Source organism: Chiloscyllium punctatum, chromosome 11, assembly GCF_047496795.1.
Source record: "Chiloscyllium punctatum isolate Juve2018m chromosome 11, sChiPun1.3, whole genome shotgun sequence".
NCBI lineage: Eukaryota > Metazoa > Chordata > Chondrichthyes > Orectolobiformes > Hemiscylliidae > Chiloscyllium > Chiloscyllium punctatum.
In genome coordinates this window covers 6,028,376-6,096,597 of record NC_092749.1, presented here as the reverse complement: position 1 = coordinate 6,096,597, position 68,222 = coordinate 6,028,376, and the positions used below count along the sequence as shown (strand labels likewise).

General features: G+C 45.8%; 1 protein-coding gene across 5 annotated transcripts; it reads right to left on the bottom strand.

The window, feature by feature from the left end:
- Positions 1 to 16,026: 16,026 nt before the first annotated feature.
- LOC140482696 (immunoglobulin superfamily member 3-like) lies at positions 16,027 to 59,926 on the bottom strand. Of its 5 annotated transcripts, none has more exons than XM_072580219.1 (9): positions 59,792 to 59,926; positions 54,681 to 55,034; positions 37,272 to 37,616; positions 30,921 to 31,298; positions 23,067 to 23,186; positions 22,104 to 22,168; positions 20,322 to 20,363; positions 20,178 to 20,220; positions 16,027 to 19,579 (listed from the first exon to the last, which is right to left on the bottom strand). In XM_072580219.1, exons 1-9 carry the CDS (start codon positions 59,841 to 59,843, stop codon positions 19,569 to 19,571), a joined length of 1,410 nt encoding a protein of 469 aa, XP_072436320.1. In that variant the 5' UTR covers positions 59,844 to 59,926; the 3' UTR covers positions 16,027 to 19,568. The 5 variants fall into 5 exon arrangements, 4 of the variants coding, with proteins under 4 accessions (XP_072436320.1, XP_072436321.1, XP_072436322.1 ...); XM_072580220.1 differs by having other exon boundaries at positions 30,951 to 31,298; XM_072580221.1 differs by lacking the exon at positions 23,067 to 23,186.
- Positions 59,927 to 68,222: the final 8,296 nt, after the last annotated feature.

The following is a 68,222-nucleotide window of genomic DNA, read 5'->3' as shown; positions in this document are numbered from 1 at the left end:
ATTTAGAAAAAAGGAGCTTGAGGGGGGACCTGATTGAGTTCTTCAAAATTATGAAGGGTATAGACAGGGTAGATAGAGATAAGCTTTTCCCAGGGTGAGGAATTCAATAATGAGAGATCATGCGTTCAAGGTGAGAGATGAAAAGTTTCAGGGGGATATACGTGGCAAGTAGTTTACACAGAGGGTGATGCGTGCCTGGAACACATTGCCAGCAGATGTAGTAGTGCCAGGCACAGTAGATTCATTTAAGGTGCGTCTGGACAGATGCATGACTAGGTGGGGAGCAGAGAGATACAGATGCTTGGGAATTGGGCGATAGGTTTAGACAGTGGATTTGGATCGGTTCAGGATTTGAGGGCTGAAGGGCCTGTTCCTGAACTATAAATTTTTTTGTTCTTTGTTCTTTGAAGCAGGTGGCAGATAAAATCTCTCACAATTGGACATTTTCCCGTGGGGATGATGCATTAGTATTGTTAACAGTGGTAGGAGATCCCTTCAAAGTCAGGTATAGTGATCCCTAGCAAACTGAGAGAAAAATAACTCAGCTAATCTATCTGGTAAAGATGCCCGATAGAATAAAAATCTGTTACAGATATGTCATGTGTATTTGTTGAAAACTCATTATAATAGAGACAGGAAACTGGAGAAACAGGTGTTAGTTACTGCCCCGCAGAGTGAGGAATCAAATCCAGATGTAATGGAGTTTGATGTGCCTCAGGAGTTAGATGGGGAACACTCATACTGTTGTGCATGATGTGGAAGTAGGAAATGCTGATCTAATGGAACAACACCCCTACAGACTTAATCCTTTCAAAGGCACACAGGTCCAGAAGGAAGTGAATGCAATGCTCAAATAAGTTATCATTGAATCCTAGTCAGAGGGAGTGAAGTTCACCAATCGTGTAAGTTCCCAAACCTGATAGGACGCAACTATTTTGTGTGGACTACTGGAAGATCAATGCCATAACAAAATTGGATTCATACCCAATACCAAGATTAGATGACTGTATAGAGAAAGTTGGATAAGCCAGTTACATCATAAAGTTAGACTTACTATGTGGTTATTAGCAGGTACCTTTATCAGACAAAGCAAAATAAATTACTGCATTTGTAATCCCAAATGGGCTATATCAATTTAAAGTGATGCCTTTTGGAATGAAGAATGCACCAGACACATTCCAAAGACTCATGAACAGAGTTGTGGCTGGATTAACGCAAACTGTGCAGTTTATCTAAATGATGTGGTGATCTTTCGTGAGTCATGGTACAGTTGGCAGAGCTCTTTGAACGGTTACGAGAAGCAAATCCGGTAATAAACTTAAAGAAAACAGGATTCGCGAAGGTAGAGGTGATGCTCTTGGGGCATAATATGGGTCATGGAAGGCTGACCCCAAGGAATGTGAAGATGAAAGCCATCGAGGAATTTCCACGACCATCCTCAAAGAAAGAGGTGCTTCGATTTTTGGGGCAAGGTGGATTCTACGAAATGTTTGTTCGAATCTTCAGCAGCGTGGTTGCACTGCTAACAGATTTATGAATGAACACAAAATTTCAGTGGACAAAACAATGCCAGGAGGCATTTGACAATTTAAAAGCAGTATTAACCACTGCACCAGTTTTAGCTGCACCAAAGTTTTTGAAACCCTTCAAAGTTGCAATTGATGCTAACGATATAACAGTTGGAGCTGTACTGCAACAGGAAGATGATGATGGAATTGAATGGCCAGTTGGATCCTTTTCAAAGAAACTGAACACTTACCAGAGAAAATATTCTGCCTTGGAAAGAGAATTATTAAGTCTATGTGATGAACAATGTGTCGTAGCCAGTTGTGTGCACAGATCACAATCCTCTTACATTCTTGAAATGATTTAAAGACAAAAAATTGAGACTATTTCTTGGGAGTCTTAGGCTACAGACCTTTGATTTACAAATTATACATGTTGCAGGTTGTAAAAATGTGATAGCAGATGTGTTGTCACGGATTTAAAGAACAAAGTATCAATAAAATTGGACAGATTCCAATGTTGCATGTATTTGTGCAGAAATTAATGTGAACTTTGATTAATGATCCATGTATTTCAGTGTAATGGGATTAAAAATTTTAAAAAGGCAATCATTTTCATTATGATTCATTTTGTTTTCTTAATTGGTGAGGTGATGTGAATTTGAAAGTGTGTACCTTTAAGAGAGAGTGAATGCTGTTCTGCACTGAGAGCTAACAAGCACCTGTCACATGGCTAGATGGCAGTCTCAGAGTGTACTGGAAAATTGAAACTATGGAACATTTGGCTGTGAAATAGAGTTGGTTGTTCTTTTGACAACAATTCGAATTTAACAATCTGTTTAAATGATGCCCCAGGATATTAAAAAGCAATTGCGTATGAATTTCTTGTTTTGCCAACATCAAACCAATGATTGAATCCAAAGTTGGGGATATAAAAAGGCAGGAGAAAGTGAGGAGTGCAGATGCTGGAGATCAGAGCTGAAAATGTGTTGCTGGAAAAGCGCAGCAGGTCAGGCAGCATCCAAGGAGCAGGAGAATCGATGTTTTGGGCATGAGCCCTTCTTCAGGAATGAGGAAAGTGTGTCCAGCAGGCTGAGATAAAAGGTAGGGAGGAGGGACTTGGGGGAGGGGTGTTGGAAATGCGATAGGTGGAAGGAGGTTAAGGTGAGGGTGATAGGCTGGAGTGGGGGTGGGGGCAGAGAGGTCAGGAAGAAGATTGCTGGTTAGGAAGGTGGTGTTGACTTCGAGGATTGGGACTGAGACAAGGTGGGGGGGAGGGGAAATGAGGAAACTGGAGAAATCTGAGTTCATCCCTTGTGGTTGGAGGGTTCTTAGGCAGAAGATGAGGCACTCATCCTCCAGCCGTTGTGTTGCTATGGTCTGGTGATGGAGGAGTCCAAGGACCTGCATGTCCTTGGTGGAGTGGGAGGGGGAGCTGAAATGTTGAACCACGGGGTGGTTGGGTTGGTTAGTCCGGATGTCCCAGAGGTGTTCTCTGAAACACTCCGCAAGTAGGCGGCCTGTCTCCCCAAGAAAGAGGAGGCCACATCGGCTGCAGCGGATGCAGTAAATGATGTGTGTGGAGGTGCAGGTGAATTTGTGGCGGATATGGAAGGATCCTTTGGGGCCTTGAAGGGAAGTAAGGGAGGAGATATGGGCGCAAGTTTTGCATTTCTTGCAGTTGCAGGGGAAGGCGCCAGGAGTGAGGTTGGGTTGGTGGGGGTATGTGGACATGGCGAGGGAGTCACGGAGGGAGTGGTCTCTTTGGATCGCTGATAGGGGAGGGGAGGGAAATATATTCCTGGTAGTGGGTTCTGTTTGGAGGTGGCGGAAATGATGACGGATGATACGATGTATATGGAGGTTGGTGGGGTGGTAGGTGAGGACCAGTGGGGTTCTGTTCTGGTGGCGATTGGAGGGGCGGGGCTCAAGGGTGGAGGAGCGGGAAGTGGAGGAGATGCGGTGGAGATCATCGTCGATCACGTCTGGGATGAAATTGCAGTCTTTGAAGATGGAGGCCATCTGGGTTGTACGGTATTGGAACTGGTCCTCCTGGGAGCAGATGCGGTAGAGACGAAGGAATTGGGAATATGGGATGGCGTTTTTACAGGGGGTAGGGTGGGAGGAGGTGTAGTCTAGGTAGCTGTGGGAGTCGGTCAGTTTATAGTAAATGTCCATGTTGATTCGGTCGCCCGAGATAGAAATGGAGAGGTCTAGGAAGGGGAGGGAGGAGTCTGAGACAGTCCGGGTAAATTTGAGGTCGGGGTGTAAGGTGTTAGTAAAGTGGATGAACTGTTCAACCTCCTCGTGGGAGCACGAGGCAGCGCCAATACAATCATCGATGTAGTGGAGGAAAAGGTGGGGGGTGTGGTGCCAGTGCAGCTGTGGAAGATGGACTGTTCCACATATCCTACGGCAGGAAAGGAAACCAGTTCAGTCAGTCGAAGGAGGGTGTCAGTGGAAGGGTACTGGTTGGTACGGCGAGAAAGGAAGTTCAGTCAGTCAAATGTGGGTGTCAGTGGAAGGGTACTGGTTGGTACGATGGTACCACCCACGCCCTTCACCTCCTCCATGATTTTCGCTTCCCCGGTCCCAACGCCTTATCTTCACCATGGACATCCAGTCCCTGTACACCTCCATCCCCCATCTCAAAGCCCTCCGCTTTCCCACCGTATCAACAGTACCCTTCCACTGACACCCTCCTTCGACTGACTGAACATGTCCTCACCCTGAACAACTTCTCTTTCCAATCCTCCCACTTCCTCCAAACCAAAGGAATAGCCATGGGCACCCGCATGGGCCCCAGCTATGCCTGCCTCTTCGTAGGATATGTGGAACAGTCCATCTTCCACAGCTACACTGGCACCACACCCACCTTTTCCTCCACTACATTGATGACTGTATCGGCGCTGCCTCGTGCTCCCACGAGGAGGTTTAACAGTTCATCCACTTTACCAACATCTTGCACCCCGACCTCAAATTTACCTGGACTGTCTCAGACTCCTCCCTCCCCTTCCTAGACCTTTCCATTTCTATCTCGGGCGACCGAATCAATACGGACATTTACTATAAACCGACCGGGTCCCACAGCTACCTAGACTACACCTCCTTCCACCCTGCCCCCTGTAAAAACGCCATTCCATATTCCCAATTCCTTCATCTCTGCCGAATCTGCTCCCAGGAGGACCAGTTCCAAAACCGTACAACCCAGATGGCCTCCTTCTTCAAAGACCGCAATTTCCCCCCAGACGTAGTCGACAATGCCCTCCACTGCATTTCCTCCGCTTCCCGCTTCTCCGCCCTTGAGCCCCGCCCCTCCAATCGCCACCAGGACAGGACCCCACTGGTCCTCACCAACCACCTCACCAATCACCATATACATCGTATCATCCGTCGTCATTTCCGCCACCTCCAAACAGACCCCACTACCAGGGATATATTTCCCTCCCCTCCCCTATCAGCATTCCAAAAAGACCACTTCCTCCGTGACTCCCTCGTCAGGACCACACCCCCCACCAACCCAACATCCACTCCCGGCACCTTCCCCTGCAACCGCAAGAAATGCAAAACTTGCGCCCATATCTCCTCCCTTACTTCTTTCCAAGGCCCCAAGGGATCCTTCCATATCCGTCACAAATTCACCTGCACCTTCACACACATCATTTACTGCATCTGCTGCAGCCGATGTGGCCTCCTCTATATTGGGGAGACAGGCCGCCTACTTGCGGAACGTTTCAGAGAACACTTCTTGGACACCCGGACCAACCAACCCAACGACCGCGTAGCCCAACACTTCAACTCCCCCTCCCACTCCACCAAGGACATGCAGATCCTCGGACTCCTCCATCGCCAGACCATGGCAACATGATGGCTGGAGGAAGAGCACCTCATCTTCCGCCTAGGAACCCTCCAACCACAAGCGATGAACTCAGATTTCTCCAGTTTCCTCATTCCCCCCCCCCCCCCCCCCCACCACCTTGTCTCAGTCCCAACCTTCGGACTCAGCACCACCTTCCTAACCTGCAATCTTCTTCCTGACCTCTTCGTCTCCACCCCCACTCCGGCCTGTCACCCTCACCTTAACCTCCTTTCACCTATCATATTTCCAAAACCCCTCCCCCAAGTCCCTCCTCCCTACCTTTTATCTTGTCCTGCTGGGCACACTTTTCTCATTCCTGAAGAAGGGCTCATGCCCAAAACGTTGATTCTCCTGCTACTTGGATGCTGCCTGACGTGCTGCGCTTTTCCAGCAACACATTTTCAGAAATAAAAAGGCAGGCATTTTGGAAATTGGACAGAGCAACTGTCATCAACACAGATCCAAGCAATTAGGAAAACCTCTCTATTGAAGATACCTTTTTATATGACACATTTTCGGAGTAAAAAGAAAGAAGACAGCCCAGGGAGATCTTCAGTCGGAAGAAGACAGGCACTGAAGACGACAAAACGTGTGGTTTTGAAATAAAGTTGATGTAATTTTAATGCGTGCCTTATTGGAACAGTATATTGTTTTAGATGTAGGGACACATAATAAGCATTTAAGAGAAAGTGGGGGTGGCTTAATGTTGTGAATAATTGTTGTTTAATATTGACCTTTCGAGTTAAATAATAAACTCGTGATATTATTTTCTTTAAATCATGGAATTTGGGAGATCTCTGTCGTAACAGTGGAGCTATTTCAATGTAGGTTGTTGTTGCCTCCAACTGTGGTATGTTTCAGGCAATTGAATTGAAGAGAAATCATTGAGTCTTCACGATGTCTCTCAAGCGGAGATCCATCACACTGATCCCACAGTGAGTGGATCCAGTATGTGAGCCAGACTCCCTGAATCTGTTTCAAACCAGTGAAAGTCATTAGAGGGGGAGCATCAGGGAACAGCAAGTCCCCAACCAGCCACAGGAACTGTCTCAGTGAACCCTGGGAAGTGGGGCAAGTCAACTGCTTTCCCAGTCTTACCCTCCACCCATCACACCTATGGTTATTTTGTCTTTGTCTGTAGATGTATGCAAGAAGAGTTTATAACAGAGTTAGAATATTAGAGGGGTATGGTGAAGGTTTGTAGGTGTTAATGAGTTGGTGCAGTCCATTCATGTGCAATGAGTAGTGATTCTTGTGATGTTCTGGCACTTGGTCAGTGCTCTCTGTGAACCTGGTTCCAAAAAAGAGGTGCTTCTTAAAATTGTGACCATTTGTGATGTCTCCTGATTTAGTGGGTCTTGATTCCCATAGCTATCCCAGGGAAGAAGAATAAGGTTATGGGGCTTGGCCAGGGTTGATTTGAAAGAGAAGCAATGAGGATTTGGGTGTGTTATTAATGAACAAAACAAGTGAAGGAAAGCATAAGGTTTGCTTCTGCATTGAAGCCTTGGCTCTGGAACTGGCAAAAGCTTTCCTACAGCTGACAGTGACATTCTGTGCTCCACAAGAACTGTCAGAATAGAAATATGGTTCTGCATTTCTGAAGGAGTCCTGATTGAAATCTCCTCACAGTTGCGCAGAAGTCCCTCCTTTTGTAGAAAAAGGAAGTGTTGGAATGGTAATGGGAGAGAGATTGCCCCTCACTGGAAAATCCAACCAGGTGAGATTAGACTTTCTCAGTCTTTTAATAACCTCAGCTTCTGAAGCAGACCCTCCTGTGGAAGTGTCACTAACTAAGCTTTTACATGGGGATAACAAAGCTTTCTCTGAACTGCCACATTCTTCCATCAAGGAGGGAAATCATATTGACTTCGGACCCCAGCCAGTTCTCCTCCAAACCAAGTTGAAAATCCTATAATTAATGGCTTTTTTTCATTGAAAATCAATCTGCAATTATTCTAACCTCTGACCCTCACTCACCGTCACATCCACCCGACACATTCACACTCACTCATTCCTCTGACACTCCTCACTGAATCCTCAGTCACCCTGACTCATAAATCACCCGTGCCTCACTCACAGCTGAGTCACTCATTTTCCAGAATCACTTACTCTCCCTCATTCACTCTCATTGATCCTTACTGACCCTCATTCGCCATCACTTGCTCATCGCCCTCCCTGACTCACTCATACTTACTCACTCTCACTCCACACTCACATCACTCCTCAGTCATGATTACTCACTCTCATACACTCACTCACCTTCATTGACCTTCACTAAACATTACATGTTCACTCTCACTGTTCACCCATCCTTACTCTTTCACTGTCACTCAGCCTCACTCGCTCCTTCTCTGTCGCTCCCTCTCTGTCTCTCGTTCCCTGTCTGTAACTCTCTCACTCTCTGTCACTCGCTTCCTCCCTGTCACTCCCTCATTGTCACTCATTCCCTCTCTGTCAATCCCTCTCTGTCACTTGCTCCATCCCTGTCACTCCCTCTCTGTAACTCTCTCCCTCTCTGTCACTCGCTCTCTATCACACCCTCACTGTCATTCAGTCCCTCTCGGTCACTTGCTCCCTCTCTGTCTCTCGTTCCCTGTCTGTCACTCGCTCCCTCCCTGTCTCTCTCTCTTCCTCTTTGTCACTCAATCCCTCTCTGTCAATCCCTCTGTGTCAATCCCTCTCTGTCACTTGCTCTATCCCTGTCACTCCCTCTCTGTAAATCTTTCCCTCACTGTCACTCACTCCCTCTTGGTCAATCGCTCCTTCTCTGTCACTCCCTCTGTGTCACTCACTCCATCTCTCTCACTCCCTCCCTGTCACTCCCTCCCTCTCTGTCACTCCCTCTCTGTCACTTACACCATCTCTATCACTCCGTCTCTGTCACTCACTCCCTCTCTGTCACTCCCTCTCTGTCACTGACTCCCTCCCTCTCACTCCCTCCCCGTCAATCCTTCTCTGTCACTCGCTCCCTCTCTGTCAGTCGCTCTCTCCCTGTCACTCTCTCCCCATCAATCCCTCTCTGTCACTCCCTCTCTATCACTCGCTCCCTCTCTGTCACTCCCTGTTACTCCCTGACTGACTGGCAGGAGCCAGGGAATGGTCTGTGATCCAGGGCAGTGAGCTGACTGTGCTGCTTCTGCTGGGATCAGGGTTTGGGAGGGAATGGGCTGAGAACCCGTGGGAGGGGCCAAGAGGCTGTGGAGGGGGTTTGAGAGTTTGGGACTGGGTCTGTTTTAAGGTTTATAAAATGTTAATTTAAACAAGATGCTTCCATGGTGAAATCACTGGCAATCAAATCAATATTGTATTAGAGAATACTTACTGGTCACATTCAGCCTGGTCCCTTTCCCAAAGACTTTCCCCCAAATTTGACAGATTGGTGTCACTGAGCTGCAGCTCTCTGATTTTGTTTTATTTCAAAAATATACTTTATTCATAAAATATTTTGACGATCTGTACATTTGGTGATGCCATACATATGTACACATTCCATTTCTTTGCATACAGAAATTGGAATTAATCATTTGTATTTACAGGTCTGTGTGTTTACCAATCATATATCCATATATTTAGCTGAGGCGTCAGCAGAGCCCACTTACTGCGTGGGCCCCCTGTTCTTTGGCAGGCAGACGTTACATGGTGGTCTTTCCCCACCGCGCCTTGGCGGCAGCTGCCCCAAGCTTCAGCAGGTCCCTCAACGCGTAGTCCTGGACCTTGGAATGTGCCAATCCGCAACTCTCATTCGGGGTCAGCTCCTTCAGCGAGAGGATCATCAGGTTTCGGACAGACTGAAGAGCGTCTTTCACCGAGTTGATGATCCTCCAGGCACAGTTGATGTTCGTCTCGGTGTGCATTCCGGGGAACAGACCGTAGAGCGTGGAGTCCCGCGTCATGGTGCTGCTCAGGACGAACTTCATCTCCAGACTTGTTTTGTGTAGGCACATTCCAGAAGGAGGTGTGTGACAGTCTCGTCCCCACCGTAGCCACTTCAAGGGCAGCGTGCGGTGCGGCTGAGAGTCCGGGTGTTATTAAAGGATCTCACAGGCAGAGCCCTTCTCACTACCAGCCAAGCCATGTCTTGGTGCTTGTTGGAAAGTTCTGGCGATGAGGCATTCTGCCAAATGGCTTTGACAGTCTGCTCAGGGAACCGCTCGACTGGATCCGCCCTCTCCTTTACCCAAAGGGTCTCAAGGACACTACGTGCTGACCACTTCCTGTGGACAAAGGTGTTTTTCTTCATAAACTTCTCCATGAAGGACAGGTGATATGGAATGGTCCAACTACTTGGAGCGTTCCGCGGCAGCGAGGCCAGGCCCATCCTTCGCAACACCGGGGACAGGTAGAACCTCAGTATGTAGTGACACTTGGTGTTTGCGTACCGGGGATCCACTCACAGCTTGATGCAGCCACACACTAAGGTGGCCATCAGGGTGAGGGTGGCATTGGGTGTGTTTTTTCCCCCGTTGCCCAGATCTTTGTACATCGAGTCCCTTCAGACTGTGGCCATCTTTGATCTCCATACAAAATGGAAGATGGCCCGAGTGACTGCAACGGCACAGGTTCTGGGAATAGGCCAGACCTGTGCCACGTATAACAACACTGACAGTGCCTCACACCTGATGACCAGGTTTTTACCCATGATGCAGAGCAACCGTAGCTTCCATCTGCCCAGTTTCTGCCTCACTTTCTTGATACGCTCCTCCCAAGACTTGGCACATGCCCCAGCCCCTCTGAACCAAAAACCCTGCACCTTCAGGTGGTCATTCCTGACGGTGAATGGGATGAAGGATTGATCGGCCCAGTTCCCGAAGAGCATGGCCTCTCTCTTGCCTCGGTTGACCTTGGTCCCCGAGGCCCGTGAGCTGCAGCTCTCTGATGGTCAGAATGTAGCTGTTACTGGTCACATTTCTGGAAAGCTGAAACCGCTCAGAGAATTCTCTCGATCGGGAAACACCGCTGTTTCGATAATGTGCCAATATGATCGGCCCGTCTCGGGAATGGTGCCAGTGTACATTATATTTGTCTACAGTATAATCGACATTACTGCTCCACAGATCACTGTCACTTTAAAATGTCACTGTCCCACCCTCAGTCCCTGTCACTGCTTCAGGGGATTGGATAAGAACTGCCCATGTATCCCGACCTGTGAATAGAAAATAACTGAGACCAGAACAGATGAGAAACCTGAAAAACCTGGAAATTAAGTCATGATAAAATCTCCTGGATATAATCAACAGTAGTTGTGGATTCTAGTCACTAATTAGAAACCAAACTGTTTTCGACAACTTCTGAGCTTTGCTCTTTCATGTCACATTGTACTGACCAACAGCTTCAGAGAGTATTTTGTGCTCAAGGCTGTGGAGTGGGACTTGTACAATGAGACCATAAAGTAGAGGAACAGAATGAGGCCATTCTGTCCATCATATCTGTTCCACAGTTTGATCACGACTGATATGGTTCTCAATCCCATGCTCCTGTGTTTTCCCTGTAACCCTTGATCCCCTTACTAATAAGGACCCTATCCATCTTTATCACAGGGGTGTTCCATTAACCATTTTCTCTGGGACTCTCCCTGACGCGGATGATTCCTGAATGATCACCACCATCTCCCTCTAATCTCCTCAGCTGAGCTTTAGGGATAAACAGCCCAGAAACACACCTTTCACTCCAACCAGGTAAAAACAATGACTGCAGATGCTGGAAACCAGATTCTGGATTAGTGGTGCTGGAAGAGCACAGCAGTTCAGGCAGCATCCAAAGAGCTTCGAAATCGACGTTTCGGGTAAAAGCCCTTCATCAGGAACCAGTCCATCCAGATCAAAACCCCAGAATGAACCAGTCCCACCTGCTTGTGCCTGGCTCATATGCTTCCAAACCTTTCTCATTCATGCACTTATTTATATCTTCAGACTTTTCAGCTTCCCCAGCCTCTTCTGCTACACTCACCTCTGCCCCTGGATTGTCTTGAAGTTCTGGCTGGAGTCAGAAAAGCAAAATAAAAAAATCGAATACATATTGAAGATGAGTGGAAGCCAGAGGACTAGGAAAACTTTAAGGACCAGCAGAGCATAACTGAAAAAGCAAGGAGGTGGAGAAGATGAAATATGTGAGCACACGATCTCATAGTGAAAAGAGGATTGCAACAGATTTTTTTTAGCGATTTGAAATGTAAGAGAGAGATAACTGAGGTCATTAGACCAGGGCATAATTAGGCTACTGTCAGTCATGTTTGCCTCATCCTCTGCTGAGTATGTTCCTTCTTCCTTGGGATGAATTCCTGCTGTGCCTCCCAAATTCCCCCAGAAACCCCTGCCATTACTGCTGCACCACCTTCCCTTCTGAACTCCCTTCCAATCAACTCTGGCCAGCTCCTCCCTCATGTCTTTGTAATGATCTTTGCTCAGTTGTAATCCTGTTACATGTGATTCAATCATCTCCTTCTCAAACTGCCATGTGAATACTATCATCTCAGGGTCACTGGTTCCTCGGGATTCCTTGACCTTGAACTCCTGAATCAAGTCTGTCTCATTACATTTGTCCTGCACCGTCTGAGGGAGACAGGGATGAGGGCTTGAGGGCTGCAACAATTGGGAGGATCCACTTTGGGGCCAGGGTGGAGTTGAGGATGGGGAATAGTAAATGTTTTCCTGTTGTGGATGGACTGAATCTCCAAATGAAGAGCAGGATAAACTCAGCCAGGAGCACTGCAGCTCCCTCTAGTCCTAAGGTGCAACCATCAATGATCTTTCCTCCATCAATAGGTCAGAAATGAGGATGTTTATCAATGATTGTACAATGTTCAGCACGATTTGTGACTCCTCAGACACTGAAGCAGTCCATGTTGAAATATAGCATGGTCTGAACAATATCCAAGTTTGGGTTGACGTGTGATAAGTAAAACCTGCATCACACATGTGTCAAGCAGTGACCCCCATCTCGATTAAGAGGCAATCTAACTGCTGTTCCTTAACATTTAATGGTATTGCCATGACATAATCGACCACTACCAATATCTAGGGTTTATTGATGACCAGAAACCCATCTGCACTCATCAGGTAAACAAAGGTGCTACAAGAGCCAGTCAGAGCCTAGGTATCCTGCAGTAAGTAACTGACCTCCTGACTCCTCAAAGATTGCCCACCACCTGCAAGCCCCCTGTCAGGAGTGTGGTGGACGACTTGCCTGGATGGTTGCAGTTCCAACAACACCCAAGAAGCTTGACACCACCCAGGATGAAGCAGTCCCTTGATTGGTATCACATCCACAACTGTCCACTCCACCACCGACGCACAAAGACAACAGTGTGTACACTCTGACACAGAGCTCCCTGCCCTGAGAGAGACACTGGGCAGGAGAAGGTCAGCTCCAGGAACACAGCGACAGACACACTTTCTTCTGGAAGGGGGCATTTAGGAAGAACATAACTCCATGGAGATGGGGGAGGGGGGAGAGGACATGCTGACTGAGAATGTGACAAGCAAAGGAAAGGGAAGGACTGGGTTCACAATCTGTTGGAGTTGAACTCAGTATTGAGCTCAAAGTTGTAAATGAGAATTTCTGGGGAAAGGTCACTGGAGCTGAAACATTAACTTTGATTCACCTCTACTGTTGCTGCCAGACCTGTGGAGCTTTTCCAGTAAATTCTGTTTCTGATTTCCAGCATCCACAGTAACTTTGGTTTTTATCAGATTTCCTCTCATCCACTCTCTCTCCAGAGAGAACAGCCCCAACGTCTTCAATCTGTCCTCATCGCTGAATTTCCTCATCCTTCGAACCATTTTCAGAAATCACTTTTACACTCACTCTCCAAAGCAGTCACAACCTTCCTGTGGTGTGGGACCTATAATTGCACACAATACCTCAGCTGGAAATGAACAAGGGTCTTGTATAAGTTCCACAGCAGCTCCCTGCTCTTGTACAGACGGACAGAGAGTGAGGTTAATAAAGCAGGCGGAGTGTGCAGGAAGTGATTTACAAGAATGATTCGAGGAATGAGGAATTTCAGGGATGCGGAGAGATTGAAGATGTTGGGAACTTTTTCTCTGGAGAAAAGGCAGGATGGGAGGAAATCTGATTGAGACTTTCAAAATCATGAGCAGGCTGGAGAAGGGGTTTCTGCCTGTAAAAGGAACAAGAACAAGAGGGGCATAGATTTAAAGTGATCTGCAAACAAAGGAAATGTGATCTGGCCTGGAACTGTGGTGGAGGCAGGTTCACCTGAGCCTTTCAAGAGGAGATTTGTTGCTGATTTGGACTGAAACGGTCTGCAGGGATACAGGGAAAACAGAGGAGATTGGCACGAGGTAACGATGATTGTTTAAAGAGCTGGTACAGACACAATGGGCAGGATGTCCTCCTTCTGTGCTGTAACAATTCTCTGATTCTGCTCTTTCCCCTTGAGCCTACACTCGTTCCTATCCCCATATCATCCTGGCCCTGATCCACATAGCCCCCTCCACCCATTGTTCAAGCTCCTGTTTCTGGAACATTCAGTAACTCCCCACCCCCTGAAACCATTTGCTACCACAGCCCTAAAATTAAATTCATCCACATTTCACTACCTCCTATCACAAATATCCAGTATCCAGTACCCTCAGTCTAACCCAATGACCACACAGTGGAATGCACAGACCTACCAATGAAACCTATCCCTCTCCCACCATACTCGACCAGAAACCCACATACCTCCGCATGATCTGCTTTAATTTCGACAAGGTCTTTGAGAAGGTGCAACACCAGAGGCTGCAAAATAATGTCATAGCCCATAGTGTTAGGAGCAAGGTACTGGCATGGAGAGGGATTGGCTGGCTGGCAGAAGGCAGAGAGTAAGGTGAAAGGATGTTAACCAGTGACTAATGGAGTCCCATTAGTGTCAGTGTGGGGTCTAGAGTTGTTCATGTTATACATTATTGATATGGTCATTGCAACTGAGGGCATTGCTGCTAAGGTTGCAGATGACACAAAGCTATATGGTGGGACAGGTAGTGTTGAAGAAGTGAGGAGGCTGCAGATTGATGTGGACAGGCTAAAGGGATGAGCAAAGAAGTGGTGCTTCGAATACAGTGTTGGAAAGTGTGAGGTTCTGCACTTTGGTAGGAAGAATAGATGCATAGACTATGTTTTAAGAAGGGAAAGGCTTCAGAAATCTGTATCTTAAAGTGATTTTATAATCCTAGTTCCGGATTCCCTTAAGATTAACATGCAAGTTCAGTTTATGGTTAGGAAGGCAAATGCAGTGTTGGCGTTCATTTCAAGAGCAGGGGTGTAGTGTTGAGGCTGTATAAGGCTCTGGTCAGACTGCATTTGGAACATTATGAACAGTTTCAGCCTTCTGTCTCAGGAAAGCTATGTTGTCATTTGAGGGACTTGCAGTAAACTCACTGGATCATGAGCCAGCCAGGATGATGTCAGACTTTTGAGGCATTCTTGGTCAGAGCAATTCAAGTTAGCCTCTTGTTAGTTTGTCGACTCAGAGTCTCGCAGAGGGGCACACTGACTGGGTAACTGTCCTAACTCCTTCTCAATCATCTCTGTTGGATTATTAAAACAATTCCCCAGTTCCTATCCATTCCCCCAAGGCATTACCACATTGTATCAGTGAAAGTCGGAAACACACAAAAGTATCACAGAGACACATCGCATATTGAGGGGTCTATTTGATGGACAGATACTGAAGGTTCATTTACTTTGCCTAATGTGGTCATTTTTAAAGGTTTAGTGCTTCAGTCAGAAACTTTGTGCAGAGCTGGCATGGGATTCTCAAATGTCAGACACTGGACTCCAAGAGTGGGACAACTGGACAGCATTGTTCAGTGTCACATCTCACACTGTATGTTCCCATTGCACTGTGAGAAAGCCCAATTTCACCTTAAATAGGAAATCGTGAATTACAAAATACTGGCTCAAACACCAGCACACAATCCAAAATTGAAACTCAACATAGAACTCTATGGAAACAATTCCAAGCACTTACTTACCCACTGCGACAGAGAGCATTAGAAATAAGACAAAGAATTTCTGTAAAATCATTTCAAATAAATGTATTTTTTCAATTGCTGTCCTATCCCAGACTGTGTTGTAACGTTGCTGTTTCAGGGTCTCTGTAACGTGGAATGTCTTGAGGTTTTTGCTGAAAGTACAGCACAGAAAGAGGAAGGAGGAAGTGGGCTGGACAACAATGAAAGAATTTGCTGCAAATGTATTAATATATTCCATATCAGCAGTGAGGCCATGCTTCCTGTTTCTCTGCATCTCTCCGAATGCAAGTGAGCTGCTGAGGTGTGAGGTTGAGCTCCATAGTGAGTAGTTTAAGCATTATAGGCACAGTACTAGCAGCAAAGTGGTGTCCACACTGTGTCCATTCATATCCCTAACATGAAATGTGTCTCTGATAGGAACCATCTGGCAAGTTAACCTTGCCTCCAACAGGAACCATGAAGACTGAGTTTTGTCACAGATTCTCCCATCAGGACCCTTCACAGAAATAGCAGCCCAAGGGGAAAACAACATTAATGCTGTATGAGAGGAGACTGCTAATTGGGTTGAACATGGATTCTGATTGGTGGAAGTGTTGCCACACACATTCTGATTTCATTGTTGGGTGTCTGAGGAGTGAAATGTGAGACTACAACTTCCTAATAATTGCTTAAACATCTTTATTCAAACAATGAATTCAGCATTACAATCATTTAAAGCAATAGGGAGCAGGGTAATTGGAGACAGCTACTTCCCTTTGGTAACATTAAATCTACATTGCAGTCATTCATCAATAAAATCTCCACTGAACAAGAAATGTTGGCCACAGCTATACTTGAAGATAGTTGTAAATAATTCTCCTTTAAACTTAACAGAATCTTCAAATCCAACAACAGGTGAAATGAATATTCAAATAAATCTCCTGAAACCTGTTCATTCTTTTCTGGGACGTGGGTGTCACTGGCTGAGCCAACATTTATTGTTTGTCCCTTGCCCCATTGAGAAATTGGGGGTGAGCTGCCTTCTTGAACCACCGCAGTCCATGTGGTGAAGGAGGACCCACAATACCCTTAGGGAGGGAATTTCCAGGATTTTGACTCAGTCACACTGAGCGTACACAATGCAATTCCAAGTCAGGATGGTGATTGGCGCATGGGTTGGTGCTCCCATGTATCTGCTGTCCTTGACCTTCTCAGTGGAAGTGGCTGTGAGGTTGGAAGATGATGTCTGAGGACCTTTGTTGAGGTTCTGCAGTGCATCTTGTAGATAATACACACTGCAGCTACTGAGTGTCGGTGGCTGAGGGAGTGGATGCTTCTGGATGTGGTGATAATTGAGAGAGATCGATGGGTGACCTTGTAGAGGTTTATAAACAATGAGAGTTATAGGTAAGGTGAATGAGAGGTCTCTTTTCTGTAGAGTGTGGGATTTCAAGACTATCAGGCTTATCATTAAGGTGAGGAGTGAAATCCTTAAAAACAACATGAGAGACAACTTATTTTTTACAGAGAGAGTGCTTTGTGTGTGGAATGAACTTCCAGTGACAGTGGTAGTTGTAGGTACAGTTGCAATGTTTAAAAGACATTTGGATAAGTACATGAATAAGAAATGTTTTGAGGGATATGGGTGAAGTGCAGAGGGATGGGAATAATTTAGATTGGAATTATTGTTGGGATGGACTGGTTGGACTGAGGTGTCTGTTTCCATGCTGTATAACTCTATAACTGTTAATGGGCTGCTTTCGTCTGGGTGGTATTAAACATCTGGAGTATTGTTGTACCCATCCAGGCAAGTGGGAAGTATTCTATCACTTTCCTGTTGTGTGGCTTGCAGACAGTAGACAAACTTCGGGAGAAAGTGAGGACTGCAGATGCTGGAGATCAGGGTCAAAAAGTGTGGTGCTGGAAAAGCACAGCCGGTCAGGCAGCATCTGAGGAGCAGGAGAATCAACATTTTGAGTATAAGCTCATCATCAGGAATGTGGGGGTTCCAAGGGGGAGTGAGAGATAAATGGGAGGGGTATGGGGCTGGGGGAAGGTAGCTGGGAAGGCAAAAGTTAGATGTAGTTGGGAGGGTGATGGTGATAGGTTGGAATAGAGGGTGGAGCGGAAAGGTGGGAAGGAAGATGAACAGGTAGGACGGTTCAAGAGGGCGGTGCCGAGTTGGGGGGTTGGATCTGGGATAAGGTTGGGGGAGGGGATTTGAGGAAACTGGTGAAATTGAGATGATTTCAATGTCAATGCCAGGCTTGTAACTGTACTGGAACAGCTTGGCTATGGGTGCGGCAAGTTCTGGTGCACAAAGGTTCAGTACGATAGCTGGACACTATGGTGTCAGGGCTCATAGCTATTACAGCATCCAGCGCCTCCAACTGTATCTTGATATCAAACCATTTGTTGTCAAACCATTTACAATAAGTCACAGTGAAAATAGTTCATCAGCAAATAACTCAATCCCAGTGAGTGTGATGCAGTCACAGTGTTTTCCCCGCTATACATCCAACCTTGTGCTGACTCATCAAAAAACATAACCAGAAATTGTTTTCAATATTACAGTTAGTGTCCTTCAGCCCAATACAGCGCAATCCAAAACTGCAATTTGTGAGTTTACACTGGGGAAAGTTGTGCTTTATACAGTCAGGGTAAAAGGTAACATCATCAAAGTCCCAGAGGGCAGCGCTTTCATCACAGAGAGAGAGAGACAGAGAGAGAGAGAGAAAGATAACTAGTGAGGGTCATCGTGCCTCAGGTGACAGTGAGGTTGAGTAGGAGAGTCCTTTATGATACATCAGCTGGTGCGGGAATTGAACCCATGCTGTTGGAGTCACTCTGCATCAGAAACCAAGCTTCCAGTCAAAGAGACATGTGGCCCTGGTCTGAGAGAAAATAACAGAGGGCATTGAAGCAACTTCATTGCCTGAGAGTGAGGTATCCCTCAGATCATCGAGGGAAGGATAGATGAGTTAATGAGGGAGGAGGAGGGGCAGTGAGGGGGCATCAAGGAGTAGGTGAGGGAGTGAGGGAGGGGTCAGGGAATGGGTGAATGTGCATTGAGTGGGGAGGGATATGAGTGAGTAAGGAAGGAGGGGTAAGACAGTGAATGAGGGGCAGGGATCGAGTGAGGGAGAGAGCAGTGAATGATGGAACTGTGGGGGTGAGTGACGGAGGGGGCATTGAGTGGAGAGGTGTGGGCAAGTGAAAGGCACGTGAATGAGGGAGGAGGCATTGAGCGGGAAGGGGCTGTGAGTGAGGGAGGGTAGGTGAGTGAGGGAGGAGGCAGTGAGTGGAGAGGTACGGGTAAGTGAGGGAGGGGATGTGAATGAGAGAGGATGCAGTGAGCAGGAAGGGGCTGTGAGTGAGGGAGGGTAGATGAGTGAGGGAGGGGCAGTAAGTGGGCTCGGGCCAGTGAGTTAGGGAGCAGCTGGGGATTGAGAGGAGGGGCAGTGTGGAAGCAAGGCAGAAGAATTCAGTTTGATCAAATTAAACTTCTTTTGATTAGGGTTAGGGTTAGGGTTAGGCGGGTTTCAAAGGAAATTGATGAAAAACTGCGAGGAACAGAAGATAGTGAAGGTGGCAATGATTAAAGTAAGCCTGAACCCCACTGGTTAATGTTCATTCGGAGATTGTGGTCAGGCAGAAGTGTCACTGCTTGAATAATTGAGAAACACCGGCTAATGATCTGGGAGCATGGTTAAAATCTGCTCCAGTAGCTGATGGAAATCAAATTGAATTCGTAAAGTTTAGTAGAAAGCTGGTCTCAGTGATAGTGACCATGAAACTATCACTGAGGATTGTAAAATCCCATCTAGGTCCCTAACACCCTTTTGGGATGGAAATGTGCCATCCTTAATCTGGCCTACATGTGACTCCAGACCCACAGTAATATATCTGACTCTCAGCTGACCCCTGAAATGGCCCCAAGTAGCAATCAGCTCAAGGGCATTTAGGTATTGGGAACAAATATTGGCCTACATTCCAGGAAAGAATTAATGAAACCTACTCAAAGATGGATCCAGTTGTGGAATGTGTAACTAATAAGTGTTGCTGATTTGAACAGAGAAACTGGGGGCAGCAGCGAATCAGATCAGTTTCTGGAACAGGAGAGGCGATTGGGAAAGAAGATAGAGAACAGACTTGTTTGGTCCAATGATCTTTCTTGATCAAAATATCCATTGGGTGTCTTCATCCCTCAGGAAGGATTTGTTCAGCAGTTCATCTGTCAGCTGTTTACTTCTTGCCTGTTTCAGTAAAATCAAACATCGATGTTGTGAAATGTGACAATAAAAGACATTTTCAGTGAATATCTGAGGTCTCAGGATTGAGTAAACTGCTCCAAGAGTTCAGCATCATTAGCAGCAGTGAGCTTTATTGCAGGTCCCTATGGTCACAGGGACTGATCAGTGTGGCCACTCCTGGTCACAGGGACTGGTCAGTGCAGTCACTCCCAATCACAGGGACTGGTCAGTGCAGTCACTCCCAATCACAGGGACTGGTCAGTGTGTTCACTCACGGTCTCAGGGACTGGTCAGTATGGTCATTCCCAGTCACTGGGACCAGTTAGCATGGTCACTCTCGATTGCAGGGACTGGTCACTGTGAGTGTGTGCATGTGTCTGTGTCTGTGTGTGTGTCAATGACATCTGAAAGGTGCATTTCCATACAGTGACACACGACTCGGATGATGTCCTGCCACCACATGGGACTGACTGCTCTCTGCTGCTTTAACCAATATTGCTGTTCATTTCAGTGAAACTTTCCCACACCTTCCCTCATTTATACAGAATGTAACAGATCTACGAGCTTCTCCTGAGCTTTTGTTAGTGTTTCAGCAACATACCTTTAAGGTCGCTGTAAACAGACTGATCCACTGGCTGTAGTGTCTAACAGAAAATAGAGAAATATTACAAACTGGGCCGAGTAACAGATGCACAATGTAAGGATATTTGTAATTTTCCCATATTTTGAAATTTTAAATTCTCACCGTGTACGTAGCATTGGAATCTTCTGGAAAATCTTGTGAGTTCTGGAATGAAATGTAAAGTAATGTTTAACACATTGTTACTGTTGGTTCCTGAGTTCCCTGGGATGATGCACCATCTTTAGTTGTTTCTTCAGTCAGCTACACACCGTACTTAAACCAGGAACAGCAATAAAGTCAGAGCCAAGCAGATTTATAACTGTACATGCAGAAAAACTGAAAGTGAAGGATATTCCCCAAATTGATAATAATCTGACCCAATCACATGGAATCTGGTAGAAGGAATCATACAGCTATAAAAATAAAATTCTGGGATGTGCATCTAATCTCAATCAGCTGAGGGGACGAGGAATTGTCTCAGAGCAGATTCCATGGTCTCAGCCACAGGCTCAAACCGTGAAGGTATAAGGTCACCTTTCATGAGCTGAGGATGTGAAAGATTAGATTGGAAAGGTGTACACAGTGCCCACTGTGGCCCTTGGCTTATCGAGTCCTGGATATCCATTCCCAGCCATCCATGTGGATAAAAAGGATGATGTGGAGGGGCAGGAGGCCTCCGGTGAAATGGAAGTCTCCATTGCTCCTTTTCCCTCCCAGAGGGGGCACCATTCCTCGGAAATGAGAGTGTCCTCAAATAACACCTGCCCCTTCACCAAAGACGCAGTGATCAGCCATAATGCTATTGAATGGTAGAGCAGGCTCGAGGGGCCAAATGGTCTTCTCCTGTTCTTGTTCCATATGGTTTCTGTAAAACCTCCATCCTCCCCTCTTGGGAGCATAGACTATTTTCTAAATGGTGAAAGTGTTCAGAAATCTGAAGCACAAAAGGATTTTGGAGTCATCTTCAGGTTAACATGCAGGTTCTGTTGACAGTTAGGAAGCTAAATGCAATGTTAATATTTATTTCAATTGGGCTGGAACAGAACAGCAGATAGAGGTGTAATGCTGAGACTGTAAAATGCTCTAGGTCAGATCGCATTTGGGATATTGTGAGCAATTTTGGGCTCCATCTCTGAGAAATGAGCTGGTATTGGATGGTGTCCAGAAGAGGTTTACAAGAATGACCCAGGGAATGACGGGCTTGTCATCTTAGGAGGGGATGAGGACTCTGGGTCTGTACTCGCTGGACATGAGAGGAATGGGGGGGATCTGATTGAAATTACAGAATATTGAGTGGCCTGGATAGAGTGGATGTGGAGAAAATGTTTCCCCTAATAGGGGAGACCAGGAGCCAAGGACATAGCCTCAGGGTGAAGGGACGACACTTTTGAACTGAGATGATGAGGAATGTTTTCATCCAGAGCGTGGTGAATCTAGGGAACTCATTACCACAGAGCGATGAAGAGGCTGAGTCATTGAGTGTATTTAAGATAAGCTGAAAGATATCTAAGAGATTACTAATTACTAATGGGTTCAAGAGTTATGGGGAAAAGGCATGAGGAGAATGGAGAATGGTATCAGCTATGACCGAATTGTGGAGCAGACTGGTTGGGCTGAATGGCATAATTCTACTCTTTTATCTTCTGGTCTACCGTTACTCACAATCGTGTCAGGCCCTTTGGAGGTTTCAGTTGGTGTGGATTGCCTTACCACATCCTGTGGGTTTGGGCACAGGTGAGAGGCTCGGGTTTTTAAATTGGGAAGTGATTTATGTCATACCTCCCACTCTAACACTGAAATCCGACGCTCAGTGACAAAAGGCTCAAACACACGGTCAGACAAGTCCCATCAGATCGAGCCTTCCCATGACAGAATCCAACATCCTCAAAAACCACCTGAACTCACCTGCAGTGTTCTCACATTTTCATAATCTGCAGTTGTGTCCAGATCATCAGCTGCTCCGGATTGTGCTGTGAAAGCAATGATCAAATATCAGTTCCAGTCATTTTCACCACATTGATCTGCTGCCAAGAATCTCTCCATTCCCAGTTTGCTGAACATTTAGTTCTGGTCGTTCCTGTTCTAGTCGGGCAGATGGGGACAGAGCGGTAATGTTACTGTTCTACAGGGATCCAGAGGCCCAGGCTAATGTTCTGGGAATTAGTTTCAGATTTAGTTCCAATTCTGGATCTGAGTTGGATGTCTCTTCAGGTAATTTGTGGCCTGGTTTCCTTACTCTCAGAGTGACTGTCATTGGACTCTGGGAGGTTTCTATAAAGTTTTCTATATTTACACAGTAGCACTGAATGGACTGGGAGATAGGACATTTCTGTCTGGGATAGAGTACTTCTTCATTCTCCAGAATCTGTCACCTGACTGCTCCTGTTAACATTATCTAATCGTCCCCATCTCATGCTCATTTCTGGCGGTTGGTTAGCTCAGCTGGCTGGACAGCTGGCTTTTGATGCACATTGACACCAGCAGCTGAGGACATGATGTCAGACTGTCCTTCTTAACCTGTCGTCTGACGCAACGTGACCCTCAGGTTAGACCACCCTGAGTTGTTTCTGTTTAATGAGGGAACAGTACAATAGTTCAGTGGGATTATGGCGACTTTACCTGGACCTTATAAATCTACTGTGCAATTACTTCCAAACCCAACAGAGCACTTGGTGAAATTTCAGTTCAACTTATCATTAAAACAAATTCTGGAATTGAATCCTGGTCTCAGTGACGGTGACCGTGAAACTGTCTTTGATTGTTGTAAATGCCCATCTGGTACATTCGGGAAGCAAACAGCCAACATTCCATGAATGAATTAAACATGACCATCCACAATAATCAAGACAAAGTGAACGATTGACTCACATGTGGAAGACTGCTTTTTTCTCAGACATATGTATCCAATGAATAAAACTACTCCTGTAATTCCAAACAGAGCTCCCAGAATAAACCAAACAAGTTTTGTCTTCCCGAGATGAGTTATCTCTGTGAAAGGAATTGACATATTTAAGCTGTTAAACGGAGCATCTACTTGGCCAGGGGTGGGAAATGGTGGCCACCTGTGATTGGTGGTTGTGTGATCACTCTTTACACACGTATACACAAGACATCACCATTTATACTTCCCCATGGAAGGCCCATGATAGTGTTGGACCTCACTGGGGAAGGGAGCTCAAACTTGAGCCCCACTATTCCCAGAATCTTTGTAATTTGATGAAAAAAGAAAAACTCTGAGCAGCCAAATTCTAGCTCCCATCAGAATCACAAACATTGCTTGCTTTATGACATGCTGATGAGATGATCATTTTCTGTCCGCTGCTTCAGGCAATGTTTCATGTGTTGCAGTAACGTTTATTAAAACTACAAACAACTTCTCACACTGTTTCTTTGGCTTAAAGCAATATCTCCTCCCATATTTGGTCCACAGTCCACAAAATACATGCCTGAACCCTGAGGGAAGATGAAGCAGCTCTTAGAAAGAGGTGTTTGACCTCAACAATGTCCTGTTGGAACAGATAATTTGCTCTGATGCACAGACAGACATCAGGCTCCACAATCAGTCAGTTCTGTGAGGAATTGTTGAGAATTTTCTGATATGATCAGAGGGCCAGGCTCCAAGCTGGTGTTGACACTCACCCAAAAGCCCACACTTCAGAAGGGCAGTCACCAGCATCATTGGTGAATTCAATTAGACATTGTATCGAGCCAAACACAATGACAGTGCAATGACAGTCCAGCAGAGTGCGATGGAGTGCTCTCAGTGTGTGGTCAGTTTGGCTGCTTGAGAAAATACTGTGTGGAAACAGCACCTTCACTCGAAAACCAAGACTAGTTTCTGCAAGAGGAGAATGTCCGTAGAAATGGAAGTCATTCAACAAGGAGAGAGTTCAAAGAAACTAAAGAGAAAGAACAAAAGGTGAAGCCTGCATCCGTGGAGTAAGTCAAAGAGAGTCTGAACCATTAACCTGAAGGTGCAAGGCTTTGGATCAGGATGGAAACATGACACAGGAGCAGCTGTTTCAATTCCGGGCTGACAGCTTGCCTCAGTTGAAGTCAGTGAGAGTCAGAAACATCTCCAAGGACCAGGAGGCAGAGATCCTCGGGAGTGAGGACTGATCACAGTGAAGATCGCTCACAGTGAGTGACATTGCACTGAAGCATTATGTCTCCTGGACAATCAGCCTGTCTCATTGCTGAGCAGAAATGTAACTTTGTGCCCAGGTCTCTGAGAGAGAGTGGGCACGATATATCAGAATGAAGATAGGAGAATGTCAGCAAGCATTTCAAAAGGTAGTTAAAGATTTAGGTAAACTAAGGCAGGGGTATCACATTATTCAGTCAGAAGACACGAAACCAATCGGCTTATGCACGACCTGGAAAACTCCTCACCCTCTGAAGGGAAAAGTAATCCCTCCGTTGGACACCATGATTGATGGTGGGGTCATACACCGGTCAAAATGCAGACACAATGGTTCTCAGCATTAATAACTGTTGTAAAGACAAATGGAGGACTGAGATTTTGTGTGGATCTCATTCAGGAGAACAACAGTGTTATGAGGACATCCTCATGTGTGGCAACATGAAGGGGGAACATAACCAAAGGCTGAGGAACGTGTCAACACACAACGGAATGCAGGCCCTACTCACTGGGTCATAGCCTGATGGAAATATATAGCACAGAAACAGACCCTTTAGTCCAACTCATTGAGGCCGACCAGGTAGTCTAGATAAATCTAGTCCCATTTACCAGCATTTGGCCCATATCCTTCGAAACACTTCCTCTTCATACACCCATCCAGCTGCCTTTTAAATATTGTAATTGTACCAGCCTCCACCACTTCCTCTGGCAGATCAATTCCATACACGCACCATGCTCTGCATGAAAATGTTGTCTCTGCATGCAGTATTCCAAAAGTGGCCCAACCAATGTCCTGTACAGCTGCAATGTGACCTCCCAACTACAAAACGCAATGCACTGACCAATGAAGGCAAGCATAACAAACACCTTCTTGACTATCCTATCTATAAGTGATTCCACTTTTAAGAGACTATGAAACTGTATTCCAAGGTCTCTTTGTTCAGCTACACTCCCAGGACATTCCCATGACGTGGAGAAGTCCTGCCCTGATTTGCCTTTCCAAAATGCAGCACCTCACATTTCCGTAAATTAAACTGCATCTGCCACTCCTGGGCCCATTGGCCCATCTGATCGAGATCCTGTTGTACTCTGAGGTAACCTTCCTTGTTATCCACGACATTCCAATTTTGGTGTCATCTTCAAACTTACGAACCATACCTCCTCTCTTCACATCCAAATCATTTACACAAATGACGAAAAGCAGTGGGCCCAGCACTGATCCTTGTGGTACACCACTGGTCACTGTGCTTGAAATGAGGAAATGGCAGGTGATGACATTCTAAGCTAGCATTTTCCAGGAACTAGGATTCATGGTGTATCAAAGGAAGACAAGGTCTATCAGTGAATTTCCAGCACAGATGTCTGTAAGATAGAATGCTTTTGAGGCATGGTGAATCAGTGAGAAAATTAATCTATAACTCAGCTTGTCTTACTGAAACTGTAAAAGAGCTTGCAATGACATGTTGCGGCTCTAAAGACTTTTGTGAGGTTTTTAGATTAGATTACATTACAGTATGGAAACAGGCCCTTCTGCCCAACAAGTCCACACCCACCCGCAACCCACCTATACTCCTAAATTTGCCCCTTACCTAACACTATGGGCAATTTAGCATGGCCAATTCACCTTACCTGCACATCTTTGGACTGTGGGAGGAAACCGGAGCACCCGGAGGAAACCCACACAGACACGGGGAAAATGTGCAAACTCCACACAGTCAGTCGCCTGAGGCGGGAATTGCACCCGGGTCTCTGGTGCTGTGAGGCAGCAGTGCTAACCACTGTGCCACCGTGCCGCCCACACAGTATGGAATACTGTTTAGAATACTGCATTTGATTCTTGTCGGAGGAAAAAGTGAGGACTGCAGGTGCTGGAGTTCAGAGTCGAGAGTGTGATGCTGGAAAAGCACAGCTGATCAGGCAGCATCTGAGGAGCAGGAAAATCGACCTTTCTCACATAAGCTCTTCACCAAGAATGATGAAATCACCCTGATGAAGGGATTATGCCTGAAACGTCGATTATCCTGCTCCTAGGACGCTGCCTGACTTGCTGTGCTTTTCTAGTACAAGAATGTTCGAATATGATTCTTGTGACTCTGCTATGGGAAGGATGTTGTGCAGAAACCATTTACAAGGATGTTGCCAGACTGGAGGGTTTGAATTCTAAGGAGAGGATGCATTGGTTGGGAACTGAGGAGCAACGCTTTGCTACAGAGGGAGGTGCGTATACGCAGTGAGAGCCAGAGGAAGTAGTAGAGGTGAGTACAGTTACTTTGAAAAGGCATTTGGATAGCTACTTGGATAGGAAAGGTTTAAAGGGGCATTGGTGAAACGCAGGCATCTGGCAGTAGTTCAGTTTTGGATACCTGGTCAGCATGTGCAAGTTGGAGTGAAGGGTCTGTATCATTGCGGTCTGACTGTTCGACTCTTTATGACTGAAGTAACGAACAGACTGCAGCTTTTGAAGTATTCATGTAAAGCTACTCTGTCCTGATGTTTTAGTGCATTCCAATCTGCGCTTTTTCATTTTGGTAGCTCTGGATGCATCATTCACAGGATTAAAAGTTATTCCTTCTCCAAATGCTAACTGACAACATAAAAACCAGATTATCTTGTGTCAACAGCTTTGTTGGGCACTGAACACTGTTCCACAATCATTGAGGCAGGAACATTGGCAGGTCCATAGTGATGTGAACATTTCGCAGATTACATTGTGGGAGTGAAATTTCAGGTGAAGATTGACCATGAGTTATTGGGTTTGAAAGGCATGTCAAAGATACTACTGTGCAGGCAGAGTTTCAAGATTACACTGATCAGGTATGACAGTAGTATAGTCTGTGTTCCAGATGAGGTACAAACAATGGAAAGTACACTCCCAAAACAGTTGTGGTGGATCAAGCAAAAAGATTCCTTTCTTGTAAAAGAAATCAAGGTATTCTCCACAGCAAGAAATGTCAATACATCAGACAACACTGTCTGCAAGAGTGATCATAACATATAGTTGAACAAGCCAAGTTATGGAAAGGTGCCCCAAACAGAAACAGCATTTGACCAGGAGTGGGACATGTGTTGATTTAAAATAATGGAATGGTTGTGCCAAAGTCACTATGACAACCATCTGCTGTTCACAGCCAAGGTTTTCATCAGGATTTCCAGAAAAGGCTATCAATGATTCCATCTGAGGTTAGAGGACAAATGTATTTAGTTCTGGTCAAGTTTGAGTTTGCAGCATTGTAAGATCCCGGGTCAAATGATGAAATGGTTTCCCTGGAGCTGATTTTGAGTTTCATTGAGACAGTGTTTGAGGTCAAGGTCAGAGTGGGAGTGAGAATTAAAATGAGAGTGAGTGGAAGCACAGCACTGATTGAGGATGTGAGCCTCCACACAACAGGCTACTGGGTATCTGTCTGACCCTCTGCATCATCTCCCACGTCTCACTGACAGTGCATTGAAGGTAACAATGTGTTTCGTTACTGGAACCTTTTTGTTAACAGATCTCCCCCAGCCTCCTATCCTCACAAACTTCTCTCCCCCTCCCTGACACCTCTGGTGACTGATGAAAACCCACAAGCTGGATGAAGTGAGCTGTGTTCCCTCTCCACAATGATCCACTTGGTGTTCCCTCTCCATCAGAGTGCTCCATACGGCGCAACATTCCTGAGCAAGGTCCACCAACAAGACATCCTTCAGATTAAGGATATGGAGATAGTGGGATATCACTGACCCATTCTCCCCTTGTGTCAAAGGTCATCTGTCAAATGGCTGCCGTGGAGCTCCCACACTGAGAGAGAGGCCTTGCTGAACAGGATGAGAACCAGCCAGAGTCCCTGAAGCAGCTCGCTCCCTCCCTCAGGGGGCTTCAGCCCAAAGCCCTCTGTCACACACATATGGAGAGACACAGACTTCCCTGCACCTTACTGAGGAGTGTCCCCTCGACAGAGAAATGGACCCATCACCACAAACACCCCCATGAGGATGAGGAGGAGATCGCTGGGCTCCAGAGACTTTCAATTGCAAAGTTATAAGTTAAAATGTTCCACCAACAATTAGCCAATAGGAAAATATCTTCCTGATGAGGACTAAGTGAAGTTTACAATTGCTGATTTGATTTGTTGTAAACAATGTGAAGTTTGTCATTTAAAAAAAACAACTTTAGCCAACATTAAAACTGTCAGATGAAGACTAAAATGATCCCCCTAACCCAGCCTGTCCATCAGAGATTGGTTAGTATTGTGTCAACAGGGCGTACCTGTTACAGTCACCTGGATTCCTGTCCCACTGATATCTCCCCACACTTCACAGTGATAGACCCCAGTGTCTCTGGGCTACACATTTGTGATGGTCAGAATGAAGCTGTTATTGGAGGGGTCTCTAGAAGAATGGAATTGCACCGTGAATCCTGGGCTCCATTGTGTGATGTTCCTCATGGTTTGTGTTAAAACCCACTCTATGTTATTCCCAGTCTGCCCTGGTACCAGTAAACATTGGTGTGTGTCACTGCAGTGTTCCTCATGGTGCACTGTAACCGGGCAGTGTGACCCTTGGTGACAATGTTCCAGGATTGGGGACTGGTAAAGGACTGGGGGATTTGCATCTTTTGGGAGGAATACACACAATTTGGATCATAGATTCATCGAATCCCTACCGTGCAGGTAGAGGGCAGTTGGTCATTAAGCCTGCACTGACCTTCTAAATGATATCCCAGTCAGACTCACCTCAGCCACTCTCTTGCCAAAACCCGTCATTTACTCCGGCCATTTCACCTAGCCAGCACATACCTACAGACTCAGGGCAATATAGCATGGAGAATCCATCTAACCTACACATCTATGGACAGTTGGAGGAAACTGCAGCAACTGGAGGAAATTCGTGCAGACACAGGGACAACGTAGAAACTCCACACATAGGGTCACTTGAGGGTGAAGTTGAACCCAGGTCGTTAGTGCTGTGAGGCAGCAGTGCTAACCACTGAAACACCATGCTGCCAGAATCTTAGAAAATGCCTCTCCTCGGTCACATGACGTCCTTTGCAGTTTAACCCGCAATTGGAATCTCTCCGTATTGATTTGAAGAGCCACGAGAAGCTTTTTGAAAGTCAGTGAACATTCCGCAGGAAAAAGAGAAACTCATTGGCAGTATCTTCCCAAAAGGTGTGACTATCTCATCTGTATCATCAAAAACCTCAAAGAATGAGAGACGTAAACAGGGAATGTTGGAGAAACTTATCAGGTCTGGCAGTGCCTGATGAGAGAGAAACAGAGTTCGTCTTCACTGCCCACTCAGCTCAATGCCTGGTGCTGTCCTCACAGCTGCCTTCTGGGCTGTCCATCCAACATGGCTGCTCCCAGCCAGATGTTGATAGATGCCACACTTCAAAAAAAAATTGCACCCAAATCATCAAACCATGTCAGCTATTGTGTTAGTCCCCATCTGGAGGATTGATTGTACATTGTCCTGGAGTTGAGGAATTGAACATTTTAACTTTCCCAGCCTTAAGTTACGTTTTGAGTCTGAAATTACTTCTCTTAATGGTGCTGAAGAAGAATAATGAGACATCAATACAATAGCTGCATGATCAGGTCAGAAATGTGCATCCTGCAGCAAGTAACTCACCTCCTGACTCCCCAAAGTCTGTCCACCATTTACAAAGCAAAAGTCACATTTGTGATGGAAATCTGTCAAGCAATTTGGATACTTAGGGCTCAAATATTATGCAAGAAGTTTTCACTATTCTCAACAAAGCAGCTTGCTTCTTCATAGTCGCATCCACCAGAGAAATGTCCACTCACTCCACCACCACCCTCAGGAGCAGCAGTGTGTACTATGTACAAGATGCCCTGCAGAAACTCACCAAAGATTCCCAGACAGCATCTTCCAAAGCCACCACTTCCATTTAGATGAACAAGGGCAGCATATATATGGATGGGTACACCAACTCCTGCTGGCATCCCTCCAAGCCACTCGCCATCCCAACTTGGATATATTATTACCTTTCTTTCATTGTGGCTCGGTCAAAATCCTGGACTTCCCTCCCTGTAGGTATTGAGGCTTCACCAATAGCAGATGGACTGCAGTGGTTCAAGAGGGCCGCTCACCATGACCTTCTTAAGGGGCAACTAGGGACAGGCCCAGCGAGTGAATGAAAACAGCCATCTGGTTCACTGATAACCTTGAGGGGCAGCAACGTGTAACCTTTGGTCTGGCCCGTATCTGAATCCAGAAATGTGGCCAGCTCCAATCTGCCCGCTGAATTAGCTGAGCAACATTCTCAATGGGATCAAAGCTGCAGATGTTCATGGAGGCAGTTCACTGCTATGTTCTGAAGGGCAATGAGTGAGGAGCAGGGAATGCTGGTCCAGCCCAGTCACACCCATATCAATGGCATGATAGAAAAAGTATCAATCCATTCTCATATTTCCACAATTCAACCTTTGCATTTTGCCTCTGGAACTAACCTTCCCACTGCCCATTCTGTGCCCCTACATGAAACATGTAGGATGAAATTATAAGATTCCACTTGTCTGCTCTACAGTGTGAAGGCAGAACAGTTCCCAGTTGGTTCGGTGCAGCTCCCATTGACTTACCAGTTACATTGTTGCCTCCCATTGACTTACCAGCTACATTGAGCTGGCTCCCTGCTCCAAAGATGTAGCCCCACACACTGCAGCTGTACACAGCAGTATCATTCCGAGTCACATTTACAAGGCTCAGAATGTAACTGTTCCTGTGGATATTCCTGGAAAGCTGAACACGATCATGGAAACCGTAGGCCTTGGTGAGGGTGCCATTCACAAAGTGGCTTATCACCCACTCCCTGTTGCTGCCAGGTCGCTGGTAGTGCCAGTGGACATCAGTGTCAATCACACTGGCAATGATCATGGCACACTGAAACTCGACGGTTTCGCCCTCTGCTACCTTGCTGACCACTGGATCCTGAATGAGGACTGGATCAGCCAATGGGTCTGTGTGTGGGAAACAGATGGAGATTAGCAGAGAGAAATATATTACTTCATCTTTCAAATTTTGGGAATATATCAAAAATATTGACAATCACCTGGTGTTTAATGCACTACACATTTAAGGTATGGGGCTAGATACAGTACAACTCAACAGGGTGCAGTCTGTCAGCTGTGGTTTATTGGGAGCTCTGTCTCTGAGGCAGAAGGTGATGGGATTGCCTCCCCCTCCAGAGGTTTGAGCAGACATTGGGGCCATCCAGAGCAGCACTAAGGCAGTGTGCTTGGAACAGGCAGCACTGACCTGAGGTGTTAAACCAAGTCTGTCCTTACAGGAGGATGTGAAATATCCCGGGGTATCATTCAAGGGTCAACACAGGAGTTCACCCAGTGTTCAGGAAATATGCATCTCTGAAGCAGATGACAGGAGTATTTCTTTCAATGCTGTTTGTTAGAAATAGGAATAGATGTAGGCCATTCAGCCCCTTAAGTCTCTTCCACCATCATTAGAATCACAGCTGATGAGACATTCCTCACATGTACTGTCCAATGTTGTCTAGGAGAAAGTGAGGACTGCAGATGCTGGAGATCAGAGCTGGAAAGTGTGTTGCTGGAAAAGCACAGCAGGTCAGGCAGCATCCAAGGAGCAGGAGAATCGACGTTTCGGGCATAAGGCCTTCTTCAGGAATCTCCTATGTTGTCCCTGTATTTTCCCAACTGAACAAGAATCTAACTCTCTCAGCCTAAACTTTATGCAAGGTCTCTGCCCCCACAGCCCCCTGTGACAAGATGATCTAGAGATTTAGAACCCTCAGAGAGAAGAAATTCCTCCTTATCTCAGTCTTAAGTTGGTGTCTTCATGAAGAATAGGCAAGGTGGTAAAAGGGGGGAGGCATGGCTTTGTTAGTCAAGGACAGTATAACGGTGGCTGAGAGAATTTTTGATGAGGACTTGTCTGCTGAGGTAGTGTGGGCTGAGGTTAGAAACAGGAGAGGAGAGGTCACACTGCTTGGAGTTTTTATAGGCCCCCGCAGCGTTCCAGGGAGGTGGAAGAGAGGATTAGCAAAATTATTCTGGGTAGGAGTGAAAGGAACAGGGTGGTCATTATGGGGGACTTTAACTTCCCCAACATTGACTGGAAATGCTATAACTCTAGTACATCGGATGGATCAGGTTTTGTCCAATGTGTACAGGAGGGTTTCCTGACACAGTATGTCGAAGTGCCGACAAGAGGGGAGGCCACACTGGATCTGATGCTTGTTAATGAACCAGGCCAGGTATTTGATTTAGTTGTAGGTGAGCACTTTGGAGAGAGTGACCATAATCCGGTTACGTTTAGTTTAGCAATGGAAAGGGATAAGTACATGCCACAGGTCAAGAGTTATCGATGGGGCAAGGGCAATTACAATGCGATTAGGCAAGAATTAGGATGCATAGAATGGGGTAGCAAAATGCAGGGGATGCAGACAATGGAAATGTGAAGCTGGTTTAAGGAACAGATATTGCGTGTCCTTGATAGGTATGTCCCTGTCAGGCAGGGAGGAAGTGGTAAGGTAAGAGAGCCTGAGTTTACTACAGAAATTGCATCTCTTGTTAAGAAGAAGGAGGCTTATGTGTTGATGAGGCAAGATGGTTCAGATAAGGCGATGGAGAGTTACAGATCAGCTAGGAAGGATTTAAAGAGAGAGTTAAGAAGAGCAAAGAGAAGACACGAGCAGTCTTTCGCAAATAGAATAAAGGAGAACCCTAAAGCTTTCTATAGGTAATTAAGGAATAAAAGGATGATTAGGGTAGGAATAGGGCCAGTCAAAGACAGAAGTGGGAAGTTCAGTGTGGGCCCTGTGGAGATTGTAGAGATGCTTAACGAACATTTCTCATTGGTTTTCACTCAGGAAAAGGAGAATATTGTGAAGGAGAAGAATGAGGTACAAGATATTAGACTAGAAAGGATTAAGGTTAGTTACAAACAGGTGTTATCAATTCTAGAAGGAGTGAAAGTAGACAAGTCCCCTGGGTCGGATGGGATGTATCCGAGGATTCTCTGGGAAGCCAGGGGCGAGATAGCAGAGCCTTTGGGTCGTCATTGTCTACAGGATTAGTACCAGAGGACTGGAGGATTGCAAATGTTGTGCCCTTGTTCAAGAAGGGCAGCAGAGATGACCCAGGTAATTATAGACCAGTGAGCCTTACTTCTGTTGTAGGAAATGTTTTGGAAAGGAGTATAAGAGATAAGATTTATAATCATCGAGTAAGCAACATTTTGATTTCAGATAGTCAACATGGTTTTGTCAAGGGCAGGTCATGTCTCACAAACCTCATTGAGTTTTTTGAGAAGGTGACCAAGCATGTAGATGAGGGTATGGCAGTTGACGTGGTATACATGGACTTCAGTAAAGCCTTTGATAAGGTTTCACATGGTAGGCTGATGGAGATTGAATTGAGGGTGATTTAGCAGTTTGGATTAGAAACTGGCTTTCTGACGGAAGACAGCTAGTGGTGTTGATGGAAAATATTCAGCCTGGAATCCGGTTACTAGTGGTGTGCCATAAGGATCTGTTTTGGGACTACTGCTGTTTGTCATTTTTACAAATGACTTAGACGCAGACATAGGTGGATGGATTAGTAAATTTGCAGATGATACTAAAGTCGGTGGAGTAGTGGGCAGTTTGGAAGAATGCTACAGGTTGCAGGGGGACTTGGATAAACTACAGAATTGGGCTGAGGGGTGGCACATGGAGTTCAAAGCAGCTAAAAGTGAGGTGATGCAATTTGGGAAGAATGACAGGAAGGCGGAGTACTAGGTCAATGAAAAGATTCTTGGTTGTGTGGATGTGCAGAGGGATCTTGGTTTTCATGTATATAGGTCCCTGAAAGTTGCCACCCAAGTGGATAGTGCTGCAAAGAAGGCATACGATATATTAAGTTTCATTGGTAGAGGGATTGAGTTCCGGAGGTGCAATATCATGCTGCAACGATACAAAACGCTGGTGCAGCCATACTTAGAATATTGTGTACATTTCTGGTCCCCATATTTCGGGAAGGATGTGGAAGCATTGGAAAAGGTGCAGAGGAGATTTACCAGGACGTTGCCTGGTCTGGGTGGAAGGTCTTATAAGGATAGACTGAGATTCTTCGGTCTGTTTTCATTGGAAAGAATAAGGCTAAGAGGGGATTTGACAGAGGCATACAAGATGATCAGAGGATTACATAGGGTAGACAGTGAATGTCTTTTTCCTAGGATGATGACATCAGCTTGTATGAGGGGGCATTACTACAAATTGAGGGGTGATAGATTTAAGACAGACATCAGAGGCAGGTTCTTTACGCAGAGAGTGGTAAGGGTGTGGAATGCCCTACCTGCTAAGGCAGTCAACTCAACCACATTAGGGAGATCTAAACAATCCCTAGATAACCACATGGACAATTTTGGGATAGTGTAGGGGCGCGAGCTGAGAATTGTTCACAGGTCAGCGCAACATGTTCTATGTCGCTTTATTCTGAGATGATGCCCTCTGGTCCTAGACTCTCCCCTGAGGGGAAACATCCTCTCAGCTTTGACCCCATCAGGCATCTCATGAATCCTGTATGTTTCAATGAGATCACCTCTCATTCTTCTAAACTCCAATGAGGGGAAGCCCAACCTGTTTAGCCTTTGCTCAAACGACAATCCGTCCATACAAATGATCATCTCAGTGTAATTGCACTGAACTGTCTCTAATGAAATGATATCTTCTCAGGAATAAATGAACCAGAACTGTTGATACTACTGTTCATGTGGTCTCCACAGCATCTAAAAATTGCAGTAAGACTTCCTGACTCTCATACTCCAACCCCGTTGAATTGAGGGCCAACATTGCATTAGCTTTCCTGATTACCTGCTGCCCCTGTGTACAAGCTTTCTGTATTTCACACACTAAATTCCCCCCATTCCCTTTGTGTTGTAGCTTTCTGCAATTTCTCTATAAGTAAAAATCTGTTCTTTTGTTGTCCCTTCCAAAATGAACAGCTTCCCATTTCCTTGCATGTCACTCCTTTTGTCAACTTTTCCCCACTTATTTAACCAAACAATATCTCTTTATAAACTGTTTATATCCCTCTGTCAAACTGCCTTTCCACATATTCTTTCTGTCATTTGGAAATTTGGCTAAAGTACATGCACTTCCATCTGCCCAGTCATTCATATACATTGTAAAAAGTTGTGTTCCCTGTAATAATGCCTGTGAAACCCCCACTGGTCATGGGTCATCAATTTGACAAAAAAGCCCTTTTCCCCACTCACTGTTTTCTGCTCATGTGCCAATTCTCTATCCTTGCCAATGTCTACCACCATGGACTGTTCTCTGATGACTTAACCCATTGGGAGGTACTTTGTCAAATGCTTTCTGGAAGTCCAAATACAACACGTCTACTGGTTACCCTCTATCCATCCTCATTGTGACTTGCTCAAAAATCTCTGATAAATTAGGACATGATTTCCCTTTCCAGAAAGCCCTTGTTGACTCTGCTTTATTAGACAATGTTTTTGGGATCTTCCTGTGTGTTTTTCCGTGAAACTAATGCATGTCATTGATTATAAATTATGTTGGGACCTCTTGAGGTTCTGAAAGGTGCTGTTTAAAAATATTTTAGTTTATCCGTGCTCTTCTTCTTAAATTACTGTTGAAAGACTGGGACAATGCTGAGAAGAATTTGCAATGGAGTCTCACTGTTATGATGCAAGGTGTGTGTCTGTGTGGACAGCTGTGACTCTGTGGTGTCCCAGATACTGAGGTAGAGAAAATAGTGAATTGTAAGGATGGTGCTGAGCAAATTCATAGGGGCATTGATAAATTGGTCCAATGGGCAGACACCCTGCAAGATGAAGCTAAGTGGAGAGAAATGGGAGGTAATGTATGTCTGTCTGGGAAGTACAGAGAGATAACACAGGCTCAATGGTACAATGTTGAGGGGAGTACAGGAACAGAGGGACCTTGGCATTCAATGCATGGTCCTCTGAAGGTGGCCAAGCAAGTTCAAGCAGTTGTTCAGAAGGCTGACAGGATCTCTGGGTTTATAGAGAGAAGCACAGGATATAAAAGCAAGGAAGTGATATAACTACTCTACAAATCATTGGTCAGGCCACATTTAGAGTGCTTTGTTCAGTTCTGGGCAATTTGTTTATGGAAGGATGTTAATGCCGTGGAGAGGATTCTGTGATTCTATTTATCATAGATTTGGAAATACAAGCGATAATTTCTAAATTTGCAGATTACTCAGTAATTTCATAAATGATAGATTAGTAACTGACCATATCGGGCAAAGCAGCTGCTTTTTTGACACCACTTCCACAAGCATCCAGTCCCTCCATCACCAATGCTCAGCAGCAGTGGTGAGTACTATTTACAAGATGTACTGCAAAAATTCACAAATATGCTAACATAGGACCTTCCTAACCCATGACCACTTCTATCTAGTAAGACAAGGGCAACAGATACATCGGAACACCACCAGCTCCAAGGTCTCCTCCAAGCTACACACAGTCCTGACGTGGAAATATATTGCAGTTCCTTCAGTGTCACTGGGTCAAAATCCTACAGTTACCTCCCTAAGGTCATTGTGGGTCTCCCCTCAGCACAGGGACTGCAGCAGTTCAAGATGGCAGCTCAGCACCACATTTTCATGGGCAACTAGGGACAGGCAATAAATGCTGATCCAGCCAGTGAGACCCATATCCTACAAGTTAATTAAAATTTTAAAGAAGTATTTCCATTGAGTTTGAGAAACTGGTCAATTCTGATCCAAGGAGAAATTGTGAAAGAATATGAATTCCTCAATGTCATGCCTAGGGAGGATTCACAGCTCCATGGAATATGGGTCAGAGGTATGCTGACAACATCACAACCTGAGGTCTCCAATCCTGTCTCCTCTCTATTGGGAATACTGTTACTGAGTTCACTGTTTTGATGCTATTTTTTATAAAACAAATTTTCATATACTTACCTGTTACAGTCAGCTGGGATCCATTCCCACTGATATCTCCCCAGACTTTACAGTAATAGACTCCAGTGTCATTGGGCTGCGCGTTTGTGATGGTCAGAATGAAGGTTTCATTGGAGGAGTCTCTGGAAGATTGGAATCGCTCAGGGAATCCTATGCTCCATCGTGTGATGTTCCTCGTGTCATGAGTTAAACCCCACTGCATGGTCTTCCCTGGTTGTTCCCAATACCAATGAACATCGGTGTGTGTCACTGCAGCGTTCTTCATGGTGCACTGTAACCGAGCAGTGTGACCCTCGGTGACACGTTCCAGGCTTGGAGACTGGAGAAGGACTGGGACATTTGCACCTTTAAGAGAAAACGTGTGAATAAATTAAAATTAGCCTGAAGTCTGGTAAGTATCTCAAATATCTAATAAAAACATATGAGTCCATGTTCATTTGGGTATTTTCTCAATTTATTATCAAGTTCCCAATCTGGAAAACTTTGCCACTTTCTCCTCATTCATAAACTTGTTACTTCTTTGTCCCGACCCCCAGTCACTGCAGAATCCTCCCAATCTTCTCCCCACACTGCCTTCTTATTTCCTAATGACTCAGTCCCTGTTTATTTCTTCTTCAACACTCTCCATGAGCTTTCTTCATCCTTTACAATGCAGCTCACAGAACTAGAGGTCTCTTCAAACTCAATGTCATCAAAACCCTCCTCAAAAAACTCCCCCAGTTCTATTTGTATTCCCTGCTCCTGCTACTGATTCTCCATCTCATATCCAATCCTAATGCTGTCAAAATGAACTTTTCAAATCCATCCAGTCCAGCTCCCAGCTCACAGCATTGAGCTTGATTCCTGCTGATCCATTGCTGGAGTCAGACACTGTCTCACTGGCTCCTAAATCACTGAATCGATCTTCCATTCTCAGCTTCCAATTTCAGCAGAGCTTTGTCCCACCCAATCTCTAAAACCTTGTCCAGATCTAAAACCCCACAGTTCTTTACTGCTCCAAAGTTTGATTCTCATCCACTTCCTAACTCCCAACCATCTTCAGCTGCCTGAGGCTCTTCTCTCAAACCTGTTCCCTTAATCAGATTGCTCTCCAACTTCCAAATCTTTCGAAACCCAGCATTTTGACCAATATGTGTATCATTCTCCTGACATTGCCTCTTTTGGATTTTGCTCAATATATATTTTTGTGAAATACTTTGATAGCAATTTTATTTTTAGTGGTGTTATGAGGTTCAAGGTGTATACTGTACCTTTAAGAGAGAACGAATGCTGTTCTGCCCTGAGAGTCTTACAAGCACCTATGGTCTGACTAGAAGATAGTCTCAAAGTGTACTGGAAAATTGAAACTATGGAACATTTGGCTGTGAAATGGATATCTGAGTTGGTTGCTGTTTTGACAACAATTTGAATTTAAAGAATCAGTTAAAATTATGCACCAGGATACTAAAACACATCTGAGTTTGAATTTATTGTTTTGACAACCTCAAACCAATGAGATGATGTGAGAGCGGCGATATAAAAAAGGCAGCTTTTTGAAAATCAGACAGAGCACCTACCATCAACACAGATCCAAGAAATTTGGAAAACCTCTCCATTGAAAGTACCTTTTTAGATGAAACATATTTGGAGTAAAAAGAAAGAAGACGGCCCAGGGTGACATTCAGCCAGAAGGTGACAGACTCCGAAGACAACAGCTGCTGTGTGGTATTGAAATTAAGTTGATGTAATTTTAATAAGTGTTTTATTGGAACAGCATATTATTATAGAATTGGAGGCAGATAATAAGCAGTTAAGAGAAAGGGAGCTTAGAGTTGTGAATATTATTGTTTAATGCTCACTTTTAGAGTTAAAGAATAAAATGATATTATTTTCATTAAATAGCAGAATTTGGGATTTCTCTGTCACTCATATTTTAACAGATTACGTGACAAGTTGAGCTTTTCTGAGTGTTTGGTTTAATTAACAGACAGGCTCAATGCTGTGTTGTAACAGTTTCTGGGCACGGCTCTGAGATTTGAACAGGTTTAGACAGATCCAGTCTGAGATTTGGACAGATTTGACCAGATTTGTGTTATGAAAGATCCCAGCAGATTTAAACACTTGCTGATTAGTGTCCTAGATCTTTAAATAAAACTTAGGTGAGACAATTCATTTAATTTCAGTTACTTGAAGTTGGTTAAATGGCTCTTAAGATTGTTAAAGAAGTTTTGGAGTTTAAGATGCTTGCCAAATTTGTCAAGAAAGTTTAGAAAATCAGGGGAAGGGCATATGTTTAGAATCAGCAAATAGGTTAGAATTAGGTTTAACTAGGGACAAAAGGAGAGCTGAAATTGTAATGGAGTTAGTCAAGCACTTAGCTGTATCAGTGAAACAGACAAGTGCAGTTAAGTTAGAAAAATGTAAATTCAAATTGAGAGAAATGGAGTTAGAAGATAAAGAAAGGGAAAGAAGAACCATAAGAGAAGAAAGAAAGAGAGAAAAGGAGACAGAAGTAAAAGAAAGAGAGAGAGGAAAAGATAAAAAGTGAAGAAAAAGAGAGAGAAGGTTCTTAGCTGAACAAAGTAAGAGAGAGAAGGAAAAGAGAGAGAGGGAGAGAGAGAGAAGAAAAGAAAGAGAGAAAGAAAGGGAGAGAGAATTTGAACTTCAGAAGTTGTGAATTTGGCAGGAAAGTCAAGTTAACAGGATGGAGATGAAGAGAGATGTAGTGATACATAAAATATGTTAAAATATTGCCACATTTTGATGAGAAAGTAATCAAAGCCTTCTTTATTTCATTTGAAAATTTTGCTAGGCAGATGGAGTGGTCAGAGAATGTGTGTAATGCTAGTTCAGACTAAGCTGGTCGGCAGTGCTCGTGATGTTTCTTCAGCGCTGTCAGCTGAGGGGTTAAGAGATTTTGCGATGCCAAACAGGGTATGAATTGTTACCAGAGGTGTATAGACAGGGGCTCAGAAACATAAAGCAGGAACCAGGTCAGACTTTTGTTAAGTTCGAAAGAATTAAACATTGTCATTTTGATAGATGGGTACGGGTCTTAAAAATAGATAAGACCTATGAGGCTCTAAAAGAGATTATTCTGCTGGAGGAATTAAAAATCTCACTTCTAGAAATGATAAGAATTCATGTGGGTCAACAGAAATCTCGGGAAGTGAGAAGAGTGGTGGAGATGGCAGATGGCATTGGTGCCTAAGGCAAGCTTCTGGCAAGAATTTCATCCTGTGAGGGATAGAAGTTGGGAGAAGGGGAGATCCTACACTACAAAACGGAGATTAGAGCACACTGGTAATAGTTTACCACAGGTGAAAAATGAACCGCAAGAGGGTGATAAGGAGGTGAAAGGCTTCAAGTGTTTCGACTGTGGTAAAGTGGGATTCATAAAGTCACAGTGCTGGTCGATAAAGGAAGGCACTGTGGGAAAAGATTTAGTCAAAGAGGATAAGCCAGTGGCATTTGTGGAAATAGTAAAGGAAACCTGAAGAAGAGCCGAGGAGCTGCAGGAGTGTGCGCAGACCTGGCAGGGGCTGGGTATTGAGTTAGCACCCGATCTCAATAAAGACTTTGTCTCTGTGGGTAGAGTTCACTCAGGAAGAATGGGGGAGAAGAGCAAGAAGTTATAGTTTTGAGAGATAGGGGATCTAATCAGTCTCTATTCATTCTTTTATCATAAGAGCTGAATGTAGTTGTACTCTTTCTGGCATGTTATCTGAGAGAGTGGTAATCTGTGGAATAGATGGACAGAAAGTTAGTGTTCCCCTGTGAAAGATCAGGTTGGAGAGCCAACTCAAGACTGGGGAAGTAACAGTGAAAGTGATTAACAGAGTGTCAGTTCCAGGAATACAGTTTGTTCTTGAAACGACTTAACAGGAATTGTTGTGGATAAGCCAAAGGAAGACCAGGGAAGTGAGGAGTTAAAAGAAAAATACATAGACCATAGAACAGTACAGCGCAGAATAGGCCCTTTGGCCTTCGATGTTGTGCTGACCTGTGAACTAATCTAAGCTCATCCCACATCACCATCCCATCATCATCTATGTGCTTATCCAAGGATTGTTTAAACCTCCGTAATGTGGCTGAATTAACCACACTGGCAGGCAGGGCATTCCATGCCCTTACCACTCTCTGAGTAAAGGACCTGCCTCTGACACCTGTCTTAAATCTATCACCCCTCAATTTGTAACTATGCCCCCTCCTACAAGCTGACACCATCATCCTAGGAAAAAGATTTTCACTGCCTACCCTATCTAATCCTCTGATCATCCTGTATGTCTGTATCAAATCCCCTCTTAGCCTTCTTCTCTCCAATCCAAACTGCTAAATCACTCTCAATCCCAATCACATTATAATTGCCCGTGCCTCATTGATAATTCTTGCCCTGTGACATGTACCTATCCCTTTCCATTGCTAAATGAAACATAACTGAACTATGATCACTGTCTCCAAAGTGCTCACCTGCCACTAAATTAAACACCTGGCCTGGTTCATTACCAAGTACCAGAAGCAGTGTGACCTCCCCTCTTGTTGGCCCTTCCATGTACTGTGTCAGGAAACCCTCCTGTACACACTGGACAAAAACTGATCCATCTGATGTATGAGAGTTGTAGCATTTCTAGTCAATGTTGGAGATGTTAAAGTTCCCCATAATGACCACCCTGTTCCTTTCACTCCTACTCAGAATCGTTTTGCTGATCGTCTCCTGCACATCCCTGGAATTCTGCAGAGCTGTATAAAAAACTCTCAGCAGTGTGACCTCTCCTCTCCTGTTTCTAACGTCAGCCCATATGACCTCAGGAGACGAGTCCTTGTCAAACGTTATTTAAGCGACCATTATACTGTCCTTGACTAACAAGGCCAAACCTTCCCCTCTTTTTCCACTTTGCCTGTTCTTAATGAAAGCTCTAATCCCTGGAAGCTGCAACGTTCTTTCCTGACCCTGCTCTATCCATGTCTTCGAAATGTCCACAACATCGAAGTCCCAGGTACCTATCCATGCTGCAAGCTCACCTCGCGTATTTCGGATACTTCTGGCATTGAAGTAGGCACACTTCAAACCAGCTTGCTGTTTGCCAGCACATTCCTGAGACCATGAAATCCTGTCCGTGTCTTCCGTACTCTCATCCTCCTGTGCACTGGAACTACACCTCAGTTCCCATCCCCTTGCTGAGCTAGCTTAAATCCACCTGAATAGCATCAGCAGATTTCCCACCCAGGATATTAGTATCCCTTTGGTTCAAGTGAAGACCGTCCCACCTTCCCCAGTATCAGCCCCAATTATCCATGTACCAGAAACCCTCCCTCCTGCACCATGCCTGCAGCCATGTTTTCATCTGATATCTCTCACTATTCCTTACCTCGGTATCACGTGGCACGGGTAACAAACCAGAGATAATAACTCTATTTGTTTTAGCATTCAACTTCCACCCTAGCTCCCTGAAGTCCTGCCTTACACTCCTATCCCTCTTCCTACCTTTGTCATTGGTACCTGTGTGGAATGTTTTCAGGCTGTGTGGTAACAAGATCCCACTATCATAAGCCACAGTAAGAAGCAAAAAAACTAAAGAGAAAGATGAAGTAGTTGAGGTTCAATTAGCGCACGCTCTGTTTGATGTAATGGTGCAGGAAAAACCTAGACAGGCAGAGAGTCAGGCAGAAATACTAATCCTGAAAGGCTAATCGACTTGCAACAGAAAGACGAGACGATAAAAGATATATATGTTGATGCACACTCAGAAAAGGAGTCAGAATGTATTCTTGAGGGTTATTATATTAAAGATAAAATCTTAATATGAAAATGGAGATCACAGCAGGTTAGTGCAGAGGGGAGATGGGCAGAAATTCACCAGATTGTGTTGCTGGTAATATCCAGACAGGAAGTGATTCGGGAAGTACACAAATTACCAGAAGGAGGTCACCGAGGTGTGAGGAAGACTCAGGCGAAGATACAAAAGCATTTCTATTGGCCTGGAATGCACAAGGATGTGGTTGAATTTTGCTGAACATGTCATCTGTGCCAAATGCTAAGCAAGTCACATGCAGTAATAAAACCAGCACCTTTGTTGCCAATTCCTGCATTTTAGATTAGATTAGATTGGATTACTTACAGTGTGGAAACAGGCCCTTCGGCCCAATAAATCCACACGGACCCTCCGAAGAGCAACTCACCCAGACCCATTTCCCTGCACTCACCCCTTCACCGAACACTACAGGCAATTTAGCATGGCCAATTCACCGAACCTGCACATTTTTGGACAGTGGGAGGAAACCGGAGAACCCGGAGGAAACCCACACAGACACGGGGAGAATGTGCAAACTCCACACAGACAGTTGCCTGAGGCGAGAATTGAACCTAAGTCTCTGGCGCTGTGAGGCAGCAGAGCTAACCACTATGCCACTGTGCCGCCATTGAAGAACCTTTCATGTGGGTTATGATCGATTGCGTTGGTCCCCTCCGGAAAACTAAAATTGGGAATCAGTACTTGCTAACCATAATGGATGCGTCTACCAGATTGCCGGAGGGCAATTCCATTACAGAGTATAAATATAAAAAGTGTGGGAGAGGAGTTAGTATCTTTCTTCTCATGGTATGGCCTATCCAGAGAGATTCAGCTGGACCAAGAGTCAAATCTTACTTCTAGGCTATTTAAGGAAGTCATCGATAGCTTAAGCACACAGCACTTTTAATCAAGTGCATACCATCCTGAATCCCAGGGAGCTTTAGAAAGGTGGCATCAGAGTCTGAAGACTATGTTAAGAGTGTACTGTCAGGATTACTCAAATGATTGGGATAAAGGTATCCCATTCGTATTGTTTGCCAGTAGAGATGCCCCAAATGAATCGACTCAGTTTGCTCCCTTTGAGTTAATATTTGGAGATGAAGTGCGAGGGCCATTGAAATTAGTTAAAGAAAAATCAACAGGACCGAAGTCAGAGCTCTCAAATTTGGATTATGTATCTAAGATGAGGGAGAGATTAAATCAGGTAGATGAGTTAGCTAAACAGCAGCTGAAGAGGGCACAGCATAAAATGAAGCTATTGTTAGTTCCAATGATGCATTAGGAAAAAGGTACTTGAGGGGGGACCTGATTGAGATCTTACAAAATTATGAAGGATATTGACAGGGTGGAAAGAGATAAGCTTTTTCCAGGGTGAGGGATTCAATACTGAGAGATCACACATTCAAGGTGAGAGGCGAAAGTTTTAAGGGGGATATATGTGGCTAGTACTTTACATCGAGGGTGGTAGGTGCCCAGAACGCGTTGCCAGCAGAGGTAGCAGAGACAGGCACGGTAGATTCATTTAAAGTGTGTCTGGACAGATGAATGAGCAGGTGGGGAGCAGAGGGATACTGATGCTTAGAAATTGGGCGATGGGTTTAGACAGTGGATTTGGATCGGCTCAGGCTTGGAGGGCCGAATGGCCTGTTCCTGGCCTGTAAGTTTTTTTGTTCTTTGTTCCTTGAAGCAGGTGGCAGATAAAATCTCTAACAATTGGACATTTTCCCGTGGGGATGATCCATTAATATTGTTGACAGTGGTAGGAGATCCCTTCACAACCAGGTCTAGTGATCCCTATCAAACTGAGGAAAAAATAACTCAGGTAATCTATCTGGTAAAGATGCCGGATGGAAAAAAAATCTGTATCAGGTATGTCATGTGTATTTGTTGAAACCTTATTATAATGGAGACAGGAAACTGGAGAAACAGATGTTAGTTACTGTCCCGCAGAGTGAGGAATCAAATCCGGATATCTTGGAGTTTGATGTGCCTCAAAACACATTAAATAATGAGCAAGCCGTTGAGAAGTGGGATAGATTAGTGAACTATCTGTCTCAGGAGCAAAGAGCTCAATTGAAACGTTTGTTGCAGCAGTATGAGGACACACGCAGAAATTAGATAGGGAGGACTCAAACTGTTGTGCATGATGTAGAAGTAGGGAATGGGGATCTAATAAAACAACACCCCTACAGACTTAATCCTTTCAAAGCCACACAGGTCCAGAAGGAAGTGGATGTGATGCTCAATAAAGTTATCATTGAATCCAATCGGAGGTAGTGAAGTTCACCGATCGTGCTAGTTCCCAAATCTGACAGGACTGAACAATTTTGTGTGAACCACCGGAAGGTCAATGCCATAACAAAATTGGATTCATACCCAATATCAAGATTGGAGGATTTTATAGAGAAAGTTGGACAAGCCAGTTACATCACAAAGTTGGACTTACTACATAAGTACCTTTATCAGACATAGCAAAAGAAGTTACTGCATTTGTAATCCCAGATGGGCTATATCAATGCAAAGTGATTCCTTTTGGAATGAAGAACGCACCGACTGCTTTCCAAAGACTCATGAACAGAGTTGTGGCTAGATTAAAGCAAACTGTGCAGTTTATCTGGATGATGTAGTGATCTTTCGTGAGTCATGAAAAGATCACCCGGTAAAGTTAGCAGAGCTCTTTGAACGATTGCAAGAAGCAAAACTGGTAATAAACTTAAAGAAATCAGAATTCACAAAGGCAGAGGCAACATTCTTGGGCATAACATGGGTCATGGAAAGCTGACCCCAAGGAATGTGAAGATGAAAGCCATCGAGGAATATCCACGACCATCCTCAAAGAAAGAGGTGCTTCAATTTTTGGGGCAAGGTGGATTCTACCAGATGTGTGTTCCGATCTACAGCAGCGTGGTAGCACCGCTAACAGATTTACGAATGAACACAAAATTTCAGTGGACAGAGCAATGCCAGGAGGCAGTTGACAATTTGAAAGCAATATGAACCACTGCACCAGTTTCAGCTACACCAAATGTTGTGAAACCATTCAAGGTTGCAATTGATGCTAACGATATAACAGTTGGAGCTGTACTGCTACAGGAAGATGATGATGGAATTGAATGGCCAGTTGGATCCTTTTCAAAGAAACTGAACACTTACCAGAGAAAAAATTCTGCCATTGAAACAGAATTATTGAGTTTGGTACTGGCCTTACAACATTTTAATGTTTATGTGATGAACAATGTGTCGGAGCCAGTTGTGTGCATGGATCACAATCCTCTTGGAATGATGTAAAGACAAAAAAATTGAGACTGTTTCTTTGGAGTTGTTTGTTACAGACGTTTGATTTACAAATTGTACATGTTGCAGGATGGAAAAATGCATTAGCAGATGCCTTATCACGGATTTAAAGGACAAAGTATTGATAAAATTGGACAGATTCCAATGTTATATGTATGTGTGCAGACATTAATATGAACTTAGATTAATGACCCATGTATTTCAGTGTCATGGGATTAAAAATGTTTTTAAAAAGGCAATCATTTTCATTGTGATGGTTTTTTCTTCTTAAGTGGTGAGATGTTGTGAAGTTGAAGGTGAGTACTGTACCTTTAAGAGAGAGTGAATGCTGTTCTGCACTGAGACCTAAAAGCACCTGTCATATGGCAGTCTCAGGGTGTACTGGAAAATTGAAAATATGGAACATTTGGCTGTGAAATAGATTCCTGAGTTGGTTGCTCTTTTGACAACAATTCCTGCCTCAGGCGACTGACTGTGTGGAGTTTGCACATTCTCCCCGTGCCTGCGTGGGTTTCCTCCGAGAGCTCCGGTTTCCTCCCACAGTCCAAAAAATGTGCAGGTTAGGTGAATTGGCCATGTTAAATTGCCAGTAGTGTTAGGTGAAGGGGTAAATGTAGGGGAGTGGGTCTGGGTGGGTTGCCTTCGGCGGTTTGGTGTGGACTTGTTGGGCCGAAGGGCCTGTTTCCACACTGTAAGTAATCTAAAAAAAAATTCGAATTTAACCAATCGGTTTAAATTATGCCCCAGGATACTAAAAACCAATTGCGCTTGAATTTCTTGGCTTGCCAACATCAAACCAATGATTCAATCCACTATTGGGAATATAAAAAGGCAGGCATTTTGAAAATTGGACAGAGCATCTGTCATCAACACAGATCCAAGAAATTAGGAAAACCTCTCTATTGAAGATGCCTTTTTATATGAAATATTCAGAGAAAAAGGAAGAAGACGGCCCAGGGAGACCTTCAGTCGGAAGATTACTTACAGCATGGAAACAGGTCCTTTGGACCAACAAGTCCACACCAACCCGCTGAAGCGCAACCCACTGAGACCCATTCCCGTACATTTACTCCTTTACATTTCACTATGGACAATTTAGCATGGCCAATTCACTCAACCTGCACATTTTTGGATTGTGGGAGGAAACCCACACAGACACGGGGAGAATGTGCAAACTCCACACAGAAAGTCACCTGAGGCAGGAATTGAACCCAGGTCTCTGGCGCCGTGAGGCAACAGTGCTAACCACTGTGCCACCATGCCGCCCACGGCACAGAAGACAGACGCTGAAGACAACAGCCAGTGTGGGGTTTTGAAATAAAGCTGATGTAATTTTAATGCATGTCTTATTGGAACAGTGTATTGTTTTAGAGATGGGGGCAAATAATAAGCACTTAAGAGAAAGGAGGGGGCTTAGCGTTGTGAATAATTGTTGTATAATATTGATCTTTAGAGTTAAAGAATAAATTGATATTATTTTCTTTAAATCGTGGAATTTGGGAGATCTCTGTCGGAACAGTGGAACTATTTCAATGCAGGTTGTTGTTGCCTCCACCTGTGATGTGTTTCAGGCGATTGAATTGAAGATAAATCATTGAGTCTTTATGGTGACTCTCAAGTGGAGATCCATCACACTGATCCCACAGTGAGTGGATCCAGAATGTGAGCCAGACTCCCTGAATCTGTTTCAAACCAGTGAAAGTCATTAGAGAGGGAGCATCAGGGAACAGCAAGTCCCCAACCAGCCCATGGGACTATTTCAGAGAACTCTGGGAAATGGGACCAGTCAACCGCTTTCCCAGTCTTTCCCTCCCATGTTTTTTTTGTCTTTATCTGTCTGTAGATGTATGCAAGAGGAGTTTATAACAGAGTTAGAATATTAAACTGTAGAGGGATATGGTGAAGGTTTGTAGGTGTTAATGAGTTGGTGCAGTCCATTCATCTGCAATGAGTAGTGATTCTTGTGATGTTCTGGCACCTGGTTAGTGCTCTCTGTGAACCTGGTACCAAAAAAAAGTTAAAAGTGGGATTTACGTGCTTCTTAAAATCGTGACCATTTGTGATGCCTCCTGGATTAGTGGGTCATGATTTCTAGAGCTCTACCGAGGAAGAGGAATAAGGTTAGGAGGCATGGCCAGGATTGATTTGAAAGAGAAGCAATGAGGATTTGGATGTGTTATTAGTGAACAAAGTAAGTGAAGGAAAGCATAAGGTTTGCTTCTGCATTGAAGACTTGGCTCTGGAACTGGCAAAAGCTTTCCTACAGCTGACAGTGTTTTTATTGATGGTCTTCAAGGAACTTTCCAAACCCACGTTGATTGAGTTGGTGAATAAACCGAAGGTAGCTTTACCTGACAGAGCTGAGAAGGTGCAGGCATTTGAGGAACTGTCATGGCACTTGGTTTTAGAGGAAATAAACTGGAAAGGAAGTGATCTGGGGAGAGAAACATTGGAATCCAGTCATATTGAGTTCATTTTATACCAGCTTGAGTCTAAGGAGAGATGTGAAATGAAAGCGTATGGTACTGGAGAAACTCTACAGGTCTGGCAGCATCTGTTTTTAGAGAAAGTGAGTTAACATTTCCCACTCTTCCTGCCTGCCATAGGGGTATCAGAGGGATTTACAGCTTAGTGATCATCAACTCCCACAGAGAGGGAGCGAGTGACAGCGAGGGAGTGACAGAGAGGGAGTGAGAGAGAGGGAGCGAGTGACAAAAATGTGTTCAAAAATGTGCAGGTTAGGTGAATTGGCCATGCTAAATTGCCTGTAGTGTTAGGTGAAGGGGTAAATATAGGGGAATGAGTCTCGGTGGGTTGCTCTTTGGAGGCTCGGTGTGGACTTGTTGGGCCGAAGGGCCTGTTTCCACACTGTAGGGAATCTAAAATCTAAACTCATTTGGCCTCATTATGAATTTATCTTCCTTGGCCATTGGTCCTGGAGTGGGACTTGATCCTAGGGTGTCTGATTCAGAGGTAAGGACTCTGTATGTATTTAGGCTGAACTTGTATCAGCCCTTTGTTCCCGTCCAATTGGAGTTCTGTGGCAGTTGCAACCATCATGTTATAAAAATGACAGAGAGCCATTGAAGATGATGCAAAATAGCTCTGCAAGCATGAAAGCAGACCCATGACGTTACTTGTAACAGGGAAAGATGAAGAAGTTCAGGGAATTCTCGCATCACTATGCCGTTATGATCCCAGCAGGTGAGAACTCTGGATAATACAGAACTCAAAATGAAATTGGGCCCAATAGGTTGTGTTTCTTTTAGCTGAACTATTGGTAATCCACTGAATCAAGACACACAAGCCAATTAATTTTCTTTTCAACAATAAAACAGGAATTTATTTCACGATACAAAAGAAAAATTAAAATAAATCAATCCAATTTTTATCTAAAGTTAAAAGATTTCACAAAAGATCTAAAACCCAGAGCAAAGCCAATTTTGATTCTTTAATATCCTTTTGGGAAAGAAACTGCCACCTTTACCTGCTCTGGCATACATGTGACTCCAGACACACATCAATGTCAATGACTCCCATCTACCATCTGTCCTCGTTTGGCGGGGTTTTAATGCTCGCTGAGCCAGCCCAGTGCTCTCATCCAATGAATGAATTAAATAAAAGTCCCCTCCCCACTCCCTGATTTGCTCCCCTCTTCCCCCCACTCCACATCTGAACCCTTTCCCACCTGGCACACTTGCACCTGTCACTCTAACCCCGTCCTAGTTGGTATCCTACTGAGCTGGCACTCTCACCCTGGCATCCTATTTACTCCATCCCTTTACCAGTCTGGTTCCCCCACCCTCCTAGCACTGAACCCTCACCCTTAGCTGACATCCTTACATTTTAACAGCAGCTGCTAAAGTGGCTGCCTGTGATTCTTTACATTTCAACCTCAAATTACGTTGAAGGTTTCCTTTAGAATTGCAGAAGGTGGCAGCTGACAGCTGTAACATTGAGGACTGCTGTTTGCCTTCCTGTGACATTCTCTTATCCACAAGAGAAGTACGGTTCTGCATTTCTGAAGGAGTCCTGAATGAAATCTCCTCTCAGTTATGTGCAGTTCCCTTCTATTGTAGAAAAATGAAGTGTTGTAATGATAATTGGAGAGAGATTGCCCCTCACTGGAAAATCCAACCAGGTGAGATTGAAATTTCTCAGTTTTTTAATAAACTTAGCTTCTGTAATGATAATTGGAGAGAGATTGCCCCTCACTGGAAAATCCAACCAGGTGAGATTGGAATTTCTCAGTTTTTTAATAAACTTAGCTTCTTTAGATCAAGTAGATTGGATGGGGCGGTGTTTGTGCAGTGTGTCCAGGAAGCTTTTCTAACGCAGTATGTAGATTGTCCAACCAGAGGGGAGGCCATATTGGATTTGGTGCTCGGTAATGAACCGGGACAAGTGGTGGGCTTGTTACTGGGTGAACATTTTGGTGATGGTGACCACAATTCTGTGACTTTCACGTTGGTTATGGAGAGAGATAGGTGCACACAACAAGGTAGATTTTACAATTGGGGGAAGGGAAATTACGATGCTGTAAGACAGGATTTGAGGAGCATACGTTGGGAGCATAGGCTGTCAGGGAAGGATGTGGTGGAAATGTGGAACTTTTTCAAGGAGCAGATACGACGTGTCCTTGATATGTATGTACCTATCAGGCAGGAAAGAAATGGTCGTGTGAGGGAGCCTTGGTTGACGAGGGAGGTTGAATGTCTAGTAAAGAGGAAGAAGGATGCTTACATAAGGTTGAGGAAACAGGGTTCAGACAGAGCAGTGGAGGGATACAGGATAGCCAGAAGGGACCTGAAGAAAGGGATTAGGAGAGCTAAGAGAGGGCATGAAAAATCCTTGGCGGATAGGATCAAGGATAACCCCAAGGCATTTTATGCGTATGTGAGAAACCTGAGAATGACGAGAACGAGGGTAGGTCCGATCAAGGACAGTAGTGGGAGACTGTGTATTGAGTCGGAAGAGATAGGAGAGGTCTTGAACAAGTACTTCTCTTCAGTATTTACGAACGAGAGGGACCGTATTGTTGAAGAGGAGAGTGTGAAACGGACTGTTAAGCTAGAAGAGATACTTGTTAGGAAGGAAGATGTGTTGGACATTTTGAACAACTTGAGGATAGACAAGTCTCCCGGGCCTGACGGGATATATCCTAGGATTATGTGGGAAGCAAGAGAGGAAATTGCAGTACCGTTGGCAATGATCTTCTCGTCTTCACTGGCAACGGGGTTGGTACCAGGGGACTGGAGAGTAGCGAATGTTGTGCCCCTGTTCAAAAAAGGGAATAGGGATAACCCCGGGAATTACAGGCCAGTTAGTCTAACTTCTGTGGTAGGCAAAGTAATGGAAAGGGTACTGAGGGATAGAATTTATGAGCATCTGAAAAGACACTGCTTGATTAGGGTCAGCCAGTACGGATTTGTGAAGGGTCGGTCTTGCCTTACAAGTCTTATTGAATTCTTCGAGGAGGTGACCAAGCATGTGGATGAGGGTAGAGCAGTGGATGTAGTGTACATGGATTTTAGTAAGGCATTTGATAAGGTTCCCCATGGTAGGCTTATGCGGAAAGTCAGGAGGCATGGGATAGAGGGAAATTTGGCCAATTGGATAGAAAACTGGCGAACTGGTCAAAGTCAGAGAGTGGTGGTAGATGGTAAATATTCAGCCTGGAGCCCAGTTACAAGTGGAGTTCCGCAGGGATCAGTTCTGGGTCCTCTGCTGTTTGTAATTTTTATTAATGACTTAGATGAGGGAATCGAAGGGTGGGTCAGTAAATTTGCAGATGATACGAAGATAGGTGGAGTTGTGGACAGTGAGGAGGGCATTTGTCGTTTGCAAAGGGACTTAGATATGTTGCAGAGCTGGGCTGAGGAGTGGCAGATGGAGTTCAACCCTGCCAAGTGTGAGGTTGTCCATTTTGGAAGAACAAATAAGAATGCGGAATACAGGGTTAATGGTAGGGTTCTTAGTCAGGTGGAGGAACAGAGGGATCTTGGGGTCTATGTACATAGATCTTTGAAAGTTGCCACTCAGGTGGATAGAGTTTGTAAGAAGGCCTATGGAGTATTATCGTTCATTAGCAGAGGGATTGAATTCAAGAGTCGTGAAGTGATGTTGCAGCTGTACAAGACTTTGGTTAGGCCACAGTTGGAGTACTGTGTGCAGTTCTGGTCGCCTCACTTTAGGAAAGATGTGGAAGCTTTGGAGAGGGTGCAGAGGAGATTTACCAGGATGTTGCCTGGAATGGAGAATAGGTCGTATGAGAATAGGTTGAGAGTTCTCGGCCTTTTCTCGTTGGAACGGCGAAGGATGAGGGGTGACTTGATAGAGGTTTATAAGATGATCAGAGGAATAGATAGAGTAGACAGTCAGAAACTTTTTCCCCGGGTACAACAGAGTGTTACAAGGGGGCATAAATTTAAGGTGAAGGGTGGAAGGTATAGGGGAGATGTCAGGGGTGGGTTCTTTACCCAGAGAGTGGTGGGGGCATGGAATGCGCTGCCCGTGGGAGTGGTAGAGTCAGAATCATTGGCGACCTTTAAGCGGCATTTGGATGGGTACATGGATGGGTGCTTAATCTAGGTTAGAAGTTCGGCACAACATCGTGGGCCGAAGGGCCTGTTCTGTGCTGTATTGTTCTATGTTCTATGTTCTATGAAGCAGACCCTCCTGTGGAAGTGTCACTAACTAAGCTTTTACATGGGGATAACAAAGTTTTCTCTGAACTGCCCCATTCTTCCATCAAGGAGAGAAATCGTATTGACTTCAGACCCCAGTCAGTTCTCCTCCAAAACTGGTTTAAAATCCTATAATTAATTTTTTTTTCTCATTGAAATCAATCTACGAGTATTCTAATCTCTAACCCTCACTCACCATCACACTCTCAGTGACCCTCACTCATTCCTCTGACACTCCTCACCGAACCCTCAGTCTCCCTGACTCATACATCACTCGTGCCTCACTCAAGCTCAGTCACTCATTTCCCAGAATCACTTACTCTCCCTCATTCACTCTCATTGATCCTTACTGACCCTCATTCGCCATCACTTGCTCATCACCCACCCTCACTCACTCATACTTACTCACTCTCACTCCACACTCACATCACTCCTCAGTTATGATTACTCACCCTTACACACTCATCCTCACTCACTCACACACACTCACTATACACCCACCCTTACTCTTTCACTGTCACTCAGCCTCACTCGCTCCCTCCCTGTCACTCCCTTTCTGTCATTCACGACCTCCCTGGCACTCCCTCTCTATCACTCCCTCTCTATCACTCACTCCCTCTCTATCACTCACTCCCTCTCTATCACTCACTCCCTCTCTATCACTCACTCTCTATCACTCCCTCTCTATCACTCACTCTGTCTCTGTCACTCCCTCTCTGCCACTCGCTCCCTCTCTATCACTCCCTCTCTATCACTCCCTCTCTGTCAGTCCATCTCTATCACTCCCTCTCTGTCACTCCCTCTCTATCACTCCATCTCTATCACTCCCTCTCTGACACTCCCTTTTTCTCACTCCCTCTCTGTCACTCCCTCTCTATCACTCCATCTCTGTCAGTCCCTCTCTGTCACTCCCTCTCACTCACTCACTCACTCACTCTCTGTCACTTGCTCCTTCTCTGACACTCGCTCTCTCCTTGTCACTCCCTCTTTGTCACTCGTTCCCTCTCTGTCACTCACTCTTTATCACTTGCTCCCTCCCTGTCTCTCCCTCCCTGTCTCCCCTCTCTGTCACTCCCTCTCGATCACTCCCACTCCGTCACTCCCTCTGTCACTCACTCCATCTCTCTCAGTCGCTCCCTCTCTGTCACTCACTCTCTGTCACTCACTCCCTGTCACTCACTCCCTCTCTCTCACTTGCTCCTTCTCTGTCACTTTGCACCCTACTTGTCACTCCCTCTCTGTCACTCGTTTCTGTCACTCCCTCTCTATCACTTGCACCCTCCCTGTCTCTCCCTCTTTCTCACTCCCTCCCTGTCACTCCCTCCCTGTCACTCACTCTATCACTCGCTCCCTCTCTGTCACTCCCTCCCTGTCACTCGCTCCCTCTCTGTCACTCCCTCTTTGTCACTCCCTGACTGACTGGCAGGAACCAGGGGAATGGTCTGTGATCCAGGGCAGTGAGCTGACTGTGCTGCTTCTGCTGGGGTCAGGGTTTGGGAGGGAATGGGCTGAGAACCGGTGGGAGGGGCCAAGAGGCTGTGGAGGGGGTTTGAGAGTTCGGGACCTGTTATATAGTTTATAAAAAAATAAATTAAACAGGATGCTTCCATCGTGAAATCACTGGCAATCAAATCAATATTGTATGAGAGAATACTTACTGGTCACATTCACCCGGGTCCCTTTCCCAAAGACTGTCCCCCAAATCTCACAGGTGTAGGTATTGGTGTCTCTGAGCTGCAGCTCTCTGATGGTCAGAATGAAGCTGTTACTGGACACATTTCTGGAAAGTTGAAACCGCTCAGAGTACCGCCGATCCGATCGGTAAACACCGCCGTTGATATAATGACTCAGTATGATCGGCCCGTATCGGGAATGGTGCCAGTTTACATTGTATTTGTCCACAGTGTAATCGACATTACTGCTCCGCAAATCACAGCGAAATGTTACTGTCCCACCCTCGGGCACTGTCACTGCTTCAGGGGATTGGATAAGAACTGTCCGTGTATCCTGACCTGTGAATAGAAAATAACTGAGATCAGAACAGATGAGAAACCTTAAAATAATCACCTGGAAATTAAGTCATGATAAAATCTCCTGGATATAATCAACAGTTGTTGTGGATTCCAGCCACTAATTAGAAACCAAATTGTTTTGGACAACACCTGAGCTTTGCTCTTTCGTGTTACATTGTACTGACCAACAGTTTCACAGAGTATTTTGTTATCAAGAATGTGCAGTGGGACTCGGACAGTGAGACCATAAAATACAGGAGCAGAATTAGGCCATTCTGTCCATCGTATCTGCACCACTATTTGATCACAACTGACATTTTTCTCAATCCCATTCTTCTGCCTTTTCCCTCTAACCCTTGCTCCCTTTCCTAATCAGGACCCTGTCCATCTTTATTGCAGGGTGTTCCATTAGCCATTTTCCAGTTCTCTGGGACCTTCCCTGACTCAGGTGATTCCTGAAAGATCACCACCATCTCCTCTACAATCTCCTCAGCTATCTCATGGAGTGAAACAGGCAGGAAACACACCCTTTGGTCCAACCAATCCATGAAGTCCAACCAATTCCTGAAGAAGGGCTCATGCCCGAAACATTGATTCTCCTGCTCCTTGGATGCTGCCTGACCTGCTGCGCTTTTCCAGCAACACATTTTCAGCTCCAACCAGTCCATTCCAATCAAAATCCCAAAATGAACCAGTTCCACCTGCCTGTGCCTGACTCAGATTCCTCCAAACCTTTCTCATTCATGCACCTATATAAATATCTTGTAAATGTTGTAACGGTCCCCAAATGCACCACTTCCTCTGGAAGTGCATTCCATGCCAGAACCACTCTCTGTGTTAAAGCTTTGCCCCCATGTCTTTGTAAAATCTTTTTGAAATCTCTTTCAGAACTTTGCACTCCATCTGGTCTGGGTGATTTATTCACTTTCAGACCGTTCAGTTTCCCCAGCCCGATTTCCTACACTCACCTCTGCCCCTGGATCCTCTTGAAGTTCTGGCTGGAGTCAGGGATGAACAAAAGCAAAGTAAAAAGCAGATGATGTGGTGAAGCTGAGTGGGAAACGAGAGGGCTGGGAAAGCTTTAAACATCAGCAGAGGATAACGAAGAAAAAGCGACGAGGCGGAGAAGATGAAAGATGTGAGCACTCTATCTAGCAGTGAAGAGAGGATTGCAATAGATTTTTTAGAGATTTGAAAGGTAAGAGCGAGACAACAAAGGTCATTTGACCACGGCATAATGTGGCTACTGTCAGTTATGGTTGCCTCATCCTCTGCTGAGTATGTTTCTTCTTCCTTGGGATGAATTCCTGCTGCGTCTCCCAAATTCCCCCAGAAACTCCTGCCATTGCTACTCCACCATCTTCCCTTCTGAACTCCCTTCCAATCAACTCTGGCCAGCTCCTCCCTCACATCTTTGTATTAACCTTTGCTCAGTTGTAATCCTGTTACACATGATTCAATCATCTCCTTCTCGAACTGCCACGTGAATTCTGTCGTATCATGGTCACTGGTTCCTCGGGATTCCTTGACCTTGAACTCCTGAATCAAGTCTGCCTCATTATATTTGTACTGCACCGTCTGAGAGACACAGGGATGAGGGCTTAAGGGCTGCAACAATTAGGAGGATCCACTTCGGGGCCAGGGTGGAGTTGAGGATGGGGTATAATAAATGGTTTCCTGTTGAGGATGGGCTGAATCTCCAAACAAAGAGAAGGGTGAGCTCTGTCGGGAGCACTGCAGCTCTCTCTAGCCCTAAGGTGCAAACATCAATGACCTTTCCTCCATCAATAGGTCAGAAATGGGAAGGTTCACCAATGATTGTACAATGTTCAGCACCATTTGCGACTCCTCAGACACTGAAGCAGTCCATGTTGAAATGCAGGAAGGTCTGGACAATATCCAGGTTTGGGCTGACGTGTAATAAGTAAAACTGCCAGGCAGTGAGCCCCATCTCGAATAGGAGGCAATCTCATTGTTGTTCCTTAACATTCAGTGGTATCACCATTACACAATCCCCCACTATCAATATCGAGAAGTTATCGATGACCAGAAACATATCTGCACTCATCATATAAACACAGGGGCTACGAGAGCAGGTCAGAGCCTAGGTATCCTGCAGTAAGTAACTGACCTGACTCCTCAAAGACTGATCACCAACTGCAGGCCCCATGTCATGAGTGTGGTGGATGACTTGCCTGGATGGGTGCAGTTCCAACAACACCCAAGAAGCTTGACACCATACAGAATGAAGCAGCCTTTGATTGGTAACACATTCACAAATGTCCACTCCATTACCGACGCACAAACACAACAGTGTGTACACTCTGACACCGAAGTCCCTGCCCTGAGAGAGACACTGGGCAGGAGAAGGTCAGCTCCAGGAACACAGTGACAGATACACTTTCTTCTGGAAGGGGACATTTAGGAAGAACATAACTCCATGGAGATGGGGGAGGGGGGAGAGGACATGCTGACTGAGAATGTGACAAGCAAAGGGAAGGGAAGCAGTGGGTTCACAATCTGTAGGAGTTGAACTCAGTATTGAGCTCAAAGTTGTAAATGAGAATTTCTGGGGAAAGGTCACTGGAGCTGAAACATTAACTTTGATTCACCTCTACTGATGCTGCCAGACCTGTGGAGCTTTTCCAGCAAATTCTGTTCCTGATTTCCAGCATCCACAGTAACTTTGGTTTTTATCAGAATTCCTCTCATCCACCTTCTCTCCAGAGAGAACAGCCCCAACGTCTTCAATCTGTCCTCATCGCTGAATTTCCTCATCCCTCAAACCATTTTCATAAATCACTTTTACACTCACTCTCCAAAGCAGTCACAACCTTCCTGTGGTGTGGGACCTATAATTGCACACAATACTTCAGCTGGAAATGAACAAGGGTCTTGTATAAGTTCCACAGCAGCTCCCTGCTCTTGTACAGACGGACAGAGAGTGAGGTTAATAAAGCAGGCAGGTCCTCGGAGTGTGCAGGAAGTGATTTACAAGAATGATTCACCTGAGCCTTTCAAGAGGAGATTTGTTGCTGATTTGGACTGAAACGGTCTGCAGGGATACAGGGAAAACAGAGGAGATTGGCACGAGGTAACGATGATCATTTAAAGAGCTGGTACAGACACAATGGGCAGGATGTCCTCCTTCTGTGCTGTAACAATTCTCTGATTCTGCTCTTTCCCCTTGAGCCTACACTCGTTCCCATCCCCATATCATCCTGGCCCTGATCCACATAGTTCCCTCCACCCATTGTTCAAGCTCCTGTTTCTGGAACATTCAATAACTCCCTACCCTCTGAAACCATTTGCTACCACAGCCCTAAAATTGAATTCATCCACATTTCACTACCTCCTATCACAAATATCCAGTATCCAGTACCCTCAGTCTAACCCAATGACCACACAGTGGAATGTACAGACCCACCAATGAGACCTATCCCTCTCCCACCATACTCGACCAGACACCCACATACCTCCGCATAATCTGCTTTAATTTCGACAAGGTCTTTGAGAAGGTGCAACATCAGAGGCTGCCAAATAATGTGATAGCCCATAGTGTTAGGAGCAAGGTATTGGCATGGAGAGGGATTGGCTGGCTGGCAGAAGGCAGAGAGTAAGGTGAAAGGATGTTAACCAGTGACTAATGGAGTCCCATTAGTGTCAGTGTGGGGTCTAGAGTTGTTCATGTTATACATTATTGATATGGTCATTGCAACAGAGGGCATTGCTGCTAAGGTTGCAGATGACACAAAGCTATATGGTGGGACAGGTAGTGTTGAAGAAGTGAGGAGGCTGCAGATTGATGTGGACAGGCTAAAAGGATGAGCAAAGAAGTGGTGGATTGAATACAGTGTTGGAAAGTGTGAGGTTATGCACTTTGGTAGGAAGAATAGATGCATAGACTATGTTTTAAGAAGGGAAAGGCTTCGGAAATCTGTAGCTTAAAGTGATTTTGGAATCATAGTTCAGGATTCCCTTAAGATTAACATGCAAGTTCAGTTTATGGTTAGGAAGGCAAATGCAGTGTTGGCGTTCATTTCAAGAGGGCTGGAATACAAGAGCAGGGGTGTAGTGTTGAGGCTGTATAGGGCACTGGTCAGACTGCATTTGGAACATTATGAACAGTTTCAGACCTCTATCTCAGGAAAGATATGTTGTCATTTGAGGGACTTGCAGTAAACTCACTGGATCATGAGCCAGGCAGGATAATGTCAGATTTCTGGGCACTGTTGGTTAGAGCAATTAAGTTTGCATCCTATTGGTTTGTCGACTCTCAGAGGGGCACACTGACTGGTTGAACATCCTCGTTCCTTCTCAATCATCTTTTTGGATTATTAAGGCAATTTCCCAGTTCTTATCCATTCCCCCAAGGCATTACCCCACTGTATCAGTGAAAGTAGGAAACACAGAAAAGTATCACAGAGTCACATCGCGTATTGAGGAATCTATTTGATGGACAGATACTGAAGGTTCATTTACCTTGCCATAATTTGGTGATTTTTAAAAGTTCAGTGCTCCAGAACTGGCATGGGATTCTCAAATGACAGACACTGGAGTCCAGGAGTGGGACAACTGGACAGCATTGTTCAGTGTCACATCTCACACTGTATGTTCCCATTGCACTGTGAGAAAGCCCAATTTCACCTTAAATAGGAAATCATGAATTACAAAATACCGGCTCAAATACCAGCACACAATCCAAAATTGAAACTCAACATAGAACTCTATGGAAACAATTCCAAGCACTTACTTACCCACTGCGACAGAGAGCATTAGAGATAAGACAAAGAATTTCTGTAAAAACATTTCAAATAAATGTATTTTTTCAATTGCTGTCCTATCCCAGACTGTGTTGTAACGTTGCTGTTTCAGGGTCTCCGTAACGTGGAATGTCTTGAGGTTTTTGCTGAAAGTACAGCACAGGAAGAGGAAGGAGGAAGTGGGCTGGACAACAATGAAAGAACTTACTGCAAATGTCTTAACATATTCCAGATCAGCAGTGAGGCCATGCTTCCTGTTTCTCTCCATCTTTCTCAATGCAAGTGAGCTGCTGAGGTGTGATGTTGAGCTCCACAGTGAATAGTTTCAGTATTCCAAGCACAAGTACTAGCAGCAAAGTGGTGTCCACATTGTGTCCATTCATATCCCTGACATGAGCTGTCTCTCTGATAGGAACCATCCTGCAAGTTAACCTTGCCTCCAACAGGAACCATGAAGACTGAGTTTTGTCACAGATTCTCCCATCAGGACCCTTCACAGAAATAGCAGGGGAAAGCAACATTAATGCTGTATGAGAGGAGACTGCTAATTGGGTTGAACGTGGATTCTGATTGGTGGAAGTGTTGCTACACACATTCTGATTTCATTGTTGGGTGTCTGAGGATCAAAATGTGAGACTACAACTTCCTAATAATTGCTTAAACATCTTTATTCAAACAATGAATTCAGCATTACAATCATTTAAAGCAATAGGGTATTTGGGGACAGCTAAATCCCTTTGGTAATATCGAATCTACTTTGCAGTAATTAATCAATAAAATCCCCATTGAACAAGAAATCTCCACTCCACAGCTCTACCTGAAGGTAGTTGTAGATAATTCTCCTTTAAGCTTCCCAGAATCTTCAAAACCAACCACAGATGAAATGAATATTCAAATAATTATCCTATCATCTGTTCATTCTTTTCTGGGACGTGGGTGTCACTGGCTGAGCTAACATTTATTGTTTGTCCCTTGCCCCATTGAGAAATTGGGGGTGAGCTGCCTTCTTGAACTACCGCAGTCCATGTGGTGAAGTTGGACCCATAATACCCTTAGGGAGGGAATTTCCAGGATTTTGACTCAGTCACACTGAGCGTACATAATGCACTTCCAATTCAGGATGGTGATTTGTCGTATGGGTTGGTGCTCCCATGTATCTGCTGTCCTTGACCTTCTAGGTGGAAGTGGCCGTGAGGTTGGAAGGTGCTGTTTGAGGACCTTTGTTGAGGTTCTGCAGTGCATCTTGTAGATAATACACACTGCAGCTACTGAGTGTCGGTGGCTGAGGGAGTGGATGCTTCTGGATGTGGTGATAATTGAGAGAGATTGATGGGTGACCTTGTAGAGATTTATAAACAGTAAGAGTTATAGGTAAGGTGAATGAGAGGTCTCTTTTCTGTAGAGTGGGGTGTTTCAAGACTATCAGGCTTATCATTAAGGTGAGGAGTGAAAGACTTAAAAACAACATGAGGGCCAACTTGTTTTTTACACAGAGAGTGGTTCATGTGTGGAATGAACTTCCAGTGGAAGTGGTAGATGCAGGTACAATTGCAATGTTTAAAAGACATTTGGATAAGTACATGGATAAGAAATGTTTTGAGGGATATGGCTGAAGTGCCGAGGGATGAGACTAATTTAGATTGGAATTATCGTCGGGATGGACTGGTTGGACTGAAGTGTCTGTTTCCATTCTGTATAACTCTATGACTGTAAGTCGGCTGCTTTCTCCTGGATGGTATCAAACATCTAGAGTATTGTTGTACCCATTCAAGCAAGTGGGAAGTATTCTATCGCTTTCCTGTTGTGTGGCTTGGAGATAGTGGACAAGTTTTAGGAGAAAGTGAGGACTGCAGATGCTGGAGGTCTGGGTCAAAAAGTGTGGTGCTCGAAAAGCACAGCTAGTCAGGCAGCATCTGAGGAGCAGGAGAGTTAACATGTCGAGTATAAGCTCTTCATCAGGAATGGGGGTGGTGTGGAGGATGGTGATGGGGAGCCCAAGGGGGTATGAGAGATAAATGGGAGGAGTATGAGGCTGGGGGAAGGTAGCTGGGAAGGTGAAGGTTGGATGCAGGTTGGGGGTGATGATGGTAGGTTGGAGCGGAAAGATGGGAAGGAAGATGAACAGGTAGGACAGTTCAAGAGGACGGTGCCGAGTTGGGGGGTTGGATCTGGGATAAGGTTGGGGGAGGGGATTTGAGGAAACTGGTGAAATCGAGATGGGATCACTGTCAACGCCAGGGTTACTGTACTGGAACAGCTTGGCTATAGGTGCGGCAAGTTCTGGTGCACAAGGGTTCAGTACTATAGCTGGACACTATGGTGTCAGGGCCCATAGCTATTGCAGCATCCAGCGCCTCCAACTGTATCTTGATTAAATTAGATTAGATTAGATTACTTACAGTGTGGAAACAGACCCTTCGGTCCAACAAGTCCACACCGACCTGCCGAAACGCACCCACCCAGACCCATTCCCCTACATTTACCCCTGCACCTAACACTCCAGGCAATTTAGCATGGCCAATTGACCTAAGATATCATGTAACTGGCCAAACTACTTACAATAAGTCACAGTGAAAATAGTTCATCAGCAAATAACTCAATCCCAGTGAGTGTGATGTAGTCACAGTGTTTTCCCCGCTATACATCCAACCTTGTGCTGACTCATCAAAAAACACAACAGAAAATTGGTTTCAATATTACAGTTAGTGTCCTTCAGCCCAATACAGCGCAATCCAAAACTGCAATTTGTGAGTTTACACTGGGGAAAGCTGTGCTTTATACAGTCAGGGTAAAAGGTAACATCATCAAAGTTCCAGAGGGCAGCTCTTTCATCACAGAGAGAGAGAGAGACGACTAGTGAGGGTCATCGCGCCTCAGGTGACAGTGAGGTTGAGAAGGAGAGTCCTATATGATAACATCAGCCAGGGTGGGGATTGAACCCATGCTGTTGGTGTCACTCTGCATTAGAAACCAAGCTTCAAGTCAAAGAGACAAGGAGCTGACTGATGGCCCTGGTCTGTGAGAAAATAACAGACGGCATTGAAGCAACTTCATTGCCTGAGAGTGAGGTATCCCTCAGATCATCGAGGGAAGAGGAGAAGAGTTAATGAGGGAGGAGGAGGTGCAGTGAGTGGGCATCAGGGAGTAGGTGAGGGAGTGAGAGAGGGGTCAGAGAATGGGTGAATGTGCATTGAGTGGGGAGGGATATGAGTGAGTAAGGAAGGAGGTGTAAGACAGTGAATGAGGGCAGGGACCGAGTGAGCGAGAGGGCAGTGAATGAGGGAACTGTGGGAGTGAGTGACGGAGGGGGCAGTGAGTGGAGAGGTGTGTGCAAGTGAGGGGCACATGAATGAAGGAGAAGACACTGAGCAGGTAGGGACTGTGAGTGAGGGAGGGGAGGTAAGTGAGGGAGGGGGCAGTGAGCGGGAATCGGCTGTGAGTGAGGGTAGGTGAGTGAGGGAGGGGGCAGTGAGCGGGAAGGGGCTGTGAGTGAGGGAAGGTAGGTGAGTGAGGGAGGGGCAGTGAGTGGGAAGGGGGTGTGAGTGAGGGAAGGTAGGTGAGTGAGGGAGGGGCAGTGAGCGGGAAGGGGGTGTGAGTGAGGGTAGGTGAGTGAGGGAGGGGGCAGTGAGCGGGAAGGGGCTGTGAGTGAGGGAAGGTAGGTGAGTGAGGGAGGGGCAGTGAGCGGGAAGGGGGTGTGAGTGAGAGAGGGTAAGTGAGTGAGGGAAGGGGCACTGAGTGGAGAGGTGTGGGCAAGTGAGGGAGGGGGTGTGAATGAGAGAGAGGGCAGTGAGCGGGAAGGGGCTGTGAGTGAGAGGGGGGCACTGAGCAGGAAGGGACTGTGAATGAGGGAGGGTAGGTGAGTGAGGGAGGGGGCACTGAGTGGAGATGTGTGGGCAAGTGAGGGAGGGGCAGTGAGCAGGAAGGGGCTGTGAGCGAGGGAGGGTAGGTGAGTGAGGGAGGGGGCACTGAGTGGAGATGTGTGGGCAAGTGAGGGAGGGGGTGTGAATGAGAGAGAGGGTAGTGAGCGGGAAGGGGCTGTGAGTGAGGGAGGGGTCAGTGAGGGGGAAGGGGCTGTGAGTGAGGGAGGGGGCAGTGAGTGAGGGAAGGGGCTGTGAGTGAGAGAGGGGGCAGTGAGCAGGAAGGGGCTGTGAGGAAGGGAGGGAGCAGTGAGTGGGAAGGGACTGCGAGTGAGGGAGGGAGCAGTGAGCGGGAAGGGGCTGTGAGTGAGGGAGGGGGCAGTGAGTGGGAAGGGACTGTGAGTGAGGGAGGGGGCAGTGAGTGGGAAGGGGCTGTGAGTGAGGGAGGGAGCAGTGAGCGGGAAGAGACTGTGAATGAGGGAGGGAGCAGTGAGCGGGAAGGGGCTGTGAGTGAGGGAGGGGGCAGTGAGTGATGGAAGGGTCTGTGAGTGAGAGGGGGGCAGTGAGCGGGAAGGGGCTGTGAGTAAGGGAGCGTAGATGAGTGAGGGAGGGGTCAGTGAGTGGAGAGGTGTGGGCAAGTGAGAGAGGGTGCAGTGAATGAGGGAGGGGGCAGTGAGTGGGAAGGGGCTATGAGAGAGAGAGGGTAGGTGAGGGAGGGAGGGGGCAGTGAGTTGAGAGGTGTGGGCAAGTGAAAGAGGGGGCAGTGAGTGTGAAGGGGCTGTGAGTGAGGGAAGGTAGGTGAGTGAGGGAGGGGTCAGTAATTGGGGTAGGGTTAGTGAATGATGGAGGAGGCAGGGAATCAGAGGAGGGGCAGGAAGGAAGGAAGGCACAAGAATTCAGTTTGATCAAATTAAACTTCTTACGATGAGGAAGGTGGGTCTCACAGGAAACTGATGAAAAACGAAGAGGAACAGAAGATGGTGAAGGTGGGAACGATTAAAGTCAGCCTGAACCCCACTGGGTAATGTTCATTCTGAGATTTTGGTCAGGCAGAATTGTCACTGGATGAATAATCCATAACATTATGTGGAAACTGTTCCAGCAGCTGATGGCAATCAAATTCAGTTCATTAAGTTAAGTAGAAAGCTGGTCTCAGTGATGGTGACCATGAAACTATCACTGAGGATTGTAAAATCCCACCTCGGTCCATAACACCGTTTTGGGATGGAAATGTGCCATCCTTAACCTGGCCTACATGTGACTCCAGACCCACAGTAATATACCTGACTCTTAACTTCCCCCCCAAATGGCCCGAAGTAGCAATCAGCTCAAGGGCAGTTAGGGATTGGAAAGAAATGCTGGCCTTGCCGATGAGACCCACATTTCAGGAAAGAATCAATGACAACGACTCAAAGGTGGATCCAGTTGTGGAACGTGTAACCAATGAGAGATGCTGATGTGAACAGAGAAACTGTGGGCAGCAGCGAATCAGATCAGCTTTTGGAACAGGAGAGGGGATTGGGAAAGAAGATGGAGAACAGACTTGTTTGGTCAAATGATCTTTCTTGATCAAAATATCCATTTGGTGTCTTCATCCCTCAGGAAGGATTTGTTCAGCGGTTCGTCTGTCAGCTGTTTATGTCTTGTCTGTTTCTGTAAAATTAAACATTAAGGTTGTGAAATGTGACAATAAATAACATTTTCAGTGAATGTCTGAGGTCTCAGGATTGAGTGAGCTGCGCCGAGAGTTCAGCGTCATTAGTTGTCGTGAGCTTTAATGTGTTCCTACGGTCACTGGGGGTGGTCAGTGTAGTCACTCCCAATCACAGGGAGTGGTCAGTATGGTCACTCCCAGTCACAAGGACTGGTGAGTATGGTCACTCCCACTCACAGGGAGTGGTCAGTGCAGTCACACCCGATCACAGGGAGTGGTCAGTGCAGTCACTCCCGATCACAGGGAGTGGTCAGTGCAGTCACTCCCGATCACAGGGAGTGGTCAGTGCAGTCATTCCTGGTCACAGGGGCTGGTCAGTTTGCTCACTCCCAATCGCAGAGACCTGTCAGTATGGAAACTCCTGGTTGCAGGGACTAATTAATAGAGTCACTTCTGATCACATGGACTAGACGGTACAGTCACTCCCGTTGCAGGGATTGGTCAGTGCAGTCACTCCCAACCACAGAGACTGGTCAGTACGATCACTCCTGGTCATAGGGACTGGTTAATGTGGTCACACCCTGTCACAGGGACTAGTCATTTTGGTCACTCCCGCTCACAGGGACTGGTCAGTGCAATCACTCCAGGTCACAGGGACTGGTCAGTGCGGATACTCCCGGTCACAGGGATGGTCAGTGAGGTTACTCCCAGTCACAGGGATTGGTCAGTGAGGTTACTCCCAGTTACAGGGATTGGTTAGTGTGGCCACACCCGGTCATAGAGACTGGTCAATACGGTCACTCTTGGTCACAGGGACTGGTTAGTGTGGTCACATCTGGTCATAGGGACTGGTCAGTACGGTCACTCACAGGTGCAGGGACTAGTCATTTTGGTCACTCCCGCTCACAGGGACTGGTCAGTGCAATCACTCCCAGTCACAGGGATTGGTCAGTGTGGTTATTCCCAGTCACAGGGATTGGTCAGTGCGGACACTCCTGGTCACAGGGATGGTCAGTGCGGATACTCCCGGTCACAGAGACTGGTCAGTACGGTCACTCCTGGTCACTGGGACTGATCAGTGCAGCCAATCCTGGTCACAGGTTCTGGTCAGTATGGTCATTGCCAGTCACAGGGATTGGTCAGTGTGGTCAGTCCTGGTCACTGAAACTGGTCAGAGGGTCAATCCCGGTCACAGGGATGGCCAGTGCAGATACTCCCGGTCACAGAGACTGGTCAATGCGGCCACTCCTGGTCACAGGGACTGGTCAGTACGGTCACTGCCAGTCACAGGGATTGGTCAGTGCAGCCACTCCTGGTCGCAGGGACTGGTCAGTACGGTCACTGCCAGTCACAGGGATTGGTCAGTGTGGTCAGTCCTGGTCACAGGGATGGTCAGTGCGGATAATTCCGGTCACAGAAACTGGTCAGTGTGGTCACTCCTGGTCACCGGGACTGGTCAGTGCGGCTACTCCTGGTCGCAGGGACTGTTCAGTACGGTCATTCCCAGTCACAGGGATTGGTCAGTGCGGCCACTCCTGGTTGCAGGGACTGGTCAGTACGGTCACTGCCAGTCACAGGGATTGGTCAGTGTGGTCAGTCCTGGACACAGGGATGGTCAGTACGGTCACTGCCAGTCACAGGGATTGGTCAGTGTGGTCAGTCCTGGTCACAGGGATGGTCAGTACAGTCACTGCCAGTCACAGGGATTGGTCACTGTGGTCAGTCCTGGTCACAGGGATGATCAGTACGGTCACTGCCAGTCACAGGGATTGGTCAGTGTGGTCAGTCCTGGTCACAGGGATGGTCAGTACGGTCACTGCCAGTCACAGGGATTGGTCAGTGTGGTCAGTCCTGGTCACAGGGATGGTCAGTGTGGCCACTCCTGGTCGCAGGGACTGGTCAGTACGGTCACTGCCAGTCACAGGGATTGGTCAGTGTGGTCAGTCCTGGTCACAGGGATGGTCAGTGTGGCCACTCCTGGTCGCAGGGACTGGTCAGTACGGTCATTCCTAGTCACAGGGATTGGTCAGTGTGGTCAGTCCTGGTCACAGGGATGGTCAGTACAGTCACTGCCAGTCACAGGGATTGGTCAGTGTGGTCAGTCCTGGTCACAGGGATGGTCAGTACGGTCACTGCCAGTCACAGGGATTGGTAAGTGTGGTCAGTCCTGGTCACAGGGATGGTCAGTGCGGCCACTCCTGGTCACAGGGACTGGTCAGTACGGTCATTCCTAGTCACAGGGATTGGTCAGTGTGGCCACTCCTGGTCGCAGGGACTGGTCAGTATGGTCACTGCCAGTCACAGGGATTGGTCAGTGTGGTCAATCCCAGTCACAGGGATGGTCAGTGCAGATACTCCCGGTCACAGAGGCTGGTCAGTACGGTCATTCCCAGTTGCTGAGACTGGTCATTGTGGTCACTTCCAGTCACAGGGATTGGTCAGTGCAGTCACTCCTGGTCATAGGGACTGGTCAGTGCGGCCACTCCTGGTCACAGGGTCTGGTCATTATGGTCACCCCTAGTTGCAGAGACAGGTCAGTGCAGTCACTTCCAATCTCAGGGACTGGTCACTGTGGTCACTCCCGGTCACACGGATTGGCCAGTACAGTCACTCCCCAGTCACAGGGACTGGTCAGTGCGGTTATTCCCAGTCACAGGGATTTGTCAGTGTGGTCACTCCCAGTCACATGGATTGGTCAGTACGGTCACTCCCAGTCACAGGGACTGGTTAGTGTGGTCACTCCTGATCACAGGGACTGGTCTTGGAGCCATCAATCCAGAATGGTCTCACTCTCATTTGAAAGTGATTCACATCATTCTTGCTTCTTTTTTTAGATTAGATTAGATTACTTACAGTGTGGAAACAGGCCCTTCGGCCCAACAAGTCCACACTGCCCCGCCGAAGCGCAACCCAC

What these genes read in the sequence shown, in the direction of transcription:
- LOC140482696 (XM_072580219.1), bottom strand. Translation starts at nt 59,843, where the DNA reads ATGTTTTTACAGAAATTCTTTGTCTTATCTCTAATGCTCTCTGTCGCA. An exon ending in ATCCCAGCTGACTGTAACAG is followed by an intron (nt 31,299 to 37,271) that starts GTAAGTATATGA and finishes TCCCACACACAG; the next exon opens with ACCCATTGGCTGATCCAGTC. An exon ending in ATTCCAATGCTACGTACACG is followed by an intron (nt 20,221 to 20,321) that starts GTGAGAATTTAA and finishes ATTTTCTGTTAG; the next exon opens with ACACTACAGCCAGTGGATCA.